Consider the following 72,089-nt stretch of genomic DNA (forward strand, 5'->3'; position numbering starts at 1 on the left):
GGACAGACATCATGCAGACCCTAAGAGAGCACAAGTGCCAGCCCAAGCTGCTATACCCAGCAAAATTATCAATCACCATAGATGGAGAGATGCAGATATTTCAAGACAAATCAAAATTTACATAATATCTGACCACAAACCCAGCACTACAACGAATTATATTTGGAAAACCCAATACAATGAGGGGAACTACATCCTAATAAAAACAAGAAAACTTCTAAACAAGAAAACCAAAAGAAGAAAAAGACACAGACACAACTCAACTCACAAAAGCAATAATAGCAGGAAAGAGAAACAACTATTCCTTGACATCTATTAACATAAATGGACTCAACTCCCCAATAAAGAGACATGGGGTATCAGACTAGATACATAAACAAAATCCAGCATTTTGCGGCATACAGGAAATTCATCTCAGAGCAACCATATTCATAAAAGAAACCCTACTAAAGCTCAAAAATATATTTCACACCACACAATAATAGTGGGAGACTTTAATACCCCACTCTCTCCAATGGACAGATCATGGAAAGAGAAGCTGAACAAGGACTCTGTAAAACTAGCAGAGACTTTGAACCAACTGGAATTAATAGATATCTACAGAAAATATCATCCTAAAGTAAAAGAAAACAACTTCTTCTCATCACCCCATGGTACCGTCTCAAAAATTGACCACATAATTGGACACAGAACGAGCCTCAGTCGATATAAGAAGATGGAAATACTCCGATGCATCCTCTCAGATGACCATGGTCTATGGCTGGTCTTTAACAACAACTAAGCCCACGTACACATGCAAACTAAACAACGCTCTGTTAAATGATAGCAGGGTCAAAGAAGAAATAAAGAAAGAAATTAAGAATTTTCTAGAATTCAATGAAAACGAAAACACAACCTACCCAAACCTATGGGATGCAATGAAAGCAGTACTGAGAGGAAAACTCATAGCCCTAAGTGCTTCCAAAAGAAACTGGAGAGAGCATACATCAGCAAATTGACAGCACAGCTTAAAGCCTTAGAACAAAATGAAGCAGATACACCCAAGAAGAGTAGACGGCAAGAAACAATCAAAATTAGGGCAGAAATAGACCAAATAGAAACAAAAAGTACCATTGAAAAAATCAACAATATCAAGAGCTGGTTCTTTGAGAAAATCAACAAGATTGATAAACCCCTAGCCAGACTTAACTACAGGGCAAAGAGAGAGTATACAAATTAACAAAATCATAAAGGAGAGTGGAGACATAACAACTGAAACTGAGGAAATTCAAGAAATCAACAGATGCTACTACAAAAACTTATACTCCACAAAATAGGAAAATCTGGAGAAAATGGACAAATTCTTAGACAGATACAAGATGCTAAATTTAAACCAGGACCAAGTAAATAATCTAAATAATCCCTTAACAGCTAAAGAAATAGAAGTCATCAAAAGCGTCCGAACCAAATAAGCCCAGGTCCAGATGGATTCAATGCAGAATTTTATCAGATATTGATTGCGGATATAACACCAATACTCTCCAAACTATTCTACAAGATAGAATCAGATATAATACTACCTAACACATTTTTTGAGGCTACAATAACCCTCATACCTAAACCACACAAAGACCCTACAAGGAAGGAGTACTTCAGACCAATCTCACTTATGAACAATGATGCAAAAATACTCAACAAAATCCTTGCAAAACAAATCCAAGTACACATCAAAATGATCATTCATCAGGACCAAGTAGGCTTCGTCCCTGGGATGCAGGAATGAATGGTTTAATATAAGGAAATCCATCAATGTAATCCACCATATAAACAAACTCAAAGAAAAAACCACATTGTCATCTCACTAGATGCTTAGAAAGCATTTGAGAAAATTCAACACCCTTTCATGTTAAAAGTCTTGGAGAGAATAGGAATCCAAGGCCCATAACTAAACATAATAAAAGCAATATACAGCAAACCAACAGCCAACATCAAACTTAACGGTAGGAATCTTGAAGCATTCCCATCCCCCTACCTATTCAACATAGTACTGGAAGTCCCGGCTGGAGAAATTAGACAGCAAAAGGAGATCAAGGGGATACAAATCAGGAAGGAATTGATAAAAACATCACTCTTTACAGATGAAATGATAGTGTACATAAGTGACCCCAAAAATTCAACCAGAGAACTCCTACAGCTGATAAACAAGTTCAGCAAATTGGCTGGATACAAAATTAACTCAAACAAATCAGTAGCCTTCCTATACTCAAAGGACAAACATGTGGAGAAAGAAATTAGGGAAAAGGTACCCTTCACAATTGTCACAAAAACTATGAAATACCTTGGTGAGACTCTAACTAAGCAAGTGAAGGACTTGTATGACAAGAACATCAAACCTCCAAAGAAGGAAATTGAAGATGATCTCAGAAAATGGAAAGATCTCCCATGCTCATGGGTTGGAAGGATCAATATTTATAAATGGCCATCCTACCAGTAGCAATCTACAGATTCAATGCAATCTCCATCAAAATTCCAACCCAGTTCTTCATTGAGTTGGAAAGATCAATGTGCAATTTCATGTGGAATAACAAAAGACCTAGAATAGTGAAATCCATCCTCAACAACAAGAAAACATCTGCGGGAATCACTATCCATGACCTAAAGCTATATTACAAGGCAGTTGTTCTGAAAATTGCATGGTACTGGTACAGAAATAGGCATGTGGATCAATGGAATAGAATAGAAGATCCAGAAATGAGCCCTCACATTTATGGTCACCTGATTTTTGACAAAGGAGCTGCAAACATTCAATGGAAAAAGGACAGCCTATTCAACAAATGGTGTTGGTCCAACTGGCACTCAACATGCAAAAGAATGAAAATAGACCTTTTCTTATCTCCTTGTAGAAAGCTCAAGTATAAGTGGATCAAAGATCTCCACATTAAACCAGATACACTGAAACTATTAGATGAGAAAGTAGGGAAAACCTTAGAACACATAGACACAGGAGAAAATTTTCTGAACAAAACACCAATGGCTCGGGCTCTAAGGTCAAAGATTAACAAATGGGACTTAATGAGATTGCAGTTTCTGTAAGGCTAAAGACATTGTAAAGAAAACAAAATAGAAGCCAACAGAATGGGAAAAGATCTTTACCAACTCCACATCAGATAAAGCCCTAATATCCAAGATATAGGAAGAACTCAAAAAAGCTAGACACCAGAGAATCAAACAACCATATTAAAAATGGGGTACAGTGCTAAACAAAATGTTCTCAGTTGAGGAATACCGAATAGCTGAGAAACATCCAAGGAAGTGCTCAACATCATTAGCCATCAGGGAAATGCAAATCAAAACTACCCTGTGAGTCCACCTCACACCAGTCAGATTGGCCAAGATCCAAATCACAGATGACAACAGATGCTGGCGAGGCTGTGGAGAAAGAGGAACACTTCTCCACTGTTTGTGGGGTTGTAAACTAATACAACCACTCTGGAAATAAGTCTGGCGATACGTCAGAAAATTGGACATAGTACTACCTAAAGACCCAGCTATTCCACTTCTGGGCATATACCCCAGAGACACTTTAATACACAACAAAGATATATGCACCACAATGTTCATAGCAGCTCTATTTATAATAGCCAGAAACTGGAAAGAACCCAGATGTCCTTCAGTAGATGAATGGATACAAAAATTGTGGTACATTTACACAGTGGAATACTACTCAGCCACCAGAAACAATGACTTAACCAAATCTTAAGAAAATGGCTGCATCTAGAAAAGATCATCCTGAGTGAGGTAACCCAGTCACAAAAGAACAGACATAATATGCAGTCACTGATAGTTGGATGCTAACCCCAGAGACTCTCAATGCCCCAGAAACAACTCACAGACTGTATCAAGTCCAAGAAAAAAAAGAAAACAAAACAATACAAAAAAAGAAAAAAAGTCATGCTCAATTTTTACCCACCAAGAACACATTGACAAATTCCGGGTTGCACCCTGTATGACATGCACTGTTTGCTCATTGTAAAAAAAAAAAAAAAAAACTTTACACACCAAGAAAACTTTGACTATTTCCAGGTTTCATCTTGTTTTACATGTGCTTTATGCTCATTTTAACTAGTGGGATCTTGATCACACTATCAAACCTTTAAAAAAAAAAAAACAAGTACTGACAAAAATGTATTTTGTACTTTTATGCAAAAAATGCTTAAATCTGTACATTTATCTTTGTTTTTTTAAAATAAAGTTGTTAAAAAAAAACAGAAGGACAATGCCAAAAAATCTCTAGATTTATCTCTTTTTTTAAAAATAAATTTGTAAAAAAAAAAAAAGAAAAAAAAAAACATTATGTTTACTTCTTACACACCAAGAAAACTTTGACTAATTCCAGGTCACATCCTGTTTTACATGTCCTTTATTCTCATTGTAACTAGTAAGATCCTAATGCACACCATCAAACCTGAAAAAAAAAAGTCAAGAAATGACAAAATATTTTTGTATACTTTTGTGCAAAAGTGTTTAAAATTTGCATTTATCTTTGATTCTTTAAAATAAATTGTTCAAAAAAATATCAGGAAAGTAAAAAAAGATGAGAAAAAAATGACTACAAAAACTGAAGCTTCAGGTACTTACAATGGTTATATTTTTTACATTACATGATATAAATGATGAATTGAACTTGTTAGTTATAGAACTTTTAGACAATTTGCCACAATATTAACATTTATATTTCTAATAGTAAATTTTAATGTTATATATAACAATCCTAATATAGTTATCATAGTGAATTTAGCAATACATCAAATTTAACATTTTATGTAAGAATACATGCATTCTTGGATAGAATTATACATATACAGTAAACATATATTTATAAAAAAAGTAATTACATAAGTATGAGATGCAAAACTTTTAGCAATAAAACTACTGTTAGATCTTAGCATAAACCTAAGTCTTGGTGTGAATCATAACATAGAGGAGGCAGTTAAAGCAGGTGGAAGTAGTATTTGCCTATTAGTATCCTACAAATTGAATTTTTCAGGTTTTTCTTTTTATGTTTTCATGGATGTCCATAACAAGTGAATAATTATAATCTTTCAATATTCTTAGGGTTTTTCATATATTACTATATACACAAAGTGCTATGTTTTAGAAACTCAATAAATGAAATGCTTAGATGATGAATGTTTACAATATATTCTCTATTCACTTAAAAGCCATATGAAAAATGGATATAAGCATATGGACTATAAATATGCGGTCCCACAACAAAATATGTTTTATTGTTAAGTTACAAATACATTCACTTCTAAATTTTTTCCCTCATTGCACTTAAATTGCCTACTGTATATAACCTTCCCACCCTATTCATAAACAGAAGGTGTATATGTTAGGGAGAATTCGTTTTAAACTTCATGACACAATGGGGTAAAACTTTTTATACATACAACAAAAGCAATAGTGAAATACAAAGAAATACAGTCAAGAATTTTGTAACTGTTTTAAGAAACTGGGTTTGTTACATCTATTTTATGAAATATGATCTCAGAGTAGCTCATGTTGTTTTAGAACTCATAGTGACAATCATCCTGCTTGAGGTTCTCTTGTGCTGGAGAAAATATTTATATGGATAAAATAAACTTAGTGTCACATATTCTCTGCTGAAAAAAATAGAGAAAGTTCTCCAGACTTTTGAAGAGTAAGGCAACATCAAATGCATTTTAAAGTCTGACAAGGAACTTTTATTATCCATAACAACATTTTAAAGCCTCAAAAGTAAGCCCATTTCCATATTGGAAAAAAATGAGTTACAATTAAAATAGTGAAAGTCATTCCATTTCTTCTTCTGAAAACATATTTTCTTATAGTAATGAGGCAACTAGAGATTCTTCCTGTTGTTACTTTTAAAATTGAAAATTTTAATGACTAATTCTCAAGCTGTATATATGTATATTATACGCATATGTATATGTAAATATGTGCATACATAATATAGTTGGATTTCTTCTATTGTTAATACAAAAGTGAATCTAATGTTTACCTCAAAATGTAAATTAGACAGTTAAGTTCCCTAGAGGATATGTTTGTCATTTGTTGAACTAGATGTTAACGCAATAACCTTTTAGAATGTTAAGCAAAGATTAAGTTGTACTAATGAAGAAGTGCTTAGTATCAGGCACTCAACTGTGAGAGCTTTACACAACAGTCATACCTCCAAGGCCAAGGTCACATGGTAATAAATTGTGATCATTTGTCTATCTCCATTTAGAATACAATTTACCATAAATTTTATTTATTATATTTATTCTTACTAGTTTTCAAGGGAAGACTAACAATTTTAGAGAGTGAAATAGAGATGTGATGAAAATTAAGCATGCAATAAAATACTTATCTGATACTATTTCATGGCATGATATTATCAATGGTACATTTCATTCATCATTATGGTGAGAAATGAGCCATAAAGAAAAAGAAAAATTGTCAAGTTTTCAAGAAAATGAATGAAAATCAAAAAAATAATACTATAGGCTCAAAAACACCTATGCTACATATGATCACTTTTGTACAAATCCTAGCTTCTAATTTTTATGTATGCAAAATATGTTTAGGGAATTAATGACAGAAATTGTTTTCTCAAATATTTTTGTCATATGGCTAGTGTAGTATAATTGCCAGTTTAGGGAAGTGATAAAGGAGGCCATTATCATGAGAGCATTTGATGATGCCCGTTCATATTAATGCCACAGTCTTATAGGTTTGTAAACACTTCCTGCTATCTATTTTATGGTTGAGCCAGTAAAAATCTAGTGAAGAAGCATCAAAAGGAACCAAGTGTTTACAGTAGTGACTCTAAAGTCAAGTTTGAGCAGCAGGGGAATTGTCACTGGCTCTGCTCCTTTCCTTGTGATTTTAAGTTATATTACAAAACATAACAGCTCCAAGAAAATAATAATCCCTGTTATTTAAAATGTTATAAAATAAGACAATAGATGCATTTCCATGGAATACAACTTTTCTCTCTTGTGTAGGGATATAGTTTAATACCCCCATTATTAACAATCAAAGTAAAACATAACATTATTTGAGCAGAGTATGATTCTAACAAAATGACAGTTTTATTAATAAAGTTGTGAGCTCTTAAAACTACAATTAAATATAATATAAATACCATTTAGCACATAGTCTTTGAACATTGAAAAAAATTCATAGACAATTTCTGCTGCCCTGCCTTGATATGCTTCCTCTACACAGCATTATTGCCATTTTCTGTGTGTTTACTTGAAGTTTGCCTGAGAAACCACAAAAGTTATTACTAGTAAAGTAGACCATACCTCAGGATGGTTCACAGATAGAGTCTTTCTCTCTTTCCCTCCCTCCCTCTCTCCCTCTCTCTCAATTTCTCTGTCTTTCTGTCTCTCTGTCTGTCTCTCTGTCTGTCTGTCTGTCTGTCTGTCTGTCTCTCTCTCTCTCTCTCTCTCTCTCTCTCTTTGTCTGTGTGTGTGTGTGTGTGTGTGTGTGTGTGTGTGTGTGTGTGTGTGCATGTGCGTGTGTGTGTGTGTGTGTGTGTGTGTGTGTGTGTGTGTAATCACATTTTAAAGGTTTGAGTAATAGTAAGAGCAGGTGAATAAAAAGGAAGTCTCAAGATATGAAAATACTAAAACTATTTTCAAAATGTTTAAATTACACATTTAAACATTTAAGTGTATAAAAAATCTAGGAGGAGAAAATGTAAATGTCCTACAGACATTAAAAAACAAATTAGAATATCTCAGATTTTCTATTTCAGAGTAACTTTTCAAAGCTTTCAGACTACTATTAGATCAACATTAATTAATAATGGAAGATATATCATTTTCTTTTCTGGTCTATTTCTTAGTGAACATTCTATGAAGTATCCATTACATTGGTTCTGTTTTAAGTGTTAGGTGAAAATAAATGTGTCAAGTGTAAAATAAGTACATTTAAGTAGGTTAAAAAGAGCAAGGCTTTTGAAGCATTCTTCTTTACATCATTGTCCTACACAAAAGTGGCACACTGAGAAAAAAAAATATTTCAAACATTGGTATTATTAGCCTTGTCATGAGAGCTTTTTGTCTGAATGTAGGGAGTGTCATGTATTATAAATCAACCTAAAATACCCTCAAGGTATTACTGAAAATTTACAGTGATTCTGAAAACACTTCCAATTTGAACAGATCTATTTATGTGCTCATTAAGACATATGGTATTATAGTTGGTCAATCAGCTACATGGTTAGCACAAATTTTATCATCTCACAGAATTCCTGATACTTTTTAATTTCCATTGTATTATTTTGAAAATAGCTAAAAATATGGAAATATTGCAAAATATTCAAATAAAATATACTTTCTCAGTTTTAGTCGCTATACTGCACACGATTTGACTGGATTTGTCCACCGCACATATGAGCTATTGTTAAAACAGTTTTATGTCTCTGTAATAATTTCAAGACATGGTTATTTTCTTTATTTTGCATACTTTCTAATAAATTACTTTAATTGTGATATTTAAATAAGATTTTGAAATATTTTTGTAACAGTGACTGGCTTATTTTACTTGTGGCTTGTCTGCTATAATGTGTTCTTTCCAGTGGTAAGGTCTTTGTTTAGAGTTAAATAATATTCCTCAGTATGTGCTTTCCATCTTTTGTGTATTACAACATGGACAGTCTCCACATATTTCTTACTATAAAAACTGCTGCAATTATCATAGTATAGGCGACATGTTAGTTGTCCTAAACAAACCAAAAACTGTGTCATCAACTTTCCTGTTTTGCTCTAATATTTCTCACAACCTTTGTACTATTTTCTGTTGAATCAATAGTCTCACCATCAATATCAGGACACATATTTTTTAAAATTTCATCAATATTCATTACTGCTCATATGTCTAATAATAACTATGATAATTGTATAAGGTGGAGCAGATGCTTGTGGTATGAAGGAACCACAAGAAATGTGATGTCATAGAAGGAGACTGTAGTGATAGAGTTCAGTATCTTCCCAATCCAGGCATACAACCCGTATTCATATTGAGTTGTGTTTTTTTTTTTGCATGGGCTTACTGGGGTTAGAGACTTACCACAACACTAACGATCGCTGTTTAAAACTCTCTTTTCTTAACTGAGTGCTGAAAGATTCAAAGATCTATGGAGGATCTTTGTATACCATGCTGGCTAGTTTTACTTGTCTTATTTTATTTTTATTGCGTTTAAAAAACATATTGTGACATAATATTTTAATTTGAGAGGATGAGAAAATAATGTCCCTAAGGCCAATAAGTAGGCAAGCCTGTGAGTCATTATTATTGTTTATTGGGAGAGTTCAGCCCTTTTTGGCGGTTACTACGTCTGGGCAAGTGGTCACAGAATGCACAAGCAAATTGTCTGAGCAAACCCTAAGATTCAGGACCCAGTCGTCTCTGAACCAGTTAAGCTTACAGGCTTTTTGCTTCGTTTGTTTTGTCTGTTTTGTTTTGTCTGTTTTGTTTTGTTTGTTTTGTTTTGTTATTTTGTTCCATTCTGTTTTGTTTGTTTTGTTTCTTAAGTTTCTCCCCAGACTTCCATGAATGATAGATCATAAAGCGAAAGAGCAAATAAATGAATTTTCTCCCAAATAATTTTGCCCATAGAGTTTGGTCACAATACAACTCTAAGCTGCATACTCACTGATAACTCCAGTCAAAGAAATATGATCCATTGGACTAATCAATAATAACATAGATAACTGTGTTAAAAAAACTGGTTATAGAAAAAAAGACTAAATATTAGGAATTTTAAGAAGAAATAGCTAGAAATGTGATGTGAGAGTTGATGAGGGGGAGAGGCATTTAGTAGTGGTAGGAGAGGAAAATAATTAGAATGCATTACATGTAGGTATGAAATTGATAACGATCAGGCAATTATAAAGTCATGATTATCTTTCACATTTAAACCTAGGTTCTTGTTTGATACCTAAAATGCCATTGCCAATTCGAGTGTCTATAAGTTTTACTATATATTTTTGTAAAGATCTAATGAGTTATTTAAATGCATGCATTAATAACACCATCTCAAAGATACCTTCTGAGAAACTTGATAAAGAAACTGCATCAAATTTGAATGCTACACTCTCTTGGAAGGACTTTTGCTGCCACAAGAAAGATATGTGCTCACTTTTATAGACTTGCATTTCTTTATGTATAGATACAACAAGGATGTTCTTTGAACTCACCAGCCCTTCAAAATGTGATTTATTATATTCCAAAACTGTTAAGCAATGTATCTTTTATATTTATATATTGTTCAAGAAAAGATATTTTATAAGATCAGTGTAAAACAGATGAATTCATGTCAATACATTTTATGTGCTCAGTCCCCTACCAACTACAAAAAATAATAAATATCATATGTACTTATGAGGAATAAAACAAATTTAGAGATATAACATTTATTGATTTCTATGTAAATTATAAAATTGTGATAACAAGTGCTACATAGTGGCACAAAAATAAATTAACACATAAATTGGTGGCACAGATCATAGAACACACAGATATGCTTAAAACCATTATCAATTACATTTGAAATCACAAGATCACAATATCTAATTCTTCTGTTGTTAGACTAGAAAAATGAATGCAATTCAAACATTTTACATAAAAAGTCTCATAGCATATAAAATATGTTTTACCTGACCAATTTTCCTATATTAAAACACCCCCTCAAGGAAGGAAGACATTCAAAAATCTCACCACTCATGAGGCCATACTTTGGACTTTGTAAGCAAAACTTAGTTACTATAGGACAAGATTCATTTTGGCAGAGCTTCTTGAAAGTTATCAGGACGCTCCAGTGGTACAGATATCTTACTTAGTTATGTTCCTACAAATAACCCAGTATAACATTCCTGCTTCTTCAAGAATTATGTGGTATAAATTTGCTATCTAGTTTTTACTTATAGAAGTAATCAGGTAATATAAAGGTTCTCAACTTATTTTTGGAAAAGTAAAATAATGCAGCTTGTTTCTGAAGTAAGTATTCATGAAAAGTAGTATGGAAACAGCATAATAAAATATTTATATTTGATTTACAAATGTGCTAAAACATGTGCCTATTTATGTGTAAATGCGATTGCAAAATTCCTATTACTGATTCAGTATCCAAAAGTGAACGACAACTTTTCAATGACATTACTATATATATCATACATAAAACAAAAAAAAAAAAAAAAAATGGGACAACACTATAGCTAACCCAAAAGTCCTGAAAGATATATTACTCACCTGAACCACATATGCCTGTTGTGTGGCTATTTCAAACTAATTTTAACACTCCTTTCTGGAGAAAGCCAAGAGACTCATGATTTGAAAGGATTGTGGCTCTCACAAGACTCAAGGAGTTCATGAAAATTACAAAATTCATAAGTCTCTGCATCAATCCTATGTAAGGGGTAACAGCTGTCGAGAAAGAGACTCTTGAGTGGTAACAAGTTTCCATGATGCAGCATTTGTGAATCCTCATTCATGATGAGGTCAATTTTCAGTGATGGAACTCCTACTGATTGACCCATTGTCTTTGTTTGTTTCTATTTCTGTGTTTGGCACTGTGTCCAAAACCACTTTAGAGAGGAACACTGCTATTTCCCCTTACAGCTTAGAGTATATCGTGAGTGGAATTCATTGACCCAAAAACCCTCAAGACAGGAATTAAATTTGGGAACCTAGAGTAAGATAATTAGAGCAGAAATTACATGGGAAAGCTAACTATTTGCTGGCTTTTCTTTTTTGTATATTTATCATTCTTATATACCATAGGAACACCTAACAAGAGGTGCCAAGGCTTACAAGTTGCTAGAACCTTTAATTCTACATCAGCATCGTTCAAGAAAATTGTCTAAAGATTTGTCTATGGGCTAATCCGAGGAAGGCAATTTCTCATTTGATGTTTCTTTTTTACAGTAGACCCTAGATTGTATAAAATCAATAATAATAATAATAATAATAATAATAATAATAATAATAATAATAATAATAATAAACTAAGCCAAAATCAAAAATTAAAGCACATTTATACCCCTGTTAAGCTAAGATAGACTTATGTCCAATTACTTTATTTGTCTCTTATAGGAACCCAATCTAGGTTAAGTAGATACTTTCATTTTTTTTCTTTATTTTTATTGAATATTCTTTTTATTTACATTTCAGATGTTATTTCATTTACCCAATACCATTCTCCCTCACCCTTCCATTGCACCTATGAAGGTGCTCCTTCTCCCAACTACCCTCTCTGACCTCAGTGCCTTGGCATTTCTCTACACTGCGAAAAGGTGCCTAGGCTGGACCAATCTTTTCCTCCCACTGATGCCAGAGAATGTTATCCTCTGCTACATATGCAGCTGGAGTCATGGGTCTCTCCATGCTAACTCATTGTTTGGTGTTTTCGCCTCTGGAAAATGTGGTAGGATGGGTTGCTTGATAATTTTGTCCTTCCATTGGGGTTGCAGACCCTTTAAGCTCCTTCAGTCCTTTCTCTAGCTCTTTCATTGGGGTCCCCATGTTCATTCAGTCCAAGGGTTAGCTGCAAGAATTCTCCTCTGTATCTGTATGGCTCTGGAATAGCCTCTGATGAGACAACCATATCTGATTTCTGCCAGTTAGCACTACTTGGCATATACAATAGTGCCTGGGTTTAGTGCCTGCATATGAGATAGATCCCCAGGTGAAGCAGTCTCTAGATGGTCTTTTCTCTAACACCTCCTCCTCAATTTGTCTCATTATTTTCTCCTATGAGTGTTTTGTTCTCCCTTCTAAGAAGGACTGGGACAACTATTTTTGGTCTTCCTGTTTTGAGCTTCATAATTTCTGTGAATTGGGTAGTCTGAGCCAAATCCCAATCAAAATTTCATCACTGAAGTGCAAATCAAAACAAACCTGAGATTCTACCTCACACTAGTCAGAACAGATAAGATTAAAAAAAAAAAAAAAAAAAAAACCTCAGGTGACAGTAGATGTTGGCAAGGATTTGAAGAAACAAGAACACTCCTCCAGTTTTGGTGGGGTTGTAAGCTGGTACAACCACTTTGAAAATTAGTTTGGCAGTTCCTCAGAAAATTGAACATAGTAATTACTACCTGAGAACCCAACTATACCACTCCTGAGCATAGAACCAAAAGATGCTTCCACATATAACAGGGCACATGTTTCATCATGTTCATAGCAGACTTATGTATATTAGCTAGAAGTTGGAAAGAATCCAAATGACCTTCAACAGACAAATGGATACAGAAATTGTGGTACGTTTACACAATGGAGTTACTACTCAGCTATTAAAAACAATGACTTTATGAAATTCCTAGACAAACAGAGAGAACTTGAAGCTATCATCCTAAGTGAGGTAAACCAGTTGCAAAACAACACTCATAGTATGTACTCACTGATAAGCGGATACTAGCCCAAGTAGATACTTTACTATTTCTCTAATGGAAAAAGAATATAACACTGTTTATAAAAATAGCAAAGGCCTATTTCTTATAATTTGTTATCACCCTCCCCATAGTATATTACAAACTTTCATTCATAAATTATCATGTGTATTACTTATGATTAAAATCATATTCTTTAAAAATAACTCTATTATTAAATGTATTATATATATATATATATATATATATATTACTTTTTCTCATTTTAATATCTTTTCCTCCCTTCCAAACCTTATTTCACTCCAATCCCTTCCACCCCAAAACACTAATAGAAAAAGAGTGTTAGAGGGCAAAGTGGGGCATAGACCTCCATAGGCTACTTTCTGTTTACTATAATATATGCCAAAACATCATATTTGTTAATGATCTATCTCCCAACTATTTTACATAAGAAACTATTAAGTTTATTAACAAGCCTCAGATGAGTTATTTTAACTCCCTAAGTTTGTTAATACTAAATAAATGCCCCATTGCATGCCAATCTGATCTGGCTTTGGCTTGCCCTGGACTATGTGCCCTAATGTCTGTGTGTTCAAACACCTCATGATCTCTCCAGGTGATCTCTCTGCTTCATGGTACCCCTCTTCCTTGTTCTTTCTCTAACTTCTCTCCCTGGCACATCTGCCTAAGTTAGGAAGTCTTGTCTCCCCATCTCACCTGCCCTGTCATAGGCAGAATCAGCTCTGGATGGAAATTCCTGCTTTCTTTGAAACATCAATTTTAATACAAGACATTTTTTCTGGAATCTATCTTGTGAGAGGATGTTTTGTTGAAGCAGACATGTGAGAGGGCTTATGATGTTTTACTGGGGTGAGTGCTTGAAAGGGCATGTGATATATAGAAGGCACATAAATATCACCCAACAAACAGTGAGAGAATATTCTTGCATTGCTATGCAATGCAATGCTTTGTTGGTCTTCCTGATCTTTGCTTCATAGAGTGAAGTACAGCCAAAATCTTCTTGTATTCTGGCTAATTCTTGCCACATCCAATAACTTGTGCTGAATCAGCTTATCCTTGAAGGTTCTGCTGAACTGAGTGCTGTTCCTCATTTTCACTTAAAGTTTGCTATCAGACTGGATTGTTGATACCCTAAAAACAAAGATTGGGATTGTCCTCAAAACTATGTCTAAACAGGTTCACAGCTCTCTTTTTCTTTTAGTATCTTCTTGCCTACCTTTGGCCATGTGCTAGAAGAGAGTCTGAAGCATTTTAAAACAATAAATAATGTAGGCTTTTAAAAATCTAAACTGATGAAACACAAATTCCACCTAACATTGTAACTAAATATGTGAGATATGCCATACTTAAGTCTCACAGATATCTTGTCATAAAAATAAGCATCTGAATATAGAGGGCAGAAGACCCAGCCCAAAAAAACTTCCGGATGATGAGGGTCAAATTGTTACTTGGGACAAGCCTAATCTTCAACATTAAAAAACAGCACTCCAACAAGAGCAAATGAAATGACAGCAGGGGCAAGAGCAGGAAAGATAAGCAGCTGCCACAGAGTCTCTCTGGGTTTTTAGTTTTAGTTTTGTACTCTTTCCAGAATCCCCAAAATTAAATCACTCAAAACTGGCAAGAGACATGTCTCCCTAGAGCATGAGACAATCATGGTTTACAACTGTGGGCAAGCTAAAGCCTGTAGCCCCATAATTCATACCTGAGATTAAACAAAATAATATTCATGTAACATAACTGCAGGCTTAAAGAAACCAAAATTCTCACTATAGAAAATGACTGTTTTCCATTATTTTATGAATCAGTATTTATTTTAAGCTTTGTTCAATATTGTTATTATACCTTACTCCATTGTCTCTCAGCCAATGCTGTAAATGAAATATTAACAATACATGAGAGTACATCATGACTGATGACTGACAAGTATTAATTTTCCAAGAATTGTCCTTGCATCATCAACTTTATTCACCATACTTTTACTCTCTCTCCTTTGAGAAATTAGATCTTGGTTAGCATCAGTATATAAGAGAAATTCTTCCAAACTAGGACCACAGTGACCACCTGCCCTTCAAAATGTTTTGATTTTCCCTCTTTTCTGTTTCCTTTCTCAACATAAACTCTCCAGAAACACAATGCTATCCTTCTCTCCATTCACATATTCTTTCCAGGATGTTACTCGTAAGTTACAAAATTTCAACTGGACCATCTGCCCTCCTATTCACCAAAAAAAAGAGTCCTTCCATTTGTAGGTGAACCACTGTATGCCAATGTCTGCTTTAAGCAAAACAATTGACAGACTCTATGAGTATTGGATAGGTTGAGGCAATGCAATAAAAACTTTCTTGATGGAAAATTAGGTATTTGAGAGGTTTCAGAAGCAGTGACACCGCTTACATTTCTAGAAATTAATTTGTTGTGTGCCCTTGGTGCACTAGAGAAGGCTGCCAACACGGTGGGAATAAAGCACAGCAGTTTTTGGTGACCATCTTATGAACACCCTGGGCAATAAATAAATAAATAACAAATAAATAAATACAGAATTATTTACTGAAACCTGATGGTAAGAAAAATTTTAATCATAAATATAAGAAGTCTCTGAACTAATGTAACATCTGCACAAAAAAAGTTATAAAATTAAATGGAGGTGTGTGATCTGCTACTTTGAAATATTATGGCACCCAATTTCTTTTGAATATTTCACTCTATTTATTTGACCATTTATTTTATAATGACATAAATAACATGATTTATGACAGCTAATCAGAGACTTTACCACTAATAGCTAACATAAAACCATGTATGCATTACAATTCAACTTTATTTTGAACCATAATACCAAATATGGGGCTCAAAACACAATGTAACCTGTAACCTAACTGGACAAGTTAATAAAGAAATGAATAGATCAATTAGACAGGACAATACATCCAGATTTATGAGCAGATGCCTTATTAATGGATATGAAATCATACATTAAAAGCAAATTAGCTTATTACTGTGAACTTAATTTGTTTAAATGGTTTCAGGGCTTGGCAAATAATCTAGGAGACAGTTTGATCAATATGCTCAACAGGAGAAAAAGCAGATGCACCCACCAAAGCTGGCAATTTTAGAATCCCCTGTCAGAAGAGAGGATAATATTATAAACCCTTGAATTTTCTCTAAATAAACAGAAATTTAATCATTGAAGAAATTCTCAGATGTGGGTTTCTTAGAATCTCAGAATTAACAGCACAGGATATTTAGTTATAGATGCACTATTCTTAAAAATCAGGAGTCTGGATGTATGGAATAAGCATTTAATAAAAAAAAAAAAAAGAAAGCTTAGTGAATGATGATTTTGTTATGCTAATATGAGGATAAAAGTTGGGATCTTCAAGTTTCATTTAAATTTCAGGCAAATGTATTTACCCATGTAAAGCCCTAACTCTGAGGAAGAGCACCTTGAAAAAAAAGACTAGTATTATGTCACCTCTATATTTAATATTTTTAGTAAAAGACAAAATTTCATTATACAAGATGGAGAGTCCTTGAGAAAGACACGCCCAATGAAAATCATGGGAGGATTATTTTCAGGCATGTGCATGTGTATATACACAACACACATCACACACACACACACACACACACACACACACCCTAACATACTGACATACATGTACCTGCATGCACACAAGTGGGCATTAAATAAATAAATAAATAAATAAATAAATAAATAAATAAATAAATAAAAGCTTTAGCCTATCTAAAAATTTTAAGTGTGGAAGACACATGTTTTCTCCGGTTTGAATCTGTGCTCAGAGCAGACTTGGTGGGGGGCTGGCTCTTCACCTACTTCTATAACACCCAGAGGAAACTTGATTCCCAAGTACTTGACATTCCCAGGAATACAGGTGATGCCACCTCTGAGCCAACACCAGGTGTAACAGGGTCCGCCGGGATCCTGGGCCACAGGGATGGATTCTTTTCTGTGTAAACATGAGCCTAAAGCAGATATAAGGAGCTGGCTAGATAACTCCTTCTGCAAAACCAAGAGGAAGCTTATGTTCCAGGTGCTCTGACACATGCAGGTTCACAGGACCTCAGAGAAAGCTCAATTTCCAAGAGATTTGAAACACCCAGGATCACTGGACCTCTGACTCACCTAAGATTTATGTTAATGCTATATCTGTCCAAACACCTAAGGTAACTGACACACCTCAGGATGTGGGGATCTAGGAGTCCCAGCCCAGCCAGAGGCACCTGTTTCTTCAGGTTGGTGAATGTGTCTGGAGCAGACCCAGCACTAGGTTTCCCACCCAATCCTACAACATTCAGAGAAAATTTGACTCCTAGGAGCTCTGACACAGCAAGGTCTCAAGAACTCAAGACACACCAGGATTTCTAGATTCTAGGAAAAGCTTGACTCTCAGGATCTCTGACACACCCAGGATCCCAGGAACCCAAGAACCCAGGATATCAGGATCCTAGAATCAAATCACAGAGACAGCTGGACTCAAGGAGTTCTGACAAAGGCAGGATCACAGGAGGGACAGGCTCCAGTCAAAGGCACCACTTGAGATAATCAGACCACATGGCAAGAGGAAAGTTGAAGAACATAAGCAACAGAAAACAATACAAAAATGTTTAAATATTTTTCTTTTATCTTTGTTTTTTAAAATAAAGTTTAAAAAATAAAAAAATAAAATAAAAAAACAAAAAAAACAAGCAAAAAAACAAAACAAAACAAAACAAAACAAAAAAAAAAAAAAAAAAAAAAAAAAAAAAAAGCAAAAGGATTATTCACCATGATCAGGTAGGCTTCATCCCAGGGATGTCAACAAAATCTACTATATTAAAAAGTCAATGATGTAAAAGAAATGCAACAACTTCAAGCCTCTAAAGAAGAAACTGAAGAAGAATTCAGAAGATGGAAGGATCTCCCTTGTGTAAATGTACCATAATTTTTGTACCCATTCATCTACTGAAGGACATCTGTGTTCTTTCTTGCTTCTGGTATTATAAAAAGAGCTGCTATGAACATTATGGTGCATGCACCTTTGTTGTATTTTGGAGTGTATCTGGGTTATATGCCCAGTAGTTAAATAGCTGGATCTTCATGTAATATTAGGTCCAATTTTCTGAGGAATTGCCAGAACTGATTTCCAGAGTGGTTGTATCAGTTTACAACCCCACCAACAGTAGAGAAGTGTTCTTTCTCCATATCCACACAAGGAACTGCTGTCATCTGAGTTTTGGATCTTGGTCTGAGGTGGAATCTCAGGGTTTTTTGATTTGCATTTCCCTGATGGCTAAGCACTTCCTTAGATGTTTCTCCACCATTCAATATTCCACAATTGAGAACATTTTGTTTAACTCTGTACCCCATTTTTAATAGGGTTGTTTGATTCTCTGGTGTCTAACTTCTTGAGTTGTTTGTATACCTTTGATTTTAGAACACTATCTGATGTGAGGTTGGTAAAGAACTTTTCCCACTCTGTAGGCGGCCATTTTGGTTTTTTGATAGTGAATTTAGCCTTACAGACATTTTGCAACATCATTAAGTCAAATTTGTCAATGTTTGACCTTAGAGCTCAAGCCATTGGTATTCTGTTCAGGAAATTTTCTCCAGTGCCTATGAGATCTAAGGTTATCCCTAATTTCTCATCTAATAGTTTCAGTGTACCTGGTTTGATGTGGAGATCTTTGATCCACTTACACTTGAGCTTTGTACAAGGAGATAAGAATGGGTCTGTTTTCATTCTTCTGCATGCTGAGAGCCAGTTGGACCAACACCATTTGTTAAATAGGCTGTCCTTTTCCATTGAATCTTTACAACTCCTTTGTCAAAAATCAGGTGACCACATATGTGAGGGCTCAGTTCTGTAATTTCTATTCTATTCCATTGTTCCACCTGCCTATCTCTCTACTAGTACCATGGAATTTTTAGCAAAATTGCCTTGTAATGTACCTTGAGGTCAGGGATAATGATTCCCACAGATGTTTTCTTGCTGTTGAGGATGGATTTTACTCTTCTAGGTCTTTTATTATTCCATATGAAATTGGACATTGAACTTGCCAACTCAATGAAGAACTGGGTTAAAATTTTGATGGGGATTGCATTGAATCTGTAGTTTGCTTTTGGTAAGATGGCCATTTTTAAAATGCTTATCCTTCTAATCCATGAGCATGGGAGATCTTTCCATTTTCTGAGATCTTCCTTGATTTCTTTCTTTAGAGGTTTGAAGTTCTTGTCGTACAGGTCCTTCACTCACTTAGTTAGAATAGCACCAAGGTATTTCATAGTTTTTGTGGTTATTGTGAAGGGTATCTCTTCCTTAATTTCTTTCTCCACATGTTTGTCCTTTGAATATAGGAATACTACTGATTTGTTTGAGTTAATTTTATATCTACACACTTTGCTGAAATTGTTTTTCAGTTGTCGGGGTTCTCTGGTGGAATTTGGGGGGTCTCTCAAGTACATTATCATGTCATCTGCAAATAGTGATGCTTTTACTTCTTCCTTTCCAATTTTATCTCTTTGATTTTCTTTTGCTGTCTAATTGCTCCAGCCAGGACTTCCAATACTATATTGAATAGGTAGGGGGGAGTAAGCAGCCTTGTCCCTAATTTTCGTGGGGTTGCTTCAAGTTTCCCACTGTTAAGTTTGATGTTGGCTGTTGGTTTTCTGTATATTGTTTTTATTATGTTTAGGTATGGGCCTTGGATTCCTGTTCTTTCCAAGACTTTTAACATGAAGGGGTGTTGAATTTTGTCAAATGCTTTCTCAGCATCTAGTGAGATGACCATGTGTTTTTTTTTTTTTTTTTCAGTTTTTTTATATGCTGGAATACACAATGGTGTACTACTCAGTTGTCACAAACAATGACTTAACGAAATTCTTAAGAAAATGGATGCATCTAGAGAATATCGTCCCGAGTGAGATAACCCAGTCACAAAAGTACAGACATAATATGCAGTCACTAATAATGGAATACTAACCCCAGAACGGTCTGAATACCCCAGAAGCAAGTCTCCGAATGTGTTATGTTCAAGAAAAAAAGGAACGAAAGAAAAAAAGAATATATTTTAATTAAAATATAACTGTTTCACATCCCCCTTTCCTCCCTCAGCCCCTTCAAGTTTCTCTCCCATCCCCTCAAATTAATAGCCTCTTTTCCTTTATTATTGTTACATATATACATACATGTATGTATATGTATGCACATATACTTAATTAAAACCTTGAAAAAAATGTCACTTTTACATACTCAACAGTAGAGAAAATTAATACAAAAATAAAATACAAAAATTGCTATCACAAAGAAAAAGAAAGATCTCCTATGCTCATGGAAACATAGTAAAAAAATGTCCAATATACCAAAAAAACAATCTATAGATTCCATGTAATCTGTATCAAAATTCCAACTCAATTATTCACAGAGATAGAAATAGCAATTCTTAATTTATCTGGAATAACAAAAATGCCAGGATATAAAAAAATCACAATAATAAAATAACTTCTAGGGGAATACCATCCCAGACTCCCAGGAAAACTACAGAGCAATAATAATAAATACTTCATGATACTATTACAGAGATAGATAGATCAATGCAATACAATTGAAGACGCGAAATTTAACTCACACACATATGGTCACTTGAGATTTGAATAAGCACTTAAAACCATCCAGTGGGAAAAAAAAAGACAGTAGTTTCAAACTATGTTGCTAGTTCAAATATCCAGCAGCCTGTAAAATGAAAATTTATCCATTCTAAACTCTTTGTACATAGCTCCAGTTCAAGGGGATCAAGGCCATCTACATAAGACCAGATATAACGAAACTAATGGAAGAGACAGAAAAAAAAAATATTGAGCAGAATACCAACGGTTTATGCTTTAAGACATAAATTCTACAACTGGGTCCTCCTAGAATTCCAAAGCTTCTGTAAGGTAAAGGACAGAGTCAATAGGCCAAAACAGCAACAATCAGATTGGAAAAAGATCTTCACTATCCCTACGTTTGTTACAGGACTTACACCTAAAATATGCAAACATCTCAAATGTTAGATGCCAGAAAACCAAACAACCAACCCTATTAAAATGGGGTACTGGGCCAAGCTAAGAATTATCAAATTAGAAATCTCAAATAGATAAGAATCACATAAAGAACTGTTCAATATCCATAGTCATTAGAGAAATGCAAATGAAAACAACCCTGAGCTTCCATCTTACTCCAGTCAGAATGGCTAAGATCAAAAACTTAGGTGACAATAGATGCTTGTGAGAATGTAGGGAAAGAGGAATACTCATCCATTGTTGACAATGCAAGGTAGAACAACCATTCTGGAAAATAGTCTGGTACTTCCTCATAAAATTGGAAATAGTTCTAACTGAAGACCAAGCTGTAATTCTCCTGGGCATATACCCAAGGGATGCTCCAATATATAACAAGGACACATGCTCTACAATATTCATAGCAGTATTACTTGCAACAGCCAGAAACTGGAAACAACCCATATGCCCTTGAACAAAGGAATGGATACAGAAAATATGGTACATTACACAACTGAGTACTACTCCACTATTAAAAAACAATGGCTTCATGAAATTCTCAGGCAAATGGATGAAATTGGAAAATATCATTGTGAGTGAGGTAACTCAGTCACAAAGGACACACATGGTATGTACTCATTGATAATCAGATACTAGCCCAAAAGAAGCTCAGAAAGCCTACTATCGAACTTACAGACCATATGAAAACCAAGAATAAAGAAGATCACACCAAACTATGGAAACTACAGTACTACTCACAAGTGGAGAATAAAATAATCTGAAAAAAAGTATAGGGAAAGAGGATTCTGGGAAGGATAGAGGAGGACCAGGGGAAAAGGATAGCTAGTTCAGATATAGGGGAAGATGTGGGAGAAGTACATAAGGTCAGGAATTTGAAAGTAGGTGTATTTCTGTGTTAGAGGGGGAACTATAGGTAGCCATTTAAAAGTCCCTGATGCCAGGGACCAAGAGTTCCATGGACCCAACAGTGTGGACATTAGACAAAATAACCAACAAAAGTGTGTGGGAACATGTAGAGACAATATACAGTGGATAAGCGTATCCCCTGATTGAGGGATGGGGCCGCCCACTTTCCTTAAATATACTAATCCAGAATTCTTCCTGTTAAAAGGAAATTCAGGAACAAAGGGTGAAACAGAGACTGAAAGAAAGACCATCCAGAGACTTCCCCACTTACCAAACCCAGACACTATTGCTGATGCCAAGAAGTGCTTACAGAGAGGATCCTGATATAGCTGTCCACTAAGAGGCTCTGGCAGAATCTGACCAATACAGACAGGGATGTATGCAACCAAATATTGGACTGAGCTTGGGGACTCCAATGGATAATTTAGGGCAAGAATTATAGGAACCAAAGAGCTTGGCAATCCCATAGGAAGAACAATATCAACCAACCCAACCCGACAAAGCCTCCAGGGACTAAACTATAAACCAAAGAGTACATATGTGGTAACCTATGGCTCCAGCTGGATATGTAGTAGAGGACTGCCTTAGTGGACTTCTCTGGCAGGGTCCTATGGTTGCCCGATGACCTATTGTTTGGGAATGCTAGTACACTGAGGCAGGAGTGGGTGGGTAGAGGAGCACCCTCATAGAGCTAGAGGAGGAGAAGTGTATAGGGGCTTTGAGGAGGGCAAACTGTGAAGGGTGATTACATTTAAATGTAAATAAATAAAATTATATATATATATATATATATATATATATATATATATATATATACATGAAATCAAAGTTTAGAGTGACTGCAAAGATCCTGGAGTGACTGCAAAGATCCTGATTTGAAAAGAATGTACAAAAGTCAGATGAAGGAACAGAATATATCCAATGAGAGAACAGCTTAGTTTTTAATTATCAAAATAACATTAGAATAAATAAAAGAACAAGTAGTGTATCAAAAATATACATATGATAGTTTTCAGAATATTGTTATGCCATGGATGACAAAATTTGCAGATTATTTTCTTGGGCATTTGTGGACTTGTTCAAACCCTCCCCCTTTCTTCTTTGAAAGTCACCTCAAAGACACGACTGAATGATCAGTAAATGGATTTAGAGAATGAATAAACAGTAGACAAATATGTAGCACTTATAAGAGTAAACTTATATTCTCTGTAAGTGGAGAAAGGCAAAATTCCTATGCTAGCCAACATTAGCTTTTCTTATGGTCTGTAACACTTCCTATTTACAAAAACAAGCACACTGGTCACTCTTTTTCTGGTTAACCAAAGCTCTTGTTTTTGATATTTTGGTTTGGTTTAGTTTTTGTTGTTGTTCTTTTGTTGTTTGTTTGTTCAGTTTTTCTTTTTCTTTTTCTTTTCCTGTTCTGTTTGTTTTATACTTCTGAAGGAGCAGATACCGACTCTACATTGACAGCCCTCAAGGATACCCAAAAGTTGCCTCAAAAGTGTACCATATTCAAATTAATATAGATAGCTACATTAAAACAACTAAGCCTACTGAAAGTTAAATAATATGGAAAAAATGTTATTTGCCAGCTTATTCAACTTGTTTTCTTCTAAAAATAGCCATGACCTTTCCCCAGGAGTGGCACCTCCCTGATAGGCAGTACAATCTTAATCATTAACCCAGAAAATAGTCTCAATGTCTTGCCTATAGGAAACGCAGTGAAACAATTTCTTCAATATATCTTCTGTCAATTACAGATGACTATATTTCATGTCAAGTTAAAAATATGCATCACATAGCACACTGCATGACATTGCTCATGATTATAATGTTGCTGCTTACTGAACTGATAAAATTTGAGTAGAATATTCTCAGGAATACTCTTAATGTATGCTTAGGTGTCAGGGTGACTCACATCTTCTAAGACCTTTTAATGTGTCTCAAAGAAAAAAATTTCTTACACTGGAGAAAGTATTAGCTTTACTACATTGCAATGTTACAACATAATTCCTTAGATAGATATTTCAAAATTTTGATGCATAATGAACATTCAAGCACTATTCAATTAAATTTACACAAACCCAAAATAAATACCACACCGATGATAACTTTTATAGATTATCATTTCTGTCTTCCAAATGTGATAACTCTATAAAGGAATAATAATCAAAATACAAATATTTTCAATGTCAGAAGGGAGTTCAGTTGACAATATACACCATTAAAATTTTCTGGTCTTGTTCTAGTGCTGTAGGGAATCTTCTTTAGCCTTTCCACCTGGGGTAATGCTTGGTATGACCACCCTCCTAAAGAATTAGAATGAAGCAATAACTTTCAGTTTTCCTTGTCAAAAAGAAATGATTATTCTCTGGGAGTTTTAAGAGTATCCTTCCAGGAACAATGGACATAAAATGGTTTTAACTCCAGTTATCTGAGAGTTAGTTTTAAGCCATAATGGGAACTATGGATTGCCACTGCCCATGATAAAAGGTTATTCATACAATATATTCTCAGAAAATATATGTTAGATTTTAGGTGTTAGTGCTTAGAATTGAATCTAAGGATAGCAAGGAAAGATCTATCAACTGTGTTTCTATGAAACATAATAAAACATCTGGGGCCATGATAAAGGCAGGCTGTATCTGAAATGTGAGTTTGCTGCACCAGGCCCATGAATTCAGATGCCTGAGACCTTTAACAGAAAGGGCAGTGAAATGACCAAGCTCTGTATGTTGCTCCTCTATAGTTCAAGTAATATCAACAAAGTGTCATTCATCATGATGTTTATTTTCTATTTACTTCTTTTTATTTTTAAATTGCTTCCAAAAGCCTCAATAAGCATCTTAAAGTGACAGATGCAGATATTTACACGCATCCAAATGGGAAGTATCTGGTAACTCATGGTTGAATTAGGAAAAAAGCTAGAAGAAGCTGAGGAGGTGGGCAAACATATAAGACCAGCAGTCCCAACTTACGTGGATGCCTGGGATCACTAACTAACCACCAACCAGGCAGTATTCACCACTGATATGAAGCCACCAACACATATACAGTAGAGTCAGAGAAGATGCACATAAACCTCAAGAGACTTGCGGCCCCAGAAGTTGGGGAAGTCTGGTGAGGACGGGTGGGGAAAGACATCCTCTTTGAAACAGGTTGAGGGCGTACAGGATATAAAACAGTCAGAGAGTAGACCAGGAAGAGGAAAAAGTTTAGAGTGTAATAAAATGATTAAAGAATACATTTAAAAGTAATAAATTAAAATTTTATGCATACATATAATTCAGTTTCTATCAAATTATCCTGCTCTACCTCCACCCAAACTTTTCTTCTATCTTACCGTCACTAGTTTATTTTCAAATTTCATATGTTCTGCCCATTTTATTTAAGTCTATAAAGTCTACATCATAATGACATTACATGTCTGGATGAAGTATCATCTATTGTACCAAAAATAGCTTCTTGAGGGCTGCATTCTGAAAAAGTATGTTTCTACCACTCTCAGCAGCTCTTCCTTAGCCAAGGATTGGGAGACTTAAATATACTACATCTCTCTTCTGTGACTTTGGTTTGCTGAAGCTACACTAACAAGCAGCTAGGAAAAATATGCCTACCTGTGAAATAGGAGAATGGATGAGATAGTAGTAATTAATAATGTCATGATTGAATTAAGGCCCAATAAATTAAGATAGAAAGCATACTCATCATCATTTCTTAGGACAAGACATAGAGTCTAGGGGTCAGTTATTGACCCAAGGAAACAATGAACTAATATTATACTGCTAACTGCTAAAAATATTTAATTAAATCCTACAGACTTAATCATAAACACAGATAAGTGCATTATTCAATTCCCTTCAGAGAATATTTTTTGCAGTAAATAGTGACATTCACACAGCCACTAGTCCTCTTTGTGAATACCTAATATTATAATTATCTCAGTCAGAAATAGGATACCTGCTTCTTCCAAAGTCTCAAATATCATTACAGAAAACAGAGCAAAGAATATAAGACCGAGAGATGGTGAATAACTACAGTGAAAGTGATTTTCAGACACAACACAACAGTTATTCCATGGAACTGACATTAGAAATGGCAGCATGTACAGCTATATACCTAAACAAAAAACAATGTATCTAAAATCTCGCCTGTTTTTCAAATGTGGCTATTTTAGACATTTTTACAGAAACTAGCTGGTCACTTACCAATTTCTCACATATTAACTAAATATAAGTCTGAGAACACTATAAAAATCAAAAGGTAAAAACTTTTAGTTGAAATCAAGTTTAGGACTACTCAATTAGTAGAATACTTATGTAGAATGATTGGGGCATGAGGTCTGTTCTAAAAACAGACTAGGTGTGTTAGTGTACCTTTTTAATCCTAGAATCTCAGAGGTACAGGCAGAAAGATTAAGGATTTCCAGGGCATTTTCTGTTGCATAAGTCCAGCCTTAGTTTTGTTTATGTAACACTATACCCAATAGAAAGGAGCTACACACATTTTTAAAAATAAGTGACAGATCTCAGATGATTTTAAGATACATGTAATTATAAATGTTTAAACAACTTTGTTAAAACAAACAGTTTAATAAAATAAAGTCTTCTTATTTTTTTAAATTAATATTGTAATGCTGCAGCTAATGGTTTAACAAAAACATTTCCTCCAGATAAAATGGAGGTGATCTCATTTGTCTTCTACTAAATTATTATTAACTGTTTTCATTCATACACAGATTAGCTTATGGTCTAATTTATCTCAATTAGTGTGTTAGTTATTTAATAGATGAACACATTAATTTTAATTGGGTAGTGACTGAAATGGCTGGTATCAGTCTAAACTGTTTTACTTACTGAAAAAAGTTCAATGCCATCAGATCAAGATAATTAATTTCTTGATTTAAACTCATTTTTATTTGATATATTATAATTTAAACTTTTTTAAAAATAAGCCTAAATCAGGTCATGAATTTCAATTACGATATTAAAATTTAAGTAGCAAAAATTATATTATCTAAAATAATTGTAGAAAAAAATACAGTGGAAAATAGCTCAAGAAATGATTAATAAGATGTGTTTACATATATCCCAGGAATTATGCACTGTTCTCAGATGATTATGTCTGTCTAAAAACAAAAAAAAAAAAAAAAAATTTAAATGCTCTAAGTTTATACTTGTAAAATAAAAAAAAATTAAACCTTATGAAATTTTTGGATAGATTATCTGAGTCTTAACAGCTAGCAAGTCACTTGTCTGACGGGAAGATTTAACAAATGTCAGTAATTATTTTCATTATCATTATTATCGTCATTATTGTCTGTGAAGTTCAGTTTGGTGAACAGAGTATGAATGCAAATTTTTTCTAAACTTTTTAATGTTAAAAGTTTTCTATTTTCATACTTACTACTTAATGCTCTAAGGAGTCCCTGTAATTATTATTCTACTTTTGGAGAGTGTCAGTCACCAGGATGCTCCGCATTCCATGCACTGACCATAAAAGCTTACTTGTGGACATTGGTGTTCTCTCTTGAGCTTAGGCTCCTAAGTTTTTCACGTGCAGAAATACGTATCACAGAAACAATTTTGAAATGTTTTGTTTAATTTCAGTCACAGAGAATTTCCTGTTTCTAACTAATCACTTTATAATTAAATTGCACTATGAATTTATGAGTCAAGTCTATAATCCAAAAATCACCCTATGTTATTAAATTGCAACGAAATTGCTAGTTATTGTAAAGTAAAAAGAAGTATAAATTAATAATATCTATTTATATTTATATTTATATTTATATAATATTTATATAAATTTAATGCATTTTAATCATTGTGTTGTTTTAAAGTTAATCTCAAAAATGATAAACACAAGTAAGAACTATATACTTTTATTTCATAAGGAACTACATGCACATTAATTTTTAGTCAATCTAACCTCCAAACATGTACAAATTCAGGTTTTCCACCTACTTTTTACTAGTCATCTACATAGTTCTTTAATAACCATATGTTATTATTGTAAAAACCATATGTGTTCTTTTGGCTGAAAATTTAAGGGTAAAGTACACTACAGCAGACCACTCAGGGACACAGAGTTTCTGGCAGCTGGTCATATCACAATTACAATAAAGAAGCAGGAAATATTTGAACCTTCTGTAATTTATGACAAAATTACTAATATTTATGCATCTCAGTATCCCAGGCTAAGGAATGATACCACATAAAGGGGACAGGTCTTTCTACCTATGTTTGTAAGAATAACAAAACAATCCAACCACAGCCATGGCAAAAAAAGTATCCCCAAGTATCAGGGATGTCACTGACTTGAAACTAGATTTTCTTTTTTGTTGTTTTTTTTTTTTAATTGAATAATGTTATTTTAACAAAACAAATATAAATCTATAAATTTTAAGCATTTTTGCATAAAATTTACGAAGACATTATTGTCATTGCTTGACTCTTTTCTTTAAGGTTTGATAGTGTGCATTAAGATCTTGCTAGTTACAATGAGCATAAAGTACATGTAAAACAGAATGTAACCTGGAATTAGTCAAGGTTTTTTTTGGTGTGTAAGGAGTAAACATAATGTTTTTTTTTTCTTTTATTTATTTATTTCTTTTTCTTGAACTTCACACAGTCTGTGAGTTGTTTCTGAGGTGTTCAGAGCTTTCTGGGATTAGTATCCAATTATCAGTGACTGCATATTATCACTGTTATTTTGTGACTGGGTTATCTCACTAAGGATAATATTCTCTAGATGCATCCATTTTATTAAGAATTTCATAAGGTCATTTTTTCTGATAGCTGAGTAGTACTCACAAAACAAGCCTCAATGGATATAAGAAGATTAAGATACTCCCATGCATCCTATAAGATCACCATGGTCTAAGGATGATCTTTAATAACAACAAAGACAAGAAAAAGCTCTTTTACACATGGAAACTACACAATGCTCTATTAAACGATAACATGGTCAAAGAAGAAATAAAGAAAGAAATTAAGGATTTTCTAATTTAAGGAAAATGAAAACATAACATACATAAACCAAAGGGATGCAGTAAAAGCAGCACTGAGAGGAAAATGCATAGCTCTGAGTGCTTCCAAAAAAACACTGGAGAGAGCATACACTAGCAACTTGACAGCACAGTTGAAAGTTGTAGAACAAAAGGAAGCAGATACATCAAAGAAGAATAGACAGCAAGAAATAATCAAACTCAGAGCAGAAAATGAACAAATATAAACAAAAAGAAACATTGAAAGAATCAACAAAACCAAGAGCTGGTTGTTTGTGAAAATTAACAAAATTGATTAACACATAGCCCCACTAACTAGAGGACAAGGAGAGAATATCCAAATTAACAAAATCAGAAAGGAAAGTGGGGACATAACAATTGAAACTGAGTAAATTCAAGAAATCATCAGATCCAACAACAAAAGACAATATTCAACAAAGCTTGAACACCTGGAGGAAATGAATGAATTCCTATACAGGCACCAGATACTAAAGTTAATCCAGGACAAGATTTACAAACAATCTTACTAATACCAAAACACCTAAAAAAATAGAAGTAGTCATCAAAAGCCTCCCAACCATTAAAAGCAAAAGTCCAGATAGATTCAGGGCTGAATTTTTTCAGACATTTATTGACCAACTAATACATATATTCTTCAAACTATTCCAGAAAATAGAGTCAGATGGAATACTACCTAACTCATTTTTCTAAGCCACAATAACCCTTGTTTCTAAACCACACAAAGACCCTACAAGAAAAGAGAACTTCAGACAAATCTCACTTATGAACACTTATGCAAAACTACTAAACAAAATCCTTGCAAACCATATCCAAGAACACTTTAAAACAATCATTCACCATGATCATGTAGGCTTCATCCCTGAGATGCAGGGATAGGTTAATATATGGAAATTCTTTAACGTAATCCATGATATAAACAAACTCGAAAAAAAAAAAAAAAAAACACATGGTCATCTCACTAGATGTTGAGAAAGCATTTGAAAAAATTCAACACCCCTTCATGTTAAAAGACTAGGAAAGTACAGGAATCCAAGACCAATACTCAAACATAATTAAAGCAATATACAGCAAACCAATATACAACATCAAACTTGATGATGAGAAATTGAAGCAATCCCACTAAAATCAAAGCCTAGACAAGGCTGCCCATTTTCTCCCTAAGTATTTAACATAGTACTTTAAGTCCTGGCTGGCTTAATTAGACAGCAAAAGAAAAAAAAAATCAAAGGGTACAAATTGGCAAGGAAGAAGTAAAAACATAACTGTCTGCAGATGACATGATAGTGTAGGTAAGTGACCCCAAAAACTCAACCAGATACCTTCTATAGCTGAGAAAAAAATTCAGCAAAGTGGCTAGATATAAAATTAACTCAAACAAATGAGTAGCCTTCCTCTAGTCAAAGGACAAACATGCTGAGAAAGAAATAGGGAAAAAATACCCTTCACAATAGTCACAAACAATATGAAATACCTTGGTCTGACTCTAACTAAGCTAGTGAAGTATATGTATAACAATGACTTCAAATCTCTGAAGAAGGAAATTGAGGAAGATCTCAGAAAATGGAGCGATTTCCAATGCTCATGGACTGGAATTATCAACATTGCAAAATGGCCATCTTACCAAAAGCAATCTATAGATTCAGTGCAATCTCTATCAAAATCCCAACCCAATTATTCATAGAGTTAGAAAGAGCAATGTCCAGTTTCATCTGAAATAACAAAAGACCTAGAATAGCAAAATCCATCCTCAACAACAATAAAACATCTGTGGGTATCACCATCCCTAACATCAAGGTATATTAGAAGGCAATTGTGTTAAATACTGCATAATACTGATACAGAGATAGGCATGTGGATTAATGGAATAGAATAGAAAATTCAGAAATGAGCCGTCAGATATGTTGTAACTTGAATTTTGACAAAGGAAATGTAAACATTCAGTGGAAAAAGGACAGCCTCTTCAACAAATTGTGTTGGTTCAACTGGCACTCAGCATGCAGAAAAATGAAAATAGATACTTTCTTATCTCCTTGTACAAAGCTCAAGTGTAAGTGGGTCAAAGATCTCCACATTAAACTAGATACACTGAAACTATTAGGAGAGAAAGTAGGGGAAAACCTTTGACACATAGGCACAGGAGAAATTTTCCTGAACCCAACACCAATGGCTTGTGCTCTAATGTCAAATATCAACAAATGGGACTTAATGAGATTGCACATTTTATGTAAGGCTAAGGACTCTGTCAAAAATTAAAATGGCAGCCAACAGATTTGGAAAAGATTTTTACCAACCCCACATCTGATAGTGGCCTAATATACAAGGTATACAAAGAACTCAAAAAGCTAGACACCAGAGAATCAAACAACCCTATTAAAAATTGGGTACAGAGCTAAACAAAAAGTTCTCAATTGAGGCATATTGAATCACTGAGAAACATCTAAGGAAGTGCTCGACATCATTAGCCATCAGGGAAATGCAAATCAAAACAACCCTGAGATTCTACCTCACACCAGTCAGAATGGCTAAGTTCAAAAATTCAGATGACAGCAGATGCTGGGAGGATGTGGAGAAAGAGGAACACTGCTCCACTGTTGGTTGGGTTGTAAACTGGTACAACAACTCTGGAAATCAGTCTCTTGATTCCTCAGAAAACTGGACATAATACTACCTGAAAACCCAGTTATGCCACGTCTGAGAATATACCCCAGAGTAGCTCAAACATACAACAAAGACACATGCACCACAATGTTCATAGCAGCCCTATTTATAATAGCCAGAAGATGGAAAGAACCCAGATGTCCTTCAGTATGTGAATGGATATAAAAATTGTGGTATATTTACAAAATCGAGTACTACTCAGCTATCAGATACAATGACTTTATGAAATTCTTAAGAAAATGGACGCATCTAGAGAATATCATCTTGAGTGATGTAATCCACTCACAAAAGAACAGACATAATATGCAGGCACTAATAATTGTATACTAACTCCAGAAAGCTCTGAAACCCCAGAAAAAATATGAAGTTCAAGAAAACAAAGACCAATAAAAGAATGAAAAACCATTATGCTTAATTTTTACACACATAGAAAACTTTGAGTATTTACATCTTGTTTTACATGTACTTTATGCTCTTTGTTACTATTAAGATTTTAATGCATACTATCAAACTTCTAAAAATATCAAGTTCTGGCAAATGTGTTTTCATATACTTTTATGAAAAAATGCTTAAATTCTGTACATTTCTTTGTTTTTATAAAATTAAGTTGTTCAATTTAAAAAATAAAAATAAAAGCTAAAAAAATATTCCCACACAATTCTCTATGGGGATAATATTTTGTGAAATACGAAGACAGTACCTGAGCTTGGTTACCCTGGAGAATATGTTTTACCCAATTCGTTTTTTGGTTTAACTTCCTGTGTCCCCTACTTGAGAAAGTAAAACAAACAAAGCACAGAATTGTCTGAATATGAAAAATTCAACCTAACTCAATGTGCAGGAAGAAAAACCCACTGAATGTGTACTCATAACACAGCCTGGCCTTCAATAGTATTCACAGCCCAACACTTTATACCAAGAGAGGCTAACATCATCATGATCAGTTTCAGCTCTAAGACCTGTACTGTGCATGGTATTTGAAAAACCATATATAGGAATCTAAAAGTCCAGAGGTGAAAAAACAATCAGATAAGCAAACAAACAAAAAGAATAAAACTTCATAATCCAAACTGAGTCAGAATAAACCAAGTAAAATTGTACTCAGGGAATAAAAAAACCCTAAATATCAAGCAAATGTAATACTAAGCAGAAATGAAGCCTATGCATTGCAAAGGTCATTCTTATATTAAAGACTATTTAAATCAAATGAATTCTTATTTTCAAGACTATTAATATCAGTCTTTATTTATGTAATTCAACAAGTTCACCATTGAATAATGATAAATATATTGCATTACAAGACAATTCAAGTGAAAATAAACAAAAACAAGTTAATTCACTTAAAATGTAAACAAGGAATAGAGATGAAGCCTGGCATTTTTAAGATACAAATGCTAGCTTTACGGAGAAGACCATTTAAAATAATTTACAGTTTATTGAAGCCTAATGAAAATATATATTAATGAAGAATACATTTAAATAGAAAATCTTAAATTCTAAGAATCAAAATTAAATGCTAAATCTTAAGTACTTTGGCTCACAAGAGTTCCTTTATTATACATAGAAGTTAACCCAGGAAAGAATAAGAAAATTTATCATACATTAATAGAAATATATCAATGTTGGAAAACAGCTAATTCAATACTGTCAATCAAATAATAAATATCTTGATTGTCTGGCTACTTATCTATCTGCCTTCACCAAGCCTTCAGCATCAGGGACGTATAGGTTATATTGCTTCCCCATCAGCCATTCCCCTGTTCCAGAGGCCTGCCAGGCACGATTCAGCTATTCTGATATGTGTTGACTTCAATTGTCCAGCACAAGGATAACCACAGAGGATTAGTGAAACATGATCATCCCAGGACAACCAGTTAGCTTAAGACCAAGTTAAAAACACTGTCAACAAAAGCAAGGGCAATATGACACCTTCAGAGCACAGCTATCATACAACAGTGAGACCTAGAGAGCCTAACATAACTGAAGCACAGGGAAACAACCTTAAATCCAATCATGTAGCAATGGTGGAGGCCTTCAAAGAAGAAATGAATACTTAAAGAAGTACAGGGAGGAAAAAATTAATATCATGAGTATACCGATGTTAGTGTATTTCCTAATAAGAAATCATAAAAACTATGTGGGTAAACCAAGACCAGTTTACAGCTTAATTTATTTGCATTGATCAGAAGAACACCAGAGCATGCTTACTGGAAATAATGACTGACTACCTTAGCGTTTGGATTTACAAATAAATTATTTAATAGAATTAACCAAGTTTCACCTACTTCTGATAAATCGCTGTGTGAAACACACTCACACATGATTTTGTTGCTATTTTATCCTACATATTCCTGCCACAATGTAAAATATCAATAAATAAATGGTATTATTTCCCTAAATGTTCACAGTGCTTAGTAACTACCAGGACAGGAACTTCAGGAATTTATTGTAAAGGTGGCACAAAGCTGTAGAAACACTTATTTCATATTACATTAATATACTACTAATAATTAATATAATATAAATTAGGGGCTTATAAATTCCTCAAGTGTCCTGAAATGGTGACAGACAGTTGATACACTTCTCTACCATTTTCATAACAGAATTGTGCACTTAGCAAAACACAACCTAGTTACAGCGACTGACTATAAAATCAGACAAAATGCTCCATTATTATTAATATTTGGCTTTAATTATTTTTTATTTTGGGGTTGACAATGTATGTATGTCAATATATTAAGAGAAAAAGATGAATTTTAATAACACATTTAACCTTTTCCAGACTATATTAATATTAAACATGACAAATAGATAAAAATAGTTATATTTAGTATGTAAAATATTAAGCAAAGAAAAGTATCCCTTGAATGGATTTTGAGTTAGCAAGAACACACATAAGTTTCTAGCAAAGTTCTGTCTGATAAATACAGTGAGTAACAGGACTTTGATTCTAAAGGACTGTCCTAAGGAGACTTACCTTGGAGAATGCATTCTTAGTAGCAGTGGTGCTTGGATTCGCCCCTAGTTTGGATGACTAGTGAAGGGAAATAATTATAAATGTTATGCTTTCCCTGCCAACATGAGTACATGCAGGTTCAAAGAAACACATTCAACTTGACACATGGTGACAGATTACAATGGAGTCTGAAGGAGGCACAAAGTTTTCTGAAATCCAAACTTTGGCAGCTTTTCTGGGTTTTATTGCCATTTCCTTGCCAAAATCATGTTTGATAGATGAGAACAATTTGTCTTCTTGGACATTCCTGAATGAGACACTACAGACACTGAATTATATAGAGAGAGGTAAAATTTGCTTTTCATATTTGAATTTGGTAGATGAATATGCAAGTAGAATTAAATGTCCCAGATGTCTTACCAATTTAAACTACAATAAATCTTAATGTTCAGATTACATCAACTAAAACACAGTATCCTATTCAAGGAACTATTCCATATATGATTGCTGTTGACACTACTATGTTATATGATACTATTAAGAACTCTTTGAAAGTGAAAGTCTTACTGATTGATTATATTTATGCTGAGAAGTTTATAATCCACAAACTCTGCATCCATCTGATCTGTAATAATGAGATGTTTTTGACTTTGTAACAAAATTCAAATACATACAGAAATCTCAGGAATTGTTCTGATGATGTGAATATTTCTGCGGATTCATAAAGCAACAGAACCCCTACAATTGTTTTTAATATCAGAACACTGACTCATTTATAGAACAAACAACATGGTTGAAAGAGCAAACACCGCAGAAATAAAATTATCACAGTAAAAACTTTAGTGTTCAACACAAACATACACTAATCTATAATATAGCTCCAAAAATAAACAGCATTAAAAGACAACAGTTATTTTCAGTCTATAGTGAACTTTCCTAAATACCATTGAGATTTAAATCTTCACAGAGTATATAAAATTATATATTAACTACTTTTTTGAAAAAAATGCCCTGTACAGATTTCTTAGGAGATTGATGGTATATTTTTCTACAATTTCAATAGGTTTTACTTAGAATAATGACAGATTGAATTTGTGTTTCAGAATATTAATGAAGTTACAATATTTTGATTCAGCAAACACGGGTAGAGAGAAATAATTTGGCAATTTTCAAATTAAAAGTTATTAATTTAGTCTACTAAAAATAAAATTTGATTCAAGGAAATTATTTAAGACATAGTTGAGGGGTGATCACTGACATGAATTTATAAAATAGGAAATTTAGGTTCTAAGAAAATGCGGGGATGAAGAATATGAACATTTGCAACAATGAAAGGTTGAAATTATTTTGGATGTTACAAATTTGACTCACTATTAGATTATTGGAAAAAAAAAAAAAAAAAACAGGGCCCACTCCCAACTCACTGCCCTAGCATTTCCCTACACTGGGACATCAGACCTTCACAGGACCAAGGACCTCCCCTTTCACTGATGTCAAATAAGGCCCCTTCAGCTCCTTCAGTCTTTTCTCTAATTCTCCATTGAGGGTCCCCGTGATTAGTTCAATGGTTGACTTGGACTTTCTTAATCTATATTGGTTAGAATTTGGAAGAACTCTCAGCTCCTGTCAACAAGCACTTCTTGGCATCAGCAGTAGTGTCTGGGATATGTGTCTTGCATTTGTAATGATCCCTAGGAGGGGTAGTGTCTGGATTGCCTTTCATTCAGTCTCTGTTCCACTTTTTGTCCTTGGAGCAATTCTAGGTTAAAATTTTGGAGGTGGATGGGTGGCTCCATTCCTCAACCAGGGGCCACACCTAACCTCTGGAAATGGGCTCTACAGCTTCTCTCTCCCCTTTGTTGGATATTTTAGCTAATTTCATAACAGTTATGTCCTGGGAAGTTTTTGCTTTTCTGGCCTCTGAGACTTTCTGGTAGCTATTACTAGTTCCTCATATCCCATTACTTCAAAACTATGTTCAATTTCTAGACCTCCTGAACATCTCCCGAATCTCCTCCCATATCTGAACATGATCCCCCTTTTATTCTCCTTCTCCTCCTTTCTTTCTGCTAAGTATCTGTCACTCTCTACCTCCAATGTTTATTTTGTCCCCCCTTTAAGTAGAACTGAAACATCCACATTTTGGTCTTCTTTCTTTTTAGCTTCAAGGGGTCTGTGAGTTGAATAGTGGGTATTGCTACCCTTTTGCCTAATATCCAAGTATCAGTGTGTACATACTATGTGTGTTCTTTTGTAATTATGTTACCTCACTCAGGAAAATATCTTCTAGTTCCATACATTTGCCTGCAAAACTCAGAATGTCTTTGTTTTTAGTGGCTGAGTGATAATCTACTGTGTAAATATACCACATTTTCTGTACCCATTCTTCTGTTGAGGAATATCTGGCTTGTTTTCAGATTCTGGCTATTATAAATATGGCTGTTATGAACATAGTATAACACATGTCATTATTAGATGTATGAGCATCGTTTTTGGAGAAATGCCCAATAGTTGCAGAGTTGGATCCTCACAGAATACTCTATGTCCAATTTTCTGAGGAACCTCCAGACTGATTTCCAGAGTTGTACCAGCTTGCAATTTCACCAGCAATGGAGCAGTATTTCTCTTTCTCCACAGTTTTGGCAGCATCTGCTGTCACCTGAGTTTTTTAATCTTAATATTTCATAACAATTTAAAGGATATACTACTTTTTTCAGAAAGGAAAATGTGTGTTATATGTTAAAGAAAGAAATATCTACTTTAATATTTAAAGTAGCTGAAGCTAAACATATTAAAGTTAAAAATTCATTATGTGTGATGATGTAAACTCATCAATTTCTTAGAAATTAATAACATTGGTTGACATTAGGTCGCCCAAAATATATCAGTTAATTTCAAATATTTGAGTATTTTATTGTAGAAACATAAATTTATATTTGGATATTACATATATGAGGATGCCCAGAACTGAATTCATCTTATCAAAAACATAGACCTTTTAAAAGGAAAAAAAATAATTGATATTCTACAGGAAACTATTGTAGAAATATGCATTGCCTGTTTATTTTATATGAGATGACAGGTAGAAATCAAAATATGAATAAATACTTAGATGAGGAGATCATGTAGTTGTTCAAAGTCATTAATATTATCATAACTTCAAAAATAAAGTTTAAGACCTGAGTTCTCACTGAATTATCAAATAGCACTTGTGCATGCACATGTGTGAGTACATGTATACACACACACACACACACACACACACACACACACACACACACACACACACACACACGTTTCTGCAGCCATTATCACATTTAGGATTTTCAGTAGTCATTTTTTTCTCCCTCTTTGGTCCTCTGGTGGACGATATGGGCTATTATAAATATAAGGTTGTTGTATAAATTTAATATAAGCTCAGCTTTTGAGTTTTCTTAACTTATTAAATTTTATCTTGAATTACCTGTTACATCCTCAAAGGTGTTTTTTTGAAAACCTATTATATTCTTCTGTGATTACAACTAATCAACATCTTTAATGTAAAATATTCTGCTATATATAAGTATTTTTATAATGTCCACTTTTTCTAATAGTACATATTAAATTCATAAACTAACTCAGATAAACAAATGCTTCTTCTCTATCATCATTATAATAAATACAGATTTTATTTAGTTAACATATTAATTTTGTTTGTTTTTTTAATTTTATGTAACCTTTTTTTAACACTCCAGATTTTATCAAACTCCTTGTCCACCCTCTGACTGTTCCACATTCCATACCTCCTTCTTCTCTCTATGAGGATGTACCCAACCCCTCACCCTCACCCTGCTCTACCTCCCAATTCCCTGAGGACATCAGTCTCTTGAGGGATAGGTCTGGGATCCAGACTCTGACCATGTAGTCTTCTGCTCTATATGTGTTGAAGGTCTCATATCAGCTTGTGCATGCTGCCTGGTTGGCTGTCCAGTGTCTGAAAGATCTCAAGGGTCCAGTTATTTGAGACTGCTGGTCCTCTTACAGAGTCACACTTGTCTTCAACTTCTTCCAGCTTTTTTTCTAATTCACAGGGGTCAGCAGATTATGTATGTTGGTTGGATGTAAGTACTTGCATCTGACTCTTTCAGCTGCTTGTTGTACCCTTTGGAGGGCAGTCATGATAGGTACATTTTTGTGAGCACTCCATGGACTTACAAATAGTATCAGAACTTGGAGGTCTCCCTTTGAATTGGATTTCATTTTGGTACTGTCACTGGACCTCTTTTTCCTCAGGCTATTCTGCATTTCTATCTCTAAAGTTTTTTCAGACAGGATGAATTATGGGTCAGAGTATTGACTGGGATAGCAACCCCATCCCTCATTTGATGCCCTATTATTCTGCTAGAGGTGGGGTCTAGAAGTTCCTGTTCCCCACTATAGGACACTTCATATTAGGTCCCTCCCTTTGAGTACTGAGAGACTCATACCTCACAGGTCTTCAGTACTTTCTGGAGGGTGCCCCCAACTCCTACATCCCGAAGTTGCCTGTTTTCATTCTTTCTGCTGGCCCTGAAGTGTTTGGTCATTTTCCCCCACCAAATACCTGATTATGTTCTCCACTTTTTCCTGTTCCCTTTTTCATCCAGGACACCCCTACCCTTCCCCCTCCTGTGATTGCTTTCTTCTCATTACCAGTTTGGAATGAGGCATTCTCACTTGGACCTTTCTACTGTTTTGGGGGTTTTCTGTATATTTTTGTCTAATATTCACTTATTAGTGAGTACATACCATGCATTTTTTGGGGGGTCAGAGTTACATACCTTAGGATGATATATTTTAGTACCATGCATTTGCCTGCAAAACTCAGGATGTCTTCTTTCTTAATAGCTGTATAATAAGTAGTCTTTTTTATAATTAAACCACATTTTCCTTTTATAATTAAACTATATGCTGTTAGAAGTGTTATTTTTAATTTGCTTTTCTAAGTCATAGTATACATTGCATTAAATTATTGCAAAATGTGCACTTTTAAATATTTTTTAAATCACAGTACAGACTGCAATAAGTTCTTCCTAAATATATCAATGTTTAATAGTATTCAGTAATAAAATGTATTGACAATGAATCTATAACTTTGCACAGTATAATTATAAGTAATTCAATATGCTACCAAGATCGATTAGAATCTTTTAAGAGTAAATACTACCATCGGAAAATAAGATTTTGTGTTACCACTTTATAAGTATAATACTAAGGAACAAAATGAATTTTTCAGGATTTGACCAAACTTGAAAATTTGCATAAATCACAAATACTTTCACATAAAAAGTAAATGATAGTTATATTATCCTGCAATTATGTTTTCTTATCCAAGTTTTAAAATACTGTATGAATTTAGAAATAACCTTCACAGTGTGGAATATGTAAAATATGCTTTTAATGACAAAAGAAAAATAATTATCTATATGGATTCATTAAACAAATAACTTGGGCTTCATTGGTCTGATAAATGTTATAGGTATGTGATTAATTTTACTCACGAATCCCCTATAAATATTAATCAAACTAAGGACATAAAGCTCAAGCATGAAAGTCTTGTAGCGATTTGACTAAATACCTATTCTATTGTTTCCTCTTGATTGAGGATCAAGAAAATAACATTTGGTTATTTTTAATTAAGTGTTGGATAACTATGTCTGGTTCTTTCTAGTGTCTGTGTTAAGCTTTACATAAACACTAAGTAAACATAAAGTTCATTTAATAATTAAAACCTATATGAAACAAACAAATTAAGTGTAAAATAGTTTTCACAAGTACACAAATCTGAATCCTAGTAGAAATTATCTAGAATGTTGCTTAAGGGACAGTAAACTAAGAAAAGTTTCTTACTTCCTTGTATCCTACCACCAAGTTGCTACTTTAAGCTTTTTGTTTTTTATAACTTTTTACTTGAAAAAAAAGTTGTTGAAACAGCTTATGAAAAGTTAGTATTTTATTAATATCATGTCATTTAGGTTCTAGATTCCAGTTAGAAATATTAAATATAACAAGCTTCTAAAATATCACTAAGAATGGCTCAGTGGATACACAAAAATATCACTTTCTCCCACTTAGGGCAACAACACATAATAAAGTATGTAAGATTTTTATCCTCAGGTGTTTTCTTCTTTGTTTTTTTTAAATTAATTTATTATTTTATAAAATATTATTATAGATCACAAAATGTGTTACATAATAATATATGATAACTACCCAATTTTTTTTCTTTTACTGAGAAAAACAGAGTTTTCCACATTTTGGTTTTTCACATGTTTGAGCTTCAAAATATCTGCGAGTTGTTTCATGGGTATTCAGAGCTTTCTGGGGCTAGTATACAATTATCAGTGACTGCATATCATTTGTGATTTGTTTTTTTTGTGACTGGGTTACCTCATTCAGGATGATAGCTTCTAGTTCCATTTATTTGCCTACAAATTTTGTAAAGCCATTGTTTTAATAGCTTAGTAGCACTCCATTGGGTAAATGTACCACATTTTCTGTATCCCTTCCTCTGTTGAAGGACATGTAGGTTCTTTCCAGCTTCTGGCTATTATAAATAAGGCTGCTATGAACATAGTGGAGCATGTGTCTTTATTATATGTTGGAGCATCTTTGGGGTATATGCCCAGAAGTCTTCAGGTAGTACTCTGCCCAATGTTCAGAGAAACAGCCAGACTCATTTCCAGAGTGGTTGTACCAGCTTACAACCCTACCAACAGTGGAGGAGTCTTCCACTGCATCCTTGCCAGCATCTGTTTTCATCTGAGTTTTTATCCGAGCCATTCTGAGTGGTGTGAGGTGGTATCTTAAAATTGTTTTAATTTGCACTTCCCTGATGACCTGGAATGTTGAGCATTTCTTTAGGTGCTTCTTGGTCAATCAGTATTCCTCAGTTGAGAATTCTTTGTTTAGATCTGTACCTCATTATTTTTAACAACTTTATTTTACAAAACAAAGATAAATGTACAGATTTTAAGCATTTTTTACATAAAATTATACAATACATTTTTGTCAGTACTTGTTTTTTTTTTTAAAGGTTTGATAGTGTGATAAAGATCCAACCAGTAACAATGAGCATAAAGTACATGTAAAACAAGATGCAACCAGGAAATAGTCAAAGTCTTCTTGGTGTATAAAGATTATTATTATTATTATTTTTTACAATAAGCAGACAGTACATGTAATACAGAGTACAACCCGGAATTTGTCAATGTATTCTTGGTGGGTAAGGATTGAGCATGACTATTTTTTTGTTTTGTTTTGTTATGATTGTTTTATTCTCTGGAGTCTAACTTCTTGAGTTCTTTTTATATATTGGATATTAACCCTCTATCAGATGTGGGGTGGGTAAAGATCCTTTCTCAGTCTGTTGGCTGCTTTTTTGTTTTCTTGACACTGTACTTAGTTTTACAGAAACTTTGCAGTTTCACAAGGCCCCATTTATCACCATTGGCTTTTTATATCTTTTATTACTTCCTAAATGGTCTTCATAACCGACTTTTAAAAGCTGTGCAAGTGACCTTTAATATAAAACAAGAATAATTACACTCAGTGAAGAAAATAATTGTGTGAAAAATATATAGGAAATAAAAATCTAAAATTTTGAGTAGGTGGTTCTAGAAGTAGAGAGTTTTATCCAATATCATAATAAAAGTATTTAGCTCTCAAGAAGTTCTTAATATATTTCTAAAAGTCAATATAAAAACTCTATTGGCAACTATAATATGCTCCAAAAAAGTTTCCAAAATAGCACCAAGTTAGATAAACAGAAAATGTTATATAATGAATAAAGTAGAAAATTTGTCTGGAGTAAATTCAGTTTCCACTAAGACCTTGAATGCTGCCTGATGTTAAGCTCACAGCCAAAAACATAACAATAATAAATATATTGTTTATGTTTTCTGGAATGATTCTTGCAGCATCATTGTAAGCCTACACATATACTCACAATATGAGATAGAAACAAATAAAATGTATAGAGTCATAACAAAATAAACACTGGGGAAGAGTATAATCTAATGGCAATCTGACGTTTCTCTCAGTAGAACAATGACTTCAAAACAATTATATTGTTAGTCATTTACACAAATTGATTAAAATAAAAAACACTATTTTCTAATCTTTTATTATATTTGAGAAACAAAGAAATGGAATTTTACCCAATTATTACAGTGATTTCACAAATTGTATGTTAGTTGTTAAATTCACAATACATATCAGAGATATTTTGCAACTATATTTTTCTCCAATTTCTAAGTTGCTGAATGCTGAATTATTCACTATTTCATATTAAAAATACCTTTCTAAGAAGAAATATAATATTAATATCTTGGTCTTCCTTCTTCTTGAGTTTCATATGATCTGTGAATTTTATCTTGTAAATTCTAACCTTTCGGGCTATTACCCAATTACTCATGAATGCATGCCATGTGTGTTCTTTTGTGACTCGGTTACGTCACTCAGTATGATATTTTTTTAGTTCCATTCATTTACATAAGAGTTACTTGAAGTTGTTGTTTTTAATTGCTGAGTTTTAATAGCTACTTCACTGTATAATGTACAGAGTTTTCTGTATCCATTCCTCTGATGAAGGACATTTGGGTTCTTTCCAACTTCTGTCTATTACAAAAGAGAATGTTATCATCTCTGGCTATTATAACAAAGAATGTTATCAACATAGTGGAGCATGTGTCCTTGTGATATGTTGGGGTATCTTTTAGATATATGCCCAGAGTATTATATCTGGGTCCTCAGGTATCACTATGTCCAGTTTTCTGATAAACTGCAAAATGAATTTTCAGAGTGTTTGTACCAGCTTGCAATCACACCAAAAATTAAATAATATTCCTCTTTCTTCACAACATCTTCACCAGCATCTGATGTCACCTAAGCTTTTGATCTTAGCCAGTTCTTTTAGAAGAACAAAAATTTCTGAGGAGATAGAGGGTTGGAGGGACTTGGCAGGAAAATATGATGAGGGGAAATGCAGGAGCAGAATTAGGTATTGGAAGAAACATAAAGGATGGTATACAGAGGGTCAGGAATTGAACAGGTGTGAATGAATGATGGGGTAGCAACCAACAAGTCTCAGATGCCAGGAAAGCAAGAGTCTCCAGCACCTAACAGGGATAAAATTAGCTGAAATGCCCTACAAAAGGAAAGGATAACTCTGTAGAGATCATGTCTAGAGGTTTGCCAATGTCCTGGATGAGACCACACAACCATCTCCAAATTCTTAACCCACAATACTTCCTGTCTAAAGTACATACAGGGACAAAGTGTGGAGGAGAGACTGAAAGTAAGGCTATTTATATACTGTCCCCCCCCCCCCGAGGATCTATCCCATATACAAATACCAAACCTAATCACTATTGTGGATGGCAAGAATTGATTGGTGACAGAAGCCTGTTATCGCTGTCTTCTGAGAGGTTCTGCCAGCACCTAACAAATACAGAGTAGGAGGCTCACAGCCAACCATCATACTGAGTATGACGACTCCAATGAGGAGTTAGAATAAGTACTGAAGGAGCTGAAGCAATAGGAGCAACCCAATAGGAAGAACAATACACCAGCCAGACCCCCATAGCACTGAGGGACTAAACAACCAACCAAAGAGCATGTATGCAGAGATATTTGGCTCCAGCAGCATATGCAGCAGAGAATGGCATTGCCTGATATCAAGAAGGAGAAGCCATTAAGACCTGTAAAACTTGATTTCCCCTTTGTAATGAAATGCCAAGATCAGTGAAATAGGAATAGGAGGGTGGTAGGGAAGTGACCTCATAGGAACAGGGGAAGAGAGATGTGAGAGAGAAGTTCCGTAGGGGATATCAGAAAAGGGGTAACCATTTGAAATATAAATACATGAAATATCCAATAAAATTACCTTTAACTCTTTAGACATGTGCTCTCTTTGTAATGCGATTAAGCATCTATTTTGTTCCCAACAACTTATAACTATAAAATATTAACAGTAAAATCTACAGTTCCCAGAATAAGACTTATCTTTTCATTGTGTAATTTTCAGGTTGACCTCCATAATAGGATTTCACAATGAAAAAAATTTTGGGGTGTCATAAAAGCAATTGAGTATAAAGGGGCCTGAATTTCAGTATAGTATTAGAAAGTATAAATAATTTAATGCAATTGTACATATTATAAGTAATAGTATTTATGCCACTGAGTGGTCATTTGGTAGAATTTTGATTAGAAATAAAAAATTAAAAAGGGTAGATTAATACATACTAAATATTAATAATCAGAGAACCACCTAGAAAGCAATTTTAGAAACTGCTAGGAAAAGAAACTGTAATTCCATTATATTTTATACAAATATACGCATAGTTATCATATTCGTGTGCATCAAAATAATATAGAAAAACTTGCTCTTATTAATTAAGGTAAATATATTAAATTTGGGGTTGATTTAAATATTTGAAATGAGTGTGTTAATTATTTTAATCATTATATTTAAGAATTTTGCAAATTAATTTGGTCATGTTCTTCCAGCAGTTCTCCCATTAACTCCTACTATAGCTTTCTCATTAGTACATTCATATATCCTATATACACTAATTTGTAGTATATATAGAGTTATTTAAACCATGTAAGAAATTTGAATGGGTTACAAAGTTCTGAGTCTGATAAATCTTGGGAAAACGCACAATATCAAGTGTGCCATAAATATTAAATCAAATATTCATAGACTTACTAATTAAGATGTAATATCTAATCATATATATGCACATATTTACATACATATTACAGCTTCTGGTTTTATGCATTTATGAGATACTAATAATGCTTTTTCTTTGTCCCTCTTTATTCATATTGTTTGTTTTGTTGTATTTCATTTGAGTGTTTTTATGTTGTGTCTCATGTTGTTTTGTTATTATTCCTTACAATCCACCTTGTTTTTCAAATAAAGGGACAAAAGTCATGGATCTAGTTGGGGGAAGAGGTTAGGAAGAACTAGAGATAGTGGGGAAGAGGAAACAAGTTAGTAATATATAATATAAAAAAATCTATTTTCAATAACACAAAAGTAAGAAAGAGAGAAAAGAAGTAAAAAGAAAGGAAGGAGGGTAAAATGGCAAATGCAATAAGAAAGAGTTTCCTAACTGTCACTTCGCCTGTGCAAGTAAACATCATTATGGAATGGTACATACTAGACAGTTGTCAATATGATTGTGAATTATTTCTTTAGATAATTTAACAAGTAAATGATATAGAATTGTATTGAAGCTGCCAGAGTTACTCATAAAACTTTAATGATATAGCTGAGAAATCTTCTTTATTCAAAACGGAAAGAATATTAAATTCCATTCTTGCTACCCATGTGAATTTGCATATATATCATAACTGTGTGGAAGAGATCTTATGCATATTCCTGTGTCTAAACTGTTGAATGTGCTGATGATATATCTATATAGAATGTATAAATAAAAGAAAAAGGTAAATTTAAATGAAGCAAATAATTCAAACTTGGACATACTTGCAAACCATGCAATAATGTATCGCAATGGCATGGTGCATTTCTAGCAAGACCATAAGAAGTATAACATAGACCCTTTTCATCTTATGTTTTGAGGAACAAAACAACTAAAGTAATGTCATGTAAGTTATCCTCAGATTTAAAGAATGTGACTATCCTGATTCTTTGTTTCAGATAGACTTGAAATACGTGTACCTAGCAAGTCTTCTTTTTGTAGAGAATCAGGTTGGCAAGAATTATTTTCATTAACTATGCCATTAAAAACAGATATCTGAAGTTAAACTGACCAAAACTCAGCTAACTATAAGCATTTAAACCTAGATTAATCCTGTTCTCTCTGAAATGTTCAAGCTCTAAGCATTTATTTAGATTGGAAAGAAGTAAAAAGATAACAGATAAAAAAGTCACTAGAATTTACTAGATTTGATAACTCAGAATTTTATGAATATACTTAGTACGTACAAAGCTATATCTTTGGTTTTCTGGAGTCTAATTTCTTGAGTTCTTTGTATATATTGGGTATTAGCTCACTATCATATGAAGGATTGTTAAAGATTTTTGCCAATCTGTTTTGTCCTATTAGCTGTGGCCTCTGCCCTACAGAAGCTTTGAAATTTTATGAGGTCCCATTTGACAATTCTTGATCTTAGACAAAAAGCATTTTGGTTCTGTTCAAGAAATTATCCCTCATGCCCATGTATTCCAGGCATTTTCTCCACTTTTTCTTCTAAATAGTGTCCATATATCTGGTTTTATGTGAAGGTCCTTGATACACTTGGACTAAAGCTTTGTACAGAAAGATAATTATGGGTAAATTTCTATTATTCTACAGGCTGACCTCCAGTTTATGTAGCACTATTTGTTAAACATACTGTCTTTTTTTTCCCCACAGGGTAGTTTTAGCTTCTTTGTCAAAGTTCAAGTGACCATAGTAATTTGGTTTCTTTCTGTGTCTTCAATTCTATTCCACTGATCAACCTGCCTATCTCTGTACCAATATCATGTTTTTTTTTTCCCTTACCTTTTCCTCTGTAGTGCAGCTTGAGGTCAGAAATAGTGATTCTCCCAGATCGTCATTTATGATTGAGAATAGTTTTGCTCATGAGTTTGTTTATATGGTGGATTACATTAATGGATTTCCTTACATTAAACCATCCCTGCATCCCATGGATGAAGCCTATATGGTCATGGTGAATGATCGTTTTGATGTGTTCTTGGATTCGGTTTGCAAGGATTTTGTTGAGTATTTTTGCATCAATGTTCATAAGTGAGATTGGTCTGAAGTTCTCTTTCCTTGTAGGGTCTTTGTGTGGTTTAGGAATGAGGGTTATTATAGCCTCAAAAAATGAGTTTGGTAGTATTCCATCTGATTTTATCTTGTGGAATAATTTGGAGAGTATTGGTATTATGTCAGCAATAAATGTCTGATAAAATTCTGCACTGAACCCATCTGGACATGGGCTGTTTTTGATTGGGAGGCTTTGATGACTTCTTCTATTTCATTAGGTGTTATGGGATTATTTAGATGGTTTACATGGTCCTGGTTTAACTTTAGGATCTTGTATCTGTTTAGGAATTCATCAATTTCCTCCGAATTTTCCAACTTTGTGGAGTATAAGCTTTTGTAGTAGGATCTGATGATTTCTTGAATTTCTTCGCTATCAGTTGTTATGTCTCCGCTTTCCTTTCTGATTTTGTTAATTTGGATACTCTCTCTTTGCCCTCTAGTTAGTCTGGCTAAGGGTTTATCAATCTTGTTGATTTTCTCAAAGAACAAGCTCTTGGTTTTGTTGATTCTTTCAATGGTTCTTTTTGTTTCTATTTGGTCTATTTCTGCCTTAAGTTTGATTATTTTTTGCCTTCTTTAGGGTGTATCTGCTTCCTTTATTCGAGAGATTTCAGCTGTGCTGTCAAGATGCTGATGTATGCTTTCTCCAGTTTCTTTTTGGAAGCACTCAGAGCTATAAGTTTGCCACTGAGTACTGTTTTTATTGCATCCCATAGGTTTGGGCATTTTGTGTTTTTGTTTTCATTGAGTTCTAGAAATTCCTTAATTTCTTTCTTTATTTCATCTTTCCCCCTGCTATCATTTAACAGAGCATTGTTTAGTTTCCATGTGTATATGGGTCTTTTGTTGTCTTTGTTGTTGTTAAAGACTAGCCTTAAACCATAGTGGTCTGAGAGGATGCATAGAAGTATTTCAATTTTCTTATATCGATTGAGGCTTGTTCTGTATCCAATTATGTGGTAAATTTTCAAGAAGTTGCCGTGGGGTACTGAGAAGACAGTGCATTCTTTTAATTGGGATAATATGTTCTTTAAATATCTACTAGTGCCAGTTGGTTCATAGTCGCTGCTAGTTTTACAGTGTCATTGTTCAGTTTCTGTTACCATGATCTGTCCATTGGTGAGAGTTGAGTATTAAAGTCTCCCACTATTATTGCGTGGGGTGAAATGTATTTTTGGAGGTTTAGTAGGGTTTCTTTTATGAATGTGGGTGCTATTGTATTCGGAGCATATATGTTATGGATTGAGAGTTCCTCCTGACAGATTTCCCCTGTAATGAGTAAAAAGTGTCCTTCATTTCACTAGATGCCAAAAAAACATTTGACAAAATTCAACACCCTATATGTTAAAAGTCTGGGAAAGAACAGGAATTCAAGGTCCATACCTAAAAACAATAAAAGCAATATACAGCAAACCAACAGCCAAAATCAAACTTAACGGTGGAAAACTTGAACTAACCCCACTAAAATCAGGAATTCTAAAAGGCTGCCCACTCTCCCCCTACCTATTCAACATAGTACTAAATGTCCTGTCTGGATCAATTAAACAGCAAAAGGAGATCAAAGGAATACAAAATGGAAAGGAAGAAGTACAAACATCACTTTTTGCAGATGACATGATAGTATACTTAAGAGACCCCACAAATTTTACCAGAGAACAATTAAAGCTGATAAACAAGTTCAGAAAAGTGGCTGGATACAAAATTAACTCCAACAAATCAGTAGCCTTCCTGTACTCAAAGAACAAACATGTGGAGAAAGAAATTAGGGAAAACGTACCCTTCACAATCGTTACAAAAACTATGAAATACCTTGGTGTGACTCTAACTAAGCAAGTGAAGGACCTGTATGACCAGAACTTCAAACCTCTAAAGAAAGAAATTGAGGAGGATCTCAGGAAATGGAAAAAATCTCCCATGCTCATGGATTGGAAAAATCAACACTTTAAAAATGGCCATCTCACCAAAAGCATTCTACAGATTCAACGCAATCCCCATCAAAATTCCAACCCAGTTTTTCATTGAGTTGGAACGATAAATGTGCAATTTCATATGGAATAACAAAAGACCTAGAATAGCGAAATCCATCCTCAACAACAAAAAAACATCTGCGGGAATAACTATCCCTGACCTCAAGCTATATTACAAGGCAATTGTGCTGAAAACTGCATGGTACTGGTACAGAAATAGGCATGTGGATCAATGGAATAGAATAGAAGATCAAGAAATGAGCCCTCATGTATATGGTCACCTTATCTTTGACAAAGGAGCAGTAAACATTTAATGGAAAAAGGACAGCCTATTCAACAAATGGTGCTGGTCCAACTGGCACTCAGCATGCAAAAGAATGAAAATAGACCCTTTCTTATCTCCTTGTACAAAGCTCAAGTGTAAGTGGATCAAAGATCTCTACATTAAACCAGATACACTGAAACTATTAGATGAGAAAGTAGGGAAAACCTTAGAACACATAGGTACAGGAGAAAATTTCCTGAACAAAACACCAATGGCTCAAGCTCTAAGATCAAAGATTAACAAATGGGACTTAATGAGATTGCAAAGTTTCTGTAAGGCTAACACATCGTCAAGAAAACAAAAAGGCAACCAACAGAATGGGAAAAGATCTTTACCAACACCACATCAGATAGAGGCCTAATATCCAAGGTGTACAAGGAACTCAAAAAGCTAGACACCAGAGAATCACATAACCCTATTAAAAATGGGGTACAGAGCTAAACAAAACGTTTTCAGTTGAGGAATACCGAATGGCCTAGAAACACCTGAGGAAGTGCTCAACATCCTTAGCCATCAGGGAAATGCAAATCAAAACAACCCTGAGATACCACCTCACACCAGTCAGATTGGCCAAGATCCAAAACTCAGATGACAGCAGATGCTGGCAAGGCTGCGGAGAAAGAGGAACACTTCTCCACTGTTGGTGGGGTTGCAAGCTAATACAACCACTCTGGAAGTCTGTCTGGCGATACCTCAAAAAATTGGATATAGTACTACCTGAAGACCCAGCTATTCCACTTCTGGGCATATACCCCAGAGACACTTCAATACACAACAAAGATATATGCACCACAATGTTCATAGCGGCCCTATTTATAATAGCCAGAAGCTGCAAGGAACCCAGATGCCCTTCAGAAGATGAATGGATACAAAAATTGTGGTACATATACACAATGGAATACTACTCAGCAACCAGAAACAATGACTTAACCAAATTCTTAAGAAAATGGCTGCATCTAGAGAATATCATCCTGAGTGAGATAACCCAGTCACAAAAGAACAGACATAATATGCACTCACTGATAGTGGGATGCTAACCCCAGAGGCTTGCACTCCCCCAGAAACAACTCACAGACTGTATGAAGTCCAAGAAATAAAAAAAACAAAAAAATATACATATATTTACAAAACAAGAAGACTGACTATTTCCATGTTCCGTTTTGTTTTGCATGTACTTTACACTTATTGTAACTATTAGGTTTTCAATGCATACTGTCAAGCCCTTGAAAAAAATCAAGTTCTGACGAAAAAAATATATTCACATGGTTTTATGTAAAAATTATTTCAATGTCTGAAAAAACATTACTGACAAAAATGTATAATTTTAAGCAAAAAATGTTTAAAATCTGTACATTTATCTTTGTTTTGTAAAATAAAGTCGTTAAAAAAAAAGACTAAGAAAAAAAAAAGTCCAAAATGACAACTAAAAGATTGGGAAAAGTTCTTTAATAATCTATCATCTAATAGAAGGTTAATGTCCAATATAGGCAAAGAGCTAAGAATTTAGGCCCAAGAGAATCGAAAGTTACTTTTAAACAATGGGGGACAGAGCTAGACAAAGAATTCTCAACTGATGAGCATTACATGGCTAAGAAGGACATAAATAAATGTTCAATATCCTTAGTAATCAGGAAAATGCAAATCAAAACAACCCCAAGATTCCACCTCACACCAGTCAGAATGACTAAGATCAAAAACTCAGATGACAGCACATGCTGGCAAAGATTTGGAGAAAGAGGAACACTTCTCCATTATTGATGGGATTGCAAGCTGATACAACCACTCTGGAAATCAGTCTACAGGTCCTCAGAAAATTGAACATAGTACTATGGGAGGACCCAGCTATACTGTTCTTGGGCATATTCCCAAAAGATGCTCCAACATATAACAGGGGCACATGCTCCAAAATGTTCATAGCAGCCTTATTTGTAATATCCAGAAGCTGGCTTCAACAGAAGAATGGATACAGGAAAATAGGATCCATTTATATATTGGAATTCTACTCAGCTATTAAAAGCAATGACTTTATGAAATTATTACTCCAATGGATGGAACTAACAAAAATTATCCTAAGTGAGGTAATCCAATCACAAAAGAAAACACATGGTAAACATTCACTGATAAGTGGATAATAGTCTAAATGCTTTGATTACCAAAATGCAATCCACAGACCACAGGAAGCTCAAGAAGTTGGAAGATCAAAGAGGGGTTACCCCAGTCCTTCTTAAAAAAGGGAACAAACTATTCATAAGAGAAAATACAACAACAAAGTTTGGAGCAGAGATTGGAGGTAGGGTCATAGAGAGACTGCAGGTATCTATCCCAAATACCGTTACCAAACCCAGACAATATTGTGGATGCCAAAATGTACATGGTGACTGGTGTCTGATATAGCTGTCTTCAAAGAATCTCTGCTAGAGCTTGAGAAATACAGAGTTACATGGTCTCAACCAACCACTGGACTGAGATTTGGGGCCACCAGTTGAGAAGTTATAAAAATTAATAAAGGAGCTAAAGGGTTTGCAAACCCATATGAAAAGCAAAAATATCAATCAATCACCTCCAGCCCAGAGCTCCCAGAGACTAACCCACTAACCAAAGAGTACACATGGAGGAACACATGGTTTCAGCAATATGTATACCAGAGGATGGCCTTGTCAGACAATAAATATAAGAGATATACTTTGCTTTGAGAAGGCTAATACCCCAGAGTAGTGGAATGCCAGGGCAGTGAGATGGGAGGGAGTTTATGGGTGGGGAAATACTCTCCTCATAAAGGCAGGGGCAGGAAGGCTGAGATAGGGGGATCCCAGAAGAAAAACCTGGAAAGGGGATAACATTTAAAATGTAAGTAAAGAAAATATCCCATAGAAAAATACAAATAAAAATAAATAAATATATTTTTTATAATTTACAAACCTATTATTCAATATAGCTATGTTTTACCAAATGAAATATAATTTCCAAATCCAAATCTTGACCAGAGAGTTCCTGAAGATCCAAGTAAAACTGAAATTTTGTCACAGGGTAATAATACCTAGCTCTAGTCATGAAAATTGTGAAATGGCATGGATGTGTAAGTCGTGTCTTACAATAGACCCACAACAAATGAAAAAATATAACATTCTTAGATTACATCACTATCAGTGAACTAATATATTCACCTCTTTGCACACCTACAAAGAAAATCCAAAATTGTCCTAAATAGATGCTCTCCCGTGAGAATTACTTAGACAAATTTTACTACATTAAATAATATAGAGAGTATAAAGAAGACAGAAATAAATTGAATTAAGAAACATGGCAAAATATGTCTGAGAGATGTCCAAGAAAATATATATGATAGAATGTAATAACAAAGATAAAAGATAAAAAAAGGTGATGTCAACAAATTTGTATCTCACTTAGTGTGTTTATGTGAGATTTGTGCGATTTTCTGCATATGTATGGATTCATGTTTTTTATAATACACATTAAATGGCTTTTTTTAGATATTGGAATCTCAGCAACGGGGATTTTCTTTTGAAGAAACTGCTCTTCTTGCTTCTGAAATTGCATGGCTGAAAGGCCTTTTTGATCTCCCAAATGAACTGTATTGTGAAGCTTCAATATAAGACCAATGTCTTTCTTTCACCCCTTGTGTCATGAAAGATAGAGTCAGCATCATTTAGTCCTTCACAGATTCTGACCAGAAATCCTGAGTTGTATTGAAACTATCAGTCATTTGGAGAGCTATCAGCCTTAGTGTAAAATTTACCAGTCATCATCATACACAGTATTCTTATTTAGAGCCTTTTTCTCTTTATTTTAGCTATACATTGTATATTTTCATACATGCAAAATATATTGAAACATTTTTCTTTCATTCTTATCAGTCACAATTTTCTATATATTTAAATGTTTGATATTTTTGATCTAGATCAATAGCTAGGAAATATAAATTATTTTTTACACATAAGATTCAAAAATATTTTGTATATTTTTGATCTTTATTTTGAGATCCAATTTTTTCAAAAACTAGTGTGTTTTGATGTTGATTTAACTTATAGAAGACAATTATATATGGCTAACCTACTCACACTTTCAGACAACATTTTCTTGAAGCTATAAACATTTATGTTCTTATTGTAGACTCTTTCTGGACACACATTTACTAAAAACTATTTCTGGAATTTGTGTGGGACTTGGGAATTACTAATTTACAGTTTTCTCAGTCAAGACTCGATCATTACGTTATCACTCTCACGCAAGTTTATTGTTATACTCAGGGACAAGGCTCTATAACTCTAGAGTGTATGCTTTACATTTTTTAATGCCTGAGGTTTTTGTGAATATTACAGAAACCTTCCTCTTATAAATATTCCCAAATAGGGAAATTTCTTGGTCTCTGGACTCTGTCTTGTGATTTCAGAATTGTTGTAGAATTAATTTTGGCAAATATGCTTCACCTGAATATTTTTTCTCCCTTAAGGTTCAATTTTTGTTATCTAATCACTACTCTCTTACAAACTTAATTGTGCATATTTTGTTCAACTTAGATTTTTGTTTTTTTAACCTTTTATAATATGGAAGTCTGAGCCTAAACACTAAAACTTCAAAAAGAGAAATACAAAGCATTTGAAAATTTGTCTTTTACAATTTTTGCTATTTTAAATTTAAAAATGCAGAATATTTTGAACAGATGTCATATATATCCTAAGAGAATTCAAATGCCAGCCCAGGCTACTATACCAAGCAAAACTCTCAATCCCTATAAATGGAAAAATATGAAAGTCAATGACAAAACCAAATTTAAACTATTTCAACTTAAACAGCCCTACAGAAGATAATATGAGGAAACCTCCCAAATAAAAAAGAAAAATTATACCAACAAAAAGCTAAGAAATCAATTATCTCACAACAAACATAATTGACATGAACCATATACACAACATCAGCTCTAACAAGAAAATAACAGGAAGCAACCATCGCTGGCTGGCCTTTAATATCTCTAACATCAATAGACTCAATTCTTTCAATGAAAAGATATAAGCTATTAAGCTGGATACATAAGCAGGATTCAGCATTTTATTATACACAAGAAATACATTTCAGTGGCAAAGACAGATACTATCTCATAGTAAGAGACTGGAAAACAAATTTCCAAGGAAATGGACCTTGAAACTAAAACTAAAAAAATGAATTGACTCAAACAATAATACTGTGAGACATCAAAACCCCACTCTAATCAATGGACAGACCATGAAAACAGAAACTTTACAGAGACATACTGAATCTAACAGAGGTTATGAACCAAATGGATCTACCAGATATCCACAGAATGTGTCACCCTAAAACAAAAGAAGATAACTTCTTCTTATCATATCATGGAGCCTTCTCTAATACTGGCCATCTACTCAGACACAAAACAAGCCTCAACTGATACAAGAAGATTGAAATAATTAATTGCATTTTATCATAACACCACAAACTAAGGTGATCTTCAATGAAAACAAAAAGTCCACACACTAATGGAAACTGAATAACTTTCTATTTAATAATAAGTTTGTCAAAGGGAAACGAAAGAAAGAAAGAAATTTAAGACATTATAGAAAAGAGTCAGAACAGGGCCACTACCATTAGAACTTATGGTGTGCTCATAGACTTCTGAGTAACCAGAAGAACCTCAGGAGCACACTCCTACCTGATCCCATGGGTGAGTCTCTACTTCATCTCCACTGACTATCTTGGTAGACCACCAGGAATGTTCTGGGTGCAGGTAGTATCGCACTTCTATAAGGAAAATTCATAGCATTTTGTGTCATAATAAAGAAATTAGACAATATAAATTTAACAGCATTCCTGAGACATCTGGAACAAAAGAAACCAAAGACAACCAAGAGGGTAAAAGGCAGGAAAAACTCAAGGTCTAAGTTAAACAAATGAAAACCAAGATAATTATATAAACAATCAACAAAACCAAAAGCTGGTTGTTTGAGAAAATCATCAAGATAGATAAACTCCTAGGCAAACTAACTAAAAGGCTCAGAGACAGTAAGTGAAATAACAAATTAGGAAAGGAAAAGGAAGAAATAGCAACAGAAATTGTGGAAATTTAATAACATATACTAACATAACTGAAAAAAATCTAGATGAAATGAGAGGGTTTCTAGACAGGTAGAAAGGACGAGAGTTAAACCAAGAGCAGGTAAACTATCTAAACATGTCCATATTCTTTAAGGAAATAGAAGCAGTCATTCAAAACTTTCCATAACTCCCCTAGACAAAGCCCACAGCCAGATGGCTTTAGTTCAGACCTTCAAAGAGAATGTAATAGAACACTCCTCAAGTTAGCCCATAAAATATATTAAAAATGCTATCTAATTCATTGTATTCAGACACAATTACTTTGATACCTAAACCACCCAAGGACCCAACAGAAAAGGAGAGAGAACTTCAGACCAATATCCCCCATGAACAATAATCCAAAAATCCTTAATAAAATTCTCACAAATGGAATCCAACAATACATCAAAACCCCCATTCACCACAAACAAATAGGCTTCATTCAAAGAATGCAAGGTTAGCTCAATATTCAAAAATACATCAAAGTAATTCATTACAAAAACAAACTCAAAGAAAAAAACACATGATCATCTCATTAGAATCCTGGAAAATCCTTTGAAAAAATATAATACCACTTTATGTTAAAAGCACTTGAGAGATCAGGAGTTCAAGGCCCAGGCCTAACCACAGTAAAAGTAATGTACAGCAAGCCAAAGCCAATATCAAAGTAAATGGAGAGATACTTGAAGCAATCCCACTAAAATCAGGGACAAGAAAAGGAAAATGATTCTTTACATATCTATTCACTATAGTACTCAAAGTTATAGCCAGAGAAGTAAGACAAGAAAAGGAGGTTGAGAATTACTCTTTCCATGGCTTCGAAGACTTGTGTTTGGATTTTGATGGGGATTACACTGAATCTGTAGATTGATTTTGGTAGGATAGCCATTTTTCCCTATGTCAATTCAATTCTATTAATTTATGAACATGGGAGTTCTCTGCATTTTCTGAGGTCTTCTTAGATTTATTTCTTGAGAGATTTGAAGTTCTTGTCATAGAGATCTCTCACTTCATTGGTTAGAGTTACCCCAAGAAATCAGGGAAACAACAAATTTCACAATAGGCACAAATAATATAAAATGTCTTTATTAATCTAATATAGAAAACCACAAAAGCCAAGAGAGTGAAAACAATTCATAACAGTAAATGGACATCTGAGGGAACTAATATCCCTGACCTTAATCTACACTACAGAGTAATAGTAACAAGAACAGTACCATAATGGTACAAAGACAGACAACTTGATCAATGGAATAGAAATGAAGGCTCAGAAATAACACCACAAACATACAGACTTTTGATCTTTGACAAACAAACCAAAGATATAAAAGAAAAAAAAGGGAAAATCTTTAAAATGGGGTGCTGGTCTATCTGGCAGTCAGTAAGTAGAAAACTAAAAATTAATTCACACTTATCACCTTGTACCAAACTCTTGTCCAAATGGATCAAAGTCCTCATCATGAAACTGGATTCAGTGAAGATAATAGAAGAGAAATTGGGAAAAGGCCTCAAACTCATGGGAAGGGAGGTGGATTTTCTAAACAGAAATCCAATGGCATAGGCTCTAAGATCAAGTTTTAATAAATGGGACTTTATAAAACAGAAAAGCTTCTGTAAAAGAGGGGGCACAGTCAGTAGAACAAAAAGGCACCTTACAGATTGGACAGAAATTTGTTTTTGTCTTGTAGAGTGCTAATATCTAAAATATATAAAAACTCAACAAGCTAATCTCAAATAAACCAAACAATCTAATGAAAAAATGAGGTATAGAACTAAACAAAGAATTCACAACAGAGGAATCTAAAAAGGCAAAGAAGAACTTAAAGAAATTTTCAAAATTCTTATGCATCAAGGGAATGCAAATTAGAATGACCCAGAGATTTTATCTTTCACCAATAAGAATGGCTAAGATTAAAGACTCAGATGAAAGCACATGTTATCAAGAATGTGGAGAAAGAGGTATACTCAGTAAATGGTGGGATTTCCAAATGATACATCCACTCTGGTGATCAATATGGACTTACCTCATAAAGTTGGAATAGATCTACCTGATGTCCCAGCCATACCATTATAGGGCATATGCCTAAAAGTGCCCCAATATGCCACAGGGAACTTTCACCCACACGTGTTATTATGTCTCATTTAATTCTTCTTTGCACTTTATCACTTATTTATTTCCAGCTGATTCATGTCCTCCGATTGTCTGATTCATTCAACATCAATGTTCCTCTATCATAATATTATTTTTTCTAATAAAATTCTGACTCTAGCTCCAAAACACACACACACACACACACACACACACAAACACACACACGTATGCATGCACATACACAAAAATAATGCATACACACTTTAATCCAATGTTAGTATATGCAATGAAATATATGATACCATCATTCAAAACATGGCTTATTTTATATATTTAACATAATGATTTCAGTTACATAAATTTTCAAACAAATTTAATTATCTTTTTTAACAACTTTATTTTACAAAACAAAGATAAATGTACAGATTTTAAACATTTTTTTGCTTAAAATTATACATTTTTGTCAGTACTTTTTTCAGATTTTAACATAATTTTTACATAAAACTATATGAATATATTTTTTAGTCAGTACTTGATTTTTTTAAAGGTTTGATAGTATACCTTGAAAACTTAATAGTTACAATGAGCATAAAGTACATGTAAAACAAAATTTAACATGGAAATAGTTAAAGTTTTCTTGTTTTGTAAATATTTTTTATTTAATTCTTTTTGCAATATGGCCAAATAAAATTATACTGACTAATCATGGGACACTATCTTATATGACTGGGGTACAGATGTGTTGTGGTTCTTCTTTTTAGACTATTGGAAATAGTCCAACTATATAAAAATTGGGCAAATATCTGCATATAATATTGTCTTAGAATGATTTGGGTGCATATTAGACATTAATAAAATTGGGTTATATCTATATTCTTGTTTTATGTTTTAAGAAATTTCACATTGATTTCCTTAATTATCGTACACATTACATTCCCTTCTACCATATATTAAATGTTCAACCCCATATCATTTGCAGTATTCATTAGAAAGCATTATCATTTTATGATAATAACTACTGAAAAATAGTAAGATTAAATTCCAATGTAGTTTTATATACATGTTTTGAAAATTAAGAATTTTAAATACTTGTTTTATTTCCAATCAAACAACTTTGCATAATCCAGGTTGACTTCTAATTCATTTTATAACTAGAAGTAACCTTGGCTTCTTTCTTCTTTTCACCTAGCAAGTGCTGAGCACAATGATTACAGACCTCCACCATCATAATTAGTTTTATGAAATTTTGTTGATTGAATCAAGGACTTCCTACATGCAAATCAAGCACCCAACAAAATAAGCTTCATCCCCAATCTCACTGAAAAGTTTTTAAATTTTTACTAGAAATTGGTATTTTTTGCACTTTCTACTGAGTTCATTAACTGATTCATTAATTGAATGACTTGGCTTCTATTTTTGCAGTCCTTTACTTATATTAGATAATAACCCCCTGTGTGCTAATTGTTTCTTTCACTGTGAAGTTGCTTGTTAATTTCCTTTTGCAAATTCTTGGTTTTAGTTTTTCTGAGGATGGAGTCCTCTTTAAAATTTCTTACCTATGCTTTCACTGTGAGATGCTTTATCTATTTACTTTAGCTATTTCAACTTTCAGTATTTACATTAAGATAGTTTATTCATATTTAACTGATTTTTTTCAGCACAAAAGATATGAGCCAATTTTTATTCTTCTGTGCATAAAATATGGTGGTCTTATCTAAACTTTTCTCCCACCAATACATTGACCAATTTTACTAAAATTAGATGAGCATACCATGTGTTTTGCTTATGATTACCTTTATATTGAAGGATTGGTTGGTCTTCAGATATATTGGAGACTTTCTTGACTCTGTAATGCATAGATTTGAAGGTATCATCCCAGTAATCCAACAGTCACAATTTAAAACCCTAAATAGTGGTTTTTAGACTCTTATCTTCATATTTGAAGAAAGAAAGTACCAAAGTACAGATATTGAATATTAAGTTAAAATAATTTGTTGTATGTGGTTTGGCATAAAGAAAGACAAGAGATATGGTACAGCATGAGAGGTGTGTGTACTTTTTCATTCAATGTTCCATTATGTTGGAAGCGGGTGCTCAAAAATGAGACTTTGGTAACTTTAAAATCTTGAATGAGGTGATGTTCTATCATATGTTGTCTCTAATCAAGACATTTTGTTTGTTTTACATAGAGGAAGCCTACTGATTTTTCTGTTTGTTTGTTTCTTAAATGTATCTGAAAGTGATTGTTTAAGTGATGTCCTGAAGAGTCCACCTGAGGACTGAGTGTAGACTATACTGTGTGTATAAAAGGATAGTTTATCTTCTCCTCACACTATTCATTTATCATATTTTTTCTTAGTTTACTTGTATTCTTTTATTTTAGAAGTAAACCCGATCTAATTACTTAAGTCAAAATTAATACCTTGGCAGACAATTTTAGAAAGTCAGAATTTTGGTTTTTGTTTTGTGTTTTTTAATATCATAAACTTTAAAAAAAATTCTGAGAGATGGGTGGGTAGAGAGTTGAGAAAAATCTGGTTTGTTTTATGGGAAGGGAAGTGTGATAGAAATATACTCATTTTCATCACTTTGCTCTAGCCAATAGTTCAAGACAATACTGAATAGGCATAAAAATAATGCATACATTCTCTGCAGACATGGTCTGTTTTTTACTAGAGTGTTTGCTAAAAATAGCTTTTATTGTATTGTACTAGGCCTCTATGAGGTTTTAATTATGAAGGAGCATTTTGTTTTGATTGATTAGGGTAATTGGGAAAATCTGGATTCATTGTACTAATGTGAATTAAATTTACTTTGATATATTGATACAATATAGCTTTCCTGGGATGTGCCCGACATGATCTCATTGTATGATGCTTTAAATCTTACAAAATTGATTTGAATGAATTGTACAAAGAATATTTTTAAAATATTATTTTTAACTTTGTGATTATAATACTACATTATTTACTACTGATCCTTACTCCCGAGAAGTCATTTCATTTACATCTATTTCTCATTTCTCCTTTCCTTCCTTCCTTCTTTCCTTTCTTCCTTCCTCCCTTTCTTTTCTTTTTTCTTTCTTAGTGATTTTATTTGTTTATATATCAAATTTCATTCCCATTCTTGTTCTCCTTGACCTGAATACCCCTCCTTTCACTTTTGCCTCTAATATGGTGCTCCCCCCTCCCAATTTTACCTCACTCCTCTTGCATGAAGCCTCTACAGGAACAGGCATCTTCCCTTCCACTGAGGCCACATAAGGCAATTCCCTGCTACATGAGTAGCACAAGCTCCTGTATACTGTTTGGTTGGTGGTTTAGTCCCTGGAAGCTCTAAGTGGTTCACTTAATTGATACTGCTGTTCTTCCAGTTGGGTTGCAATCCCTTTCAGCTACTACAGCTCTTCTAACTATTCAATTGTGGTCTCTGGACTCAGCCCAATGGTTGGCTGTGAGTATCTGCATTTATTTTAGTCAGATGCTGGCAGAGTCTGTACAAGAAGACCATACCAGGCCCTCTCTTCAAGCATATCTTGGAATCAAAAATATTGTCAAGGTTTGGTGTCTGCTGATGGAAAAGGTTTGTTGAGGCAATCTTTTAAAGCTTTTCTGTCAGCCTCTGCTCCAAGTTGGCCCTGCATTTCCTTTAGACAGAGACAATTTTACCTTAAAAATTATAGATAGGTGAATAGCACGAACCCTCCACTGAGGCCATGTCTATCTATTCGGTAGTCTAGTCAGGTTCTATTTCGTTGCTATTTAGGATTTCTGCTAATATAATCCTCACTGAGTCCTAGAGGCCTCTTGCATTGCTGACCTCTAGGACTATGCAGCAGTTCAGCATGTTCACTATTGGACTTATTTGTATTCATTCTACCAGCCTGCTGGACTCCTCCCATCTTCTATTATACCTTAGATTGCCCCCCATTCCTCCTTTCCTTCTCTCCTCTCTCCCTCTCAAGTTCCTCTCTCCTTCTCCCTCTTGTGATATTTTTCCCTCCTAAGTGTGTTTAAAACACCAACACTTTGACCTTCCTTCCTGTTAAGCTTTGTATAGTCTTCAAGCTGTACTATGGGTATTATGAGTTTTGGACTGATATCTAGTTATCAATGAGTACGTAGGATGTATGTCATTTTGAGTTTGGGTTACTTCACTCAGGATGATATTTTCTAGTTCCAACTATTTTCCTAGAGACTTGTGAGGTCATCACTTTTAATATCTGATTAGTATTTCATTGAGTAAATGTGCCACATTTTCTGTATCCATTCTCTTATTTACAGATGTCTGGATTGTTTCCAGCTTCTGGCTCTTATAAATAAGGCTGTTATGAACATAGTGGAGCTTGTTACATGTTGACATATCTTTTGGGTCTATACCCAGGAGTGCTATGTGTTTTCACTACAACTATTTCCAAATAAATTAGGTACCAGCAGAGAGACTTCCAAAATGGTTATACCAGCTTTCAATCCCACCAGCAATGGAGGGCTGTTCCTATTTCTTCAAATCCTCTCCAGCATCTGCTGTCACATGAGTTATTGATCTTACCCATACTAATTGGTATGAGGTAGAATCTCAGGAACATTTTGATTTGCATTTCTCAATTACTAAGGAAGCTAAAACTTTCTTTACATGCTTCTTGGACATTCAAGATCCCTCAGTTGAGAATTTTTGTTTAGCTCTGTACCTCATTTTATAATTGGGTTATTTTTTTCTAGAGTCTAACTTCTTGAGTTTTTTATATATTAGCCCTTTATCATATATAAGGCTGATAAAAATCTTTTACTAATATGTGGCTTTACATTTCGTCCTATTGACAGTGTACTTTACCTTACAGAAACTCTTCAGTTCCTTGAGGTCCCATTTGTCAATTGTTGATATTAAAACTTAAATCACTAGTGTTCGGGTCACAAAATTTCCCCTGTGGTGATATGTTTTAGGTGCTTTCCCACTTTCTACACTATTTGGTTCAGTGAATCTGGTTTTATAACAAGGTCTTTAATCCACTTGGGATTTAGCTTATATGCGGAAATAAAATGGATGAAATTGCATTTTTCTATATGCATAACTAACTGCATTAGAGCAAGTAATATTTGTTTACAATGTTATTTTTTTTCTACTCTATGGCTTTGGAATCTATCTTTGTAAAAGACCAATGACGATAGTTGTATAGGTTTATTTGTGGGTATTCAATTCTATTCCATTGACCTACTTTTCAGTTCCTGTACCAATACCTTGAAGTTTTTATCATTGTTTTTCTGTTGTACAGCTTTAAGTCAGGAGTGCTAATGGCCCAGAAGGACTTTTACTGTTTAGAATTCTGGTTATTGTTTGGTTTTTGTTTTGTTTTGGTTTTTTTTTTTTTTTTTATAACAGATGAAGTTGAGAATTGCTCTTTCGATCTCTGTGAGGAATTGAGTTGGAATTTTGATGGATATTACTTTAAATCTGTAAATAGTTATTGTAAGATTGTAATTTTTACTATGTTAAATTAATGAAGAATGGAACATATGTCCATCTTCTAATGTCTTCTTTAATTTCTTAATTTAGAGACATTAAGTTCTTACAATACAAAATATCATTTTCTTGTTGGAGTTATGGCAAATACTTTGCAATTTTTTATAACTATTGTGAAGGATATTATTTTTTTCAATTTCATTCTCAGCCCATTTATCCTTTGTGCAGAGTAAAGCTTCTGATTGGTTTGAGGTAATTTTATATTCAGCAATTTTGCTAAAGTTGTTTATAAGGTGCAACAGTTTTCTGGTATAATTTTTGGGGCTACTTTTGTATACCATCATAATATCTACAAATAGTTATACTTTAATACCGTACTTTATAATTTGTATCCCTTGACCTAATTTTTCTTGTCTATTTGCTTTACTTAGAATTTCTAGTACTATCTTGACTTAATATGGGGCGAATGGATAGCCTCAAATTGTCCTTGATTTGAAGGGCATTGTTTCAAGATTCTCTGCATTAAATTTGATCTCAGATTTCCCTTTGTCTTTATTATGTATAGTGATGGGTCTTAAATTCTAGATTATTTCAATACTTTTAATATGAAGGTATGTTCTATTTTCTCAAAGGATTTTTTAGTATCTAATGAGATTCTCATGTTACTTTTATTATTGAGGACGTTTATCTAGTGAATTAAGCAGATGGACTTGTATATATTGAACCCCTCCTGCATCCATTAGATGAAACCTTCTTGATCGTGATGAATGATTGTTTTGATCTTGGACTGGGTTTGTAAGAATTTTATTGAATATTTTGCATCAATATTCATAGGCAAAATAGTTCTAAATTTCTCTGTGTTGAGATATTGTGTGACTTAGGTATCAGTATAACTGTGGTTTTATAAAATAAATTAGGCTATATATGTTGCTATTTTTTTGAATATTTTTAGATTTATTGGTATTAGATATTTCTGAAGATCTGATAGAATTGTGCTTTAAAAGAATCTGGTCCTATTTATTTATTTATTTATATCTGTTTGTTTATTTATTTATTCACTTAGATTGCCGATGACTAATGGCTGCTTCAATTCCCCTAGGGGTAATGTGAATCTTTAGACAGATAATCTGGTATTGATTTCACTTTGGTACCTTTTATTTTTCTAGAGACCATTTAGTTTTGTTCTATAAAGGCTTTGCCATAGGATCTGACAATTTTGACATTTCCTTTGTTTTTGTTATGTCACATTTTTGTTTCTGATTTTATTTCTAATTTGGATAATTTAAGTAGTTTTACTAAGGGTATATACAATTTATTGATTTTTTTTTCAAAGAATAATTCCTGGTTTTGTCCATTCTTTGTACGGTTTTCTGTTTCTATTTGTTGATTCAGCTTTAAGTTTGATTACTTCGTGCCCTCTACTCATCTTGGTACATTTGTTTCTATCTGTCATAGATTTTTTTCAGATGTGTTGTTATGTTGCTAGTATAGGATCTGTCCAAACTCTACATAAAAGTACTCAATGCAATGATTTTTTTTTTGTTAGCACTGCTTCCTTTGTGGTCCATAAATTTTTGTATGTAATACCTTCATTTTCATTAGATTCTATAATGTCTTTTTATTATATTATATTATATTCTTAATTTTTATTGGATATTCTCTGTATTTACAAATCAAATGTTACCCCCTTTTCCAACTACCATCTCTACCTCCCCCTCTACTTTCTTTTATGAAGTTGCTTCCTCTCCCAACCACCCTATCCACCTCAGTGCCTTGGCATTCCCCTACATTAGAAAAACCTCCCTTCACTGAACCAAAGCCTCTTACCCATTAATGCCAGACAATGCTATCCTCTGCTATATATGCAACTGGGACCATGTGTCTCTCCTTGTGTGCTCATTGGTTGGTACTTTAGTCCCAGGGCATTCTGGAGGGTGTGGTAAGTTGTTCTTCCTATGGGGTTGCAAACCCTTTCTGCTCTTTAAGTCTTTTCTATATCTCCTTTATTGGCATTCCTGTGTTCATTCTGATGGTTAGCTGCAAGCATCTCAACTGCATCTACATGACTCTTGCAGATCCTCTGAGGAGACATCTGTATTTGTCTTCAGCCTGTAAGCATTTCTTGCAATCAGCAATAGTGCTTGGATTTGGTGGCTGCATATGGGGTAGATCCACAGGTGAGACAGTCTTTCAATGATCTTTTCTTCAGTCCTTGCTCCTCCATTTGACATTGCGTTTATTAGTCATTTGGGGTCTTCATGCCCTGAAGTCTTTAATTTAATTTGTGTTATTTACATAGGACAGAATTTCTTCATGATCTGTATCTCTACCATTCTTCTCCAGGATCTATATCTTGATTATGGGGATGAATTCTACTCTCCTTCCTGTCCACCATTTCTATTCAACTGCCTCACCTCTATCTCTGTAGCAGAGTGATTGAAGGTAGATGAATAGACTGCCTCCACTACCTGGGAACTCCAGGACACCTTGAGGTAGACCCATTTTTCTCTTTCCTGATGAATGTTTTTATGTACCCTATCCCACTTCCCTTCTATATCATCATTATTTCTCCCTGTTAGGTCCTAATTTCTAGAACACGTTCTACCTAAGGCACTAATGTTAACATTTGGTAGGAACCAAGATGTGCAATTTTTACTATCCTTTCTGTCCTCTATCATGACTTTTCATTCTCATAACAAGCTTGCTGACAAACCTGTTTATAGCTACTATTTTTCCACTTCAACTTCATTCACTGGAGACTCTGACTCCTGTTACAGAACAAGGATTTCGTTAGCTGACTTCTTCTTCTTCTACTTCTTCTTCTTCTTCTTCCTCTTCTTATTCTTCTCCTTCTTCTCCTTCTCCTTCTCCTTCTCCTTCTCTTTCTCCTTCTCCTTCTCCTTCTCCTTCTCCTCCTTCTCCTTCTCCTTCTCCTTCTCCTTCTCCTTCTCCTTCTCCTTCTCCTTCTCCTTCTCCTTCTTCTTCTTCTTCTTCTTCTTCTTCTTCTTCTTCTTCTTCTTCTTCTTTCTTCTCCTTCTTCCCCTTCTCTTCTTCCGTCTCCTCCTGCTCATGCTTCTCCTTCTACACTTCTCTCTCTCTTTGTCTCTCTGTTTCTGTCTCTGTCTCTGTCTCTGTCTCTCTGTCTCTATCTCTGTCTCTCTCTCTCTCTCTTTCTCACTTTTGCCTGTGCAGATTGTTCATTGCCTTACATTGCATTATACTTGTAAGATCTCATTAATATGTATTTAAATTCCTGAGGTCTCAATATCTTTATATAGAAAATGTCCCCTTAGCTCTATCCTGAAGCCCTTCAAAACCATTTCTCTTAGCCCTCTCTATTTCATTTTGCTATAATATCCATCAGTCTAAAAAAACATCCTCTACCAGTCAATCCATAGACAGCACACATTTCTAAAACTCAGAACAAGAGACAAGATCTGAAAAATACCCAACCAAGAAAGACAAGACTAGATATCGCCACCTCTAATTACCCCAATCATCAATAGACAGAACAATAAGCATCCAAGAGAATGTAATCCCACTGCCATAATAGGCACAGAGAAATGCAATATAGCTGAAACTCAAAAACATGAGCTTCAAATTAGCAACTATAACTATATCCAAGGACAATGAAGATGTGAATGAATCCCATATTATGCTAATAAATCCTGTATTTGGCAATTAAAGTAAGTGAAATATTACCAAAGTAAAACTTTACATGTTTATCACAGTAAGAAATGTGTGGATCAACTGACCAACTAAGAAAGTAACAAAAAACCCTGAGGAAACTCAGCAATATTGCAAACTAAAACCCACAAAGCTTATAACATTTGAATGGTGAAGAAACAAACTATGGTGTAGAAGCATTACATTGTGTGAAGAGAGTGTCATCCTCAGTGCTATATTACACACATTAAATAATATATCTTTATATAGTGTCACCTTTATTAAACATAGACCACAGGGGTCTGTTAAAGAAATGAAGCTGAAAAAGTTCTGGCATTATCCTTTTCAATAATGTGCTCAGGGATTTTGTGGTTTTATTTTTCTTCTAACTTCAATACTGTGCACTGTCAGCAAAGATGCTTATTTACAAAAAGGAAATACTTCACTAGGGAACACAGCATAACTGCTAATAAAATAAAAGCCAAAAGATGCCCCAAGATTTTCAGGATCTGTTGGTCAAGTGGGAACAGGAAATGAGAGTTACCACAGTAGCAGGAATAATGAACTCTAGTCTTTAGAAGAACAGAAGCATACTTTTAAACAATGAGGACTGAAATAAATCAATGCTGTCTAAAGTAATTCACATGGAATCAAGGTTGGGTATTGATTTGTTAACTAATGAATACATATCTCCTCAAACATGGAAAACTTCAAAACAACTCAGAACTCTCACATATGAAAAATCTATGTTATGTCTCCATTGCAAAAAAAAAAAAAAAAAAAAAAAAAAAAAAAAAAAATCTGAGACCAACAGATTTGAGGCTACAACTGGAGAAAACTTAAAATTTCCACCAGAAAAAAAGTGGTATAAAGACTAATAAAGACTAAGTATAGCGATTTTTTTTCAATTTATGTTATGTTTTCCCAGAGAGGAAAATCTCACTAAATCTGCATGCTCCCAGAATCCATATAAAACAAGTAGACTGGGAAATACCAGGAAGGTCTTTTGCAATATGTGCCCAAATTTCATCTCAGAAATAAAAATCAAGCATTGCAATCTGTAGACGCATATCTCTCAGCTTTCGTTTCTATATTAACAACACTGCACACGAATGCCATCAGTAAACATGAATCAGATGGGAGACAGTCTAAGTGGCCTCAGTCTTATACATAAATAAACCTATAGTTTACTCAAAATAGCTGAAAATGGGAGTTATGGCCTTTCCCAGAGAAGAACATAGGAATTTGTTCTCCAATGCAAAATAACCCTGAAAACATATATACTAGAAAAACTGTAGAGACTGAAAGGGATGTATTTAGTTATGTATATATGTATTTACATGCATATTAAATAGATACAATAACAAAATATTATGACTTTGAAAAAGACTGCTTTGTAGTATATGGAAGATTTTGGATGAGACAAAAAGGAAATGGATAAATCTTGTAAATATAATATCAAACTAAAATTATTTTTTATTTTTAAAATTTATTCTTTTGACTATATTATATTCTAGCTACAGTTTCTCTACCTTCCTCCACTCCCAATCCCTACCTCTAACCTCTACCCTTTATACACATCCATCTTATTTCTTTCACTCCAGCAAAGGGCAAGCCTTCAATAAATATAAACATGATATGGAATATCAAGTTGCAATAATACAGCATACCCCTCTTTATATTTAGTTTGGACTAATCAAAACAATAGGAGCAAAGGGGTCCTAAAAACAGGCATAAGAGTTAGAACCATTACTCACCACTGCTATTAGGAACATTACAAGAAGGCCAAGCTATATGACTATAACATATGAGGGGCTAGGTCAGACCCATGTAGACTCCTTACATGGCCAAGTTAGTTGATTATGTAAGCTTTCTTGTGGTATCTTTGACTTCTTTGTCTGCTTTCATGCCTATTCAGAAGAATTCCTGGAGATACACCTAATGTTTTATTGAGGATTTCTACATCATTTTCTATCAGTTCTAAAGATATGATATTATGAAGCCTCTCTAATAATGACTGATGTTTATGCTAGATTCCTATCTAAAAGTACAGCAGCATATATTTGCAAATCATTTCATTGGCTGTCTCTTTTTTTTTTAACCTACATGATTCTATTCTAGGTCATAGATCTTTCCAACCTCTAATTCTTGGAACTCTGGACTAGATATTGCTGTGATGGTTTGTATAAGCTTGGCCCAGAGAGTGACTATATTAGGAGGTCTGGCATGTTAGCATAGGTATGCCACTGTGTGGGAGGGCTTAAAACCCTCACCTTTGCTTTCCGGAAGTCAGTCTTCCACTAGCAGCCTTCAGATGAAGACATTGAACTCTCAACTCTGCCGGCACCATAGCAGCTTGGAGGCTGCCATGCTCTTGCCTTGATGTTAATGGACTGAACCTCAGAACCTGCAAGCCAGCACCAATTAAATGTTATCTTTGTAAAACTTGTCTGGGTCATAATTTCTTTTCACAGCAGTAAAACCCTAACTAAGACAGAAATTGGCAACAGGATTTGGGCATTGATATGATAAGCCTAACCATGCTTCTGTTTGGAATAATGTGGATTTTGGGAATTGATGTCAGCCTTTTAGAGGAGCACAGAAGATAATGTGTGGATTCCAGACTTTGAAATAATAAGCTGTAATACTAAAGTTGCCTTGAGAATCCAAAGATGTTTGAAACGCCATAGTGATGGACTGTCTGGTGAGGAAAGCTGCTAACAGGGAGTGTGATAAGCCCTGGAGAAAGAAGTGTGTTGCAGTTAACAAAGACAAACAGGAGTTGGAGATCTGAAGACTACTTTGACATCAGACATGGAGTTGCATAGTTGTGAGTTTACCCATTTGGTTTCCTGACTTGCCTTGGAGAATGCAGTTAAATGATTGGATAAATCTCAGAAGAGATAGATTTTTGAACTATAGACTTCTAACATTGTTGTTGAGACTGCTATAGAAGAATGGAACATTTGAAGTTGGACTAAATCTATCTTTATTATACTATGTTTATGTATGGCTACCATAGAATCATAAGTTTGGACAAACTTATTAGGGCCAGAGAGTAGAATGTGATGGTTTGTATATGCTTGGCAGAGGAAGAGGCACTATTAGGAGCTAGGGTATGATGGATTAGTTATTTCAATGTGGATGTCTGCTTAAGACCTTCACCTTAGCTGTGTCAAAGTCAGTATTCCACTAGCAGCCTTCTGATGAAGGCAATGAACTCCAAGCTCTAACTGCAACACTTTTATTCCCAACAAATATTGCAGGTAGGAACTGGTTTAGATCAAACTTTTTGTGGATGGGTTGGTGTCCAAACTTGTCCACTGCATGTCTTCTCTGGTAAGAGGAGATGGCTAGTTCAGGCTTCATATTTCCAGTACTCAGATCTCATTTGTAGATTTCTGGGAGTTTCCATTACACTGGGTTTCTCATTTATACCTGGGATGAATCCCAGGTACAGAATCTCTCCCAGTACTCTCTCACTCCAACCTCCCCTTAACGAATCCCTCCTTTTATCATTCCCACACTGCTCAATAGTCTACTCATGATATGCATTCTAGTTTCCTTTTCTGATAGATTAAATTGCTCTCCTGTGTCCTCCTTCCCTAACTTCTATGGATATCTGCAATGAAGCATGATTCTCCTTTGCCTTACACCTAATATCCACTTATAAGTGAGAACATAAGATGTTTTCTTTCTGGTTTTGCCGTATCTCACATAGGGTGATTTCTAGTTCCATTCATTTATCAACAAATTTCATATTACTTTTAAAAACTTAGTAATACTCCAGGCTGTAAAGGTAATAAATATTATGATTAAATCTGCTATAAATATAGTTGAATGAGGGTCCTTATGTTAAGACAGAGCTTTCTTTTGGTCTATGTGTAGGAGTGGTGTAGTTAGGTTTTGAGTTAGATTTATTTCCAATTTTCTGAGAAATTGCCTCATTGACTACCTATTCCTTACTTTCATTTTGATCAGATCAAGTGTATCTGGTTTCATATTGAAGAGTTTCATGAACTTACACTTGAATTTGTACATGGTGAAAAATATAGAACTATTTGAAATCTCCTATATTAGAAGAGCACCACTTGTTTAAGATGTTGGCTTACTTTAAAAAATTAGGGGTCCATAGGGATTAATGCTTATCGCACTATTCTGTTTAATTTTTCTTATAAACATCTCAGTTTTTGCCACTATCATGTGATTTTTTTTATTCTGGCACTGTAGTGGAGCTTGAAACAAGGAAATAATAATGTAGTAGTGATTCTTCTGCGAGTTCCTTTAATAAAAGTTTATTTTAACTATCATGGGCTATTTGGTTTTGATGTAAAGTTTAATATTTTCCTTTCAATATTTCTTTTAGTATTTTTCTTTTTAAAATTTTTAGAATTGTTTTTTTTTTTTTAATTCTGGTTGTAATTGTGGTAGAAGTTGTAGATTGCTTTCCTTAGAAGGTCATATTTATTATGTTACTGCTACAGTTTCATGACCATTGGAAATATTCTTTTCTTCAATAATTTGAAATTATTGCCATGGTGTCTTTTACTTGTTTGGCTAGAGTTTTTCTAATATATTTTTTATTATCAGTATCTATTATGAGTACGATTGTTTCGCTGATCTTTTTTAGCCCATCTACAA

Source organism: Micromys minutus, assembly GCF_963924665.1.
Source record: "Micromys minutus genome assembly, chromosome: 12".
Classification (NCBI taxonomy): domain Eukaryota; kingdom Metazoa; phylum Chordata; class Mammalia; order Rodentia; family Muridae; genus Micromys; species Micromys minutus.